Source organism: Arvicola amphibius, chromosome 9 (assembly GCF_903992535.2).
Source record: "Arvicola amphibius chromosome 9, mArvAmp1.2, whole genome shotgun sequence".
NCBI lineage: Eukaryota > Metazoa > Chordata > Mammalia > Rodentia > Cricetidae > Arvicola > Arvicola amphibius.
Genome location: NC_052055.2, coordinates 63910508 through 63977371, shown reverse-complemented (window position 1 = coordinate 63977371; position 66864 = coordinate 63910508). Strand labels below are relative to the sequence as shown.

Genomic DNA, 66864 nt, shown 5'->3' with positions numbered 1-66864 from the left:
TTATTTTTCTGTGCTTGCAGCTGCTCTGAGCACAAGAACCTCATGAGTTCCGGATGGTAGGGGTTGTGGTTTCTGGTAGGCTTGCAGCTGAAAAATCCCAAGGGCTGGGGCATGATTATTGGTCAGGGAAAGCCTTTGCCCTGGAACACAATAGAATGGGCCTTTTTGTTTCAAGAGTGAACTGTGTCTCTGTGTGTTTTAATCTCCAGTCCCTGCTTGACTCATAGAATGTCCCTATAGTGCAGGTGACAATAGATGAGTTTATTGAAGAAGGCTATGGAAGTAAGCGAAACCCAAAAAGTATGGGCTCCTCAAAGAATTTCCCACTCAACATTCTTTTATTGTTTTTTAAAACAAGTTTCTCATTATGTAGCCCTACTGATCTGGGAGTGTGGTATTAAATGGTGCATAGCCAACATAACCAGTCAATAATCATCATTCTAAATGTAATTAAGTTCTCAAATACTTCAAATATTCCTGGAGCATATGTGTGTGTGTTACATATATAAAGTTTTTGAGAGGACCTAAAATAATAAATATAAAATTAATATACAACAAAATAACTGAAGGGTTTGCGTCCTTTAAAACTTTAATAGGAAATAAATAGCTAAGGAAAAGCTAACTATAAAATGTGGCAGTCTTTAAACTCACTATAGAGATTAAGCATCTATAGTGAGTTTCTCTTTGATATAGATAAGATAATTAAGTCTGGTAGAAGTTTCCTTGGATTCTATCTAAAGGAAAGATATCCTGGATTGACTAGACCAATAAGTATGAACAGCAATAGTATTTCCAGATAGAAAGCCTAGTGAGCAAAGGTGCTAAGATGGGAACACAAGTATATATCCAGAGAAGAGTTGAGATGTATGGCAAGAACACAAAGTAATGTTTGCAGAGATGAAAGCTATAGGGATAGAATGAAAGAGCAAGAGGGTTCAAGGAGCAATTGCCACTTGCCACAGAGCCTAATGGCCTAAGTTCAATGTCCAGGACCCACACAGAAGAAGGAGAGAACCAACCCCTATAGGTTGTTCTCTAATCTCCACACACGCACCCATGGCATGCATGTTCTAACAATGCACTAATATTAATTTAAATTTTTTAAAAAGAAATAGAATGAAATGTAATTTGAAATCAGAGTTTACAAATTGGCTCCATTAACAATGAATAAAATACTGTCAAACACTGTTGAGTCAGAGTGTTCCTGGAAAACATCTAAGAAATGGGTGAGCTTACAAGGCATGCGTATATGTTAATTCCAATTCTTATGAACACCACCAAGGCCTACACACTGGAGCTAGACAAAGTTTGGTCATTGTATACATTTGAGTGATGGTTTATGAATAAAGGTTGAGAAGATGCTGCTGTTCCAAGACTGGGCAACTGTTAATAAATGGAAGAAGGTTTTAAAATTAGATTTGCTTCACACATACCATTGACATGACAAAATTGAATTGACATATCTAATTACATTTCCTGATTTTTCATGGGTTGTTCACAAGATATTAACATGACTAATATATTAGAACAAGCCCTTGGGATAAACTGTTACATATGACACATTCTGCCCTTTTAGTTAGTGTGGAGTTGATCTGAAGACTGGCTGTTCGAGAGTTCAAATCATCTCATTGCACAATATGGAATGAGCAACCACAGGATACCCTCTTGCCCAGGTCCACGTCAAGGGAACACGGGTTTTCCAGATATGACAGAGATATTGCACAAATGAACTCATAGCTTCAATGACTGAGCCTAAACACTTTTGCAACATGATCAAGCCAGCTCAAAAGTCCAGCATATGAATAGTGGACAGACCTCACAAAAGTTTCTACTCATAGCTCGGAGGAACCACTGGCAAAACTCACAGTGGCATGCGAAGTCCAGTTCTTCTGATATATCCCCCTAATAGGCTTTTCCATGTTTTCTTAGAAGATGGTTCCCATTACTCATAAACATATTGGCAGCACAAATGCGACATGAGACTGAGCAATGGATCAGTGTTTTTGTTTAAGAGTATTTGTTCTTCCCCAGGACTGGGGTTTCAGGATTCAATTCCCAGCACCTACATGTTGTGGCTCAACATTCATCTATTAACTCATGCATGAAATGAGGACATGACCAAGGTACTTTGAGGGTACTTGAAGAGGAAGTTCTTATTGTAGATATGAGGGAGAATTCAGCCAAAGACTTCTGGAAGAGTCCAGAGCCAGGAGAGAAAGTAGTAGAGTTGGCCATGAGAGTATTTTGTGTGCGTGTTGGGGGGAGGGGCAGATGAAAGAGAAGAGGAGAGAAAAGAGGAGAAAGGAACTTAGAGCAGAAGAACAAGAGAACAAAGAATGTGAAACGGCAGGGCTACATAGGAATCAGAAGCTAGGGGGAGGGAAGCAAAGGTTTCCTTAGCTAAACAGGTTTAGGGTGGTGGTGGTGGTGGTGAGAACTGAGAGGAGCCACAGATACTGACTGAGCCTGGATGCCAACCTGACACATTGGTATGCTGATAGGCACTGCAGTTATCCATTTGTTTTGAGTTTCTTTGGGACCTGCGATCCTAGCCTAGTTGATGATAAACTATAATCTCTTCTGTACCTGCTTCTCAGCTGAAATTAGGGTGTCATTGTTAGGGGCCCAGAAAAGCTGGAATGTTGAACAAAGGCCAGAAAGGGGGAGAAGCTGGGGACATCTATTTCACTAGCTGCCTAGGTTCTGTGGGACCAGCTGGGACTAGTCAAGTGAAGGTAGCTTTGGAGCAGTCTGGAAGCACTGATTCAAGCCAGGAGTTATGGATGGTTGGAAATTTGTCAGAAGCATCTAGTTTACATCAGTTTTCAGAAGTTCTGGGCCTTCTAATTCTGATTTGAAGCAATTTACAGTCTTCAGATGACTGGAAATCTGATGGGAGAGATACAGAATAGGGAGGGAAGGCAAAGTTAAGGAGCTTAGGGGAAACTCTTTATCTGGGTGTACACTTGAAATTTCTAGATCTGTGGTCCTGGTAGTTGGGATGTGGAAGTAATCCCAAGGCTAGGAGCAGAGAGAGAGTAAAGAGACCCACCCTCAGGAATAGTAGGTGGGGAAGCTTAAGCTGTTGATTGACTGGACTACCAATCTAGAGTCCATTTGACCTGTGACAGATGGATCCAAGTCGTGACTCCCTAAAGCTTACAAATTTTTTAAAGTCTACAAAAATAGATAAAATTTTAGATATACTGGCATTACCACTGTTTATAATCTGTAGTGAAATCCATATTTTAGTAAAAGCAATAAATTCACACTTTTCAGTCATAACAAAAGCTATGATTTTGAGTTAAAGGCATGCACATTATTTCTTATTTTCAAAAGATTGGATATATAGATTGGACAAAGATGTTTTCAGTACAATGAGAAGTACTTTTAAGTCTATACTTAGACAACAAGCTAAAGAAATTTTAAAAATTTGAGCTTGGAACTCTGATAATAGTAGTCAGAGTTTTATCAGTGCTAAACAAATAGCCTATCAGAACTCCACTGGTTAATGCTAAAACTCCGAACTTTTGAAATTTTAGTATAGCAATAGCAGAGAGGGAAAGAAATCTGAAACATTTAAAAGATTTTACATACTTTAAATCACTTTCTTAGACCCTCACAACTTATTTAAGTTTTAAGTTTTCACATTCACAGACCTTTGCAGCTTATACTTACATACCTTAAATTATCTTTTTTTCTTTTCTATCTTTCTTTCTTTCCTTATTTGAGATACAGTTTCTCTGTGTAGCCCTGTGTGTCCTGGAACTCACTTGGTAGACCAGGCTGTCCTGGAACTCAGAGATCGGCCTGCCTCTACCTCCTGAGTGTTGGAACTAAAGGTGTGTATCACTACCACTGGGCTATTCAACTAAGACAGTCACAACTTACATCAACTTCAGACCTTTTCTTTCCATTCAATCATTTATTATGAGACACAAGTAGATGATTATTGAAAGTAGTTATTACAAACAAAGTTCATTTAAACAAAGGAACAGTAAAAAAAAATTACATTGAGCACCTTTTGGTGTTTATCTTTCAATGTCAGCAAGGTCAGAGGGAGATGGATTAGAGCAGGATGTGTAATCCAAATGGCCTCTGTATCAATTAAAATGATAGAGACTTACCCACTACCTACATGGTTACCTTAGGCTACCAGATGGTTTCTTTGGGGGCAGAGTTTGGCTGTGTTTGGCTGTCACACAAGGTAGCATTACATCTTCAGCTACCATGCAGGACAGTATTGGCCTTCAGCTGCCAGACACAGAAGCTCTGAGAGATTTTTCTGCAGAGGAGGAACTGGGGGAAACTGACCTACTTTGCAACACAACAGCGTCCACAGCCTGGGCTGGGCCCTGGTGGTAGGCAAAACAAGGGCTAGTTCTTGCCCAGTCATCATCAGAATACCCAACTGGAGTCTGTCAGATCCAAAATAAACCCAGGACAAATAGTTAACTGAGGTGCCTATTAGCATAGCAAAGTGTATGCTAGGTTCACTTAGTTTCACTCAGCTCCTCACCCACCCCCTACCTAAACTTCTCCAACTCATTGGCTTCTCTTCCCTTTTCCCAGCTTCTGATTCCTGTATAACCCTGCCATGTCTACCATGTGTTCTTCTGGTTCTCTTTGCCCTTTCTCCTCTCTCCCACTCCCTATCCCACCATGGTCCAGTTCAGTCTGTTGGACATGTTCAGTTTACCACTTTCTCTCCTTGCTCTAGACTCTTGCAGATCCTTAATTAAGTTAACAAAGACAAAGAGGCTAGACATATATCTTCAAGTCAGTTACGATTTAAACTGAATAAAACTTAGGAATTTAAAAACCTTATTTATTAAACAGTCTTTATTCATCAAACATACCTTGTTTCTTATTTAACATTTTCTAGAAGCCTGCTTTTGAACAGTTAGCAAAAACATAAGTAGCTAAACATACATCTCTAAATCAGTTTCTGTTAACCCAAGTATACCTATATAACCTCAGGAATTTAGGGTCACACTAAAATGCATCCTAGTCCAAAATATTTTGGAGACACACTGTAGCCTCATTAGTGTAAAAATGGAGATACAATGATAAGAGGGTTCAGTAAGACAAAGAAGATTTATAATTGTTGCTTTAATTGGTTTATACAATGTGGTCTTCTTAATCAAGATGGTGGTAAAGTTTCATGACATGGACTCTTTTAACCTCTGTAAATTGGCTCCCAGCCACAAGATTCCTTCTATTCTGATGAGGGCATCAGCCAAGATGGAAGCAAGTCACACAGTTGTTAAATAATATAGTTGTTATTTAAAAACATTTCCCTAAACAAGAGTTGAATCTAAGTTTCAATTACAATAAGTAGGTCTATTTTTCTAAACAAGAATTGAATCACATACAAAGTACGCTGTAGTAATAAGTTACCTATGTATAGATTTTTAAAATATCAACCTTCTGTTACAGGTTTCAAACTAACTTTTTGTTACAGATTTTTTTTAACCATACTCAATGAACTTACAGATTCTGAAATAAAGAGTTAGATTTCTTGAGAGCAGAGAGCAAAGAAACCACAGAGATAAAAGATTTTCAAAAGTGAAAAGTAGAAAAAACTAGAGAAAAGAGACTTTTGGAAGCATAAAGCAAGAAGTTTTAGATATGAGAGATTTTGGAGTCATTTGTATAATACCAGAAGTTATTACCAAATTCAAGAATCTGGGAATCAAGGGTGCCATTTTGGCCATTATGCAAGCAGTACTCAGGCCAAACTGTTTGCAGTAACAAGTAAGGTTTTAACAACATTGCTCAGTCTGAGGGGGAAACTGAGTATGAAAGGGAAAGGACAAAGGGTTGAAAACTAAACTTCATCCAAGGGAAGGTTCCAGTCATCTCCAGGAGGGGGCTGAGAAACAGAGAACAGGGTTGCCATGGTGACAAGGATCCCCAACAGAATGAGGATTTCACTATCATATAGGCCCAGGAAGGGCTTAGAGAAGCTGCAGAACTTCTAGGAGGGACAGGGTCTCAAAGAGAAATTCCATCAGAAGGAGGATTCCAGTATTGTAGAGGACAAGAAGGGTGTAAGGAAGCTGTGGGAATTGAGATGAGAACAGGGTGACACTTAGATAGGCTCAGAAGGATGTAAGGAGATACACGAGATATGGAGGGTAACTCTGAAGTTCTGATGGGGAGGAAGGAAGGAAGGGGTCACAGGCAGGAACTTCACTCAAGAAAAGTATAGTAGAAAGAAGAGAAGCTGCTAGATTGCATCTCCTGAGTGTAGAAGGAATGGCAGGCTGTGTCCCGCCACCCAGCTAGCTTTACACCCGAAATAATTACACAGAAACTGTATTCATTTAAACACTGCCTGGCCCATTAATTTCAGCCTCTTATCGGCTAATTCTCACATCTTGCTTTAACCCATATAGAGTAATCTGTGAAGCACCATGAGGTGGTGGCTTACCGGCAAGGATCTTAACCTGCGTCCATCTCAGAGAGGAGAGCTATGGCGTCTGCCTGAGGCATCTGCCTGACTCTGCTTTCTTTCTCCCACAATTCTGTTCTGTCTACTCTGCCTACCTAATTTTCTGTCCTATTAAAGGGCCAAGGCAGTTTCTCTATTAACCAATGAAAGTAACACATAGACAGATGACCCTCCTCTATCACCGGGGTGGCAAGAAATCTCCAGGAAGGAGCTGAGAACAAAGGGAGCAGAGGGGGCTAAATGTGTGACAAGAAGCCTCAATTGGATTTGTTCCACAAGGGGCAGTGGTCCCACTGCAGGTCCCCAGAGGCCTCAGTGGGTTCTTTTGGCTGGTGGGAGATCACACGGGTGAGAGACAGACAGATACATCATGCAAAGAAAGTTGAGTATAGTTTATTTAGTGGGTTATGATGAGGAAAAGGAAGGGAGAAGGGGGAAAGGGGAAAAGGGGAAAGGTGAAAAGGGGAACAGTAGCATTTTTTAAAAATCATAAAAGTAATTACCTCTTCAGAAGAGGGATGGGAAGAGAGAGAGCAGGCTGGAAAGGAGGCAAGGGAAACAGCTTCCCTCAGCAAGGGGGGGGGGGGGTTGGAAGTGGATGGAGCTTGTCTCTTAAAGGGTCATGGTAACTAGGTGACAAGAAAGGCTAGCAAAATAATAACAACTGGGAAGAGTTGATGGAGGGTAGGTTTGTGGGGGAAGGCAAGGAGGGTGGGACAAGTGGTGGGAGGGAGAGCTGGGGTTGAAATGTAAATTGAAATTTTAAAAATACATACATATATATGTATGTGTGTATGTATGTGTGTGTGTGAATTTTAATCCAGCGCATTCCCAAGTGGACTGAGAGACATTATCAAATAAAAAATGTCCCAAAGCATAGAGCAAGGCCATCATTTTCCATATGATAGAGGCCCAGTAGGGTGAGAGGAGCTTTCTGGCACACCACTGTGTCTTTCATTGTAGTTCAACAGAGAGATAAAGCAGGAAGCTCCGGGGTGGTATTTAAGAAGTAGAGGAGAAAGATAGAGCAGTTAGGAGAACCAGCTAAAGAGGTGGACTGGGAGAGGATTTTGGGAAAAGGAAGGGCTCCAATAGAGGCAGAGGGATGTTTGGGTAGAAGCCTCACCCCAGACCCTGACATCCATATACCCAGAGTCTGGAATGTTTGGGTGTAAGTTCCATCTCAAGCCCCTGCCCCTGGAGTTGCCTCAGTTCAGACTCCACTTCCAAGGAATGCCTGGTCAAAAGGATGACCCCCCCACTGCAGAGTTGCTCAAGACCACTCCCAGTCTTTAAGGCTGCCCCCCAAGAGAAGGAACCAGGTGGGTTTCAGGTCTTCTTCCCTGGCTCCTCTGGGGGGGGGGGGGGGGGGGGGGGGGGTCCTGGAAGGCCAGCTGGGAGCCTTGGTATCCATTAAACCTGGACTTTTTCTAATTCGGTTTGATTTGGTCTGATTTGAATTAATTGCGTCAGTGGAGAGTTTTATCAGGGTACAGAAACTTTTCAAGGGATAAGTGTCTTAGTGGAGAGATGTCCAAGTGATGGGCACCCAGGAAAGTGTAGTAGGCTCCAGGGGCCAGAGAGGCTGATAAGACACCAGTCGTCGAGAAAAGAAAAAATGGCTAGAGCAGTGGGAGGGAAGAAGTAGCTGAGGAGATGGACTCTAGAATTTGGAGTCAAATATTGTGGGGTGACAGAAGCCAACAGAAACAAATGACCTTAGGAGAGCCAAATCAGAAGCTTGGTTTAGTTAGGAGATACTGAGCCGCTTGGGAGGGAGCACATATATGCCCCTCCTGGGTTTTAGTCACCAGATGAATTAAATAAGGACATAAACACCACAAGGTAAGGTTGAGAACTTTTTTATTGTGGATTAAGTGAAAACACAGTCAGAAGCATCTGGAAAAGTCCAGAGCAGGGAAAGTGATAGAACAAGGCCAGCAAACTGAAGTCAGGGCCATGGAGTGGGGGGTGTGGGCAAAGGAAACCAAAAGAGGAGACAAGAGAGGGGGGTCCATGGAGGAAGCGAGAGGGGAGGGGGCAAAATATGGTTAGAGAGGGAAGCAGTGAGCCCGAGATTTAGGGTAAGGGGGGCGGGGTAAGAAGAGCTGAGGAACCACCAGTACAGAGTCCTGGAGGCCAGTTTAGAGATGTGCTTTGGTATGCTAATTGACACCAACACATAGCCTTTTGTCCCTTTTAGTGGTGAGGAAGTGCTCCTTTGGTAAACAGGTGCCAGAATGTGGGGAGTGGAGTTTCTTTGGACCTGACAGTGTAACGATTAATGAATGTCTTAAAGAAGTGTGCTGTGGACCTTGCCATGAACATCTTTGGCTGCTGTTTCCTAGACTTAAGAACTATTTTCGTGGAGCTGGCTGCAGGATAAACTGTATCTTCATCACCAAACAGGCAGTGATCTTGGCCAAGTTACTCGCTTCCCTAATTCATTCCACAAACATGACCTGACTCCTGACTGCCCGGGGGCAGAGACACGGGTTTGCAAAGGTTGGGTGTGGTAGGATCTGATCCTAAACTGTATGTTTGTTTCAGAAAGACGGACTCCAAATTGTTTAGTTCAAAGGTAAATTCTGATAAACGCAGTTATTAGGGTTTGCCCCTTTCCTTACGAAATATTGGTAAACTTTCAATAAAGGTGAGTTATTCTACTAAAGTTTGCTGTCTAGAGGCCAGCTTTTGAGTGGAAAGGGGTCCAACACCCATTCTCGGAGGAGCCCGGGCATTTCCAGGGACACACAAGCTGCTCACCTAAACTCCTTGCTGAGCTGCTGTTAATCCACCAAGCGAGAGTAAGACCACTACCTCGACTAGACTGGAAGTGACTCCTCATAGAGAATCTCGCCACAATCAAAGTCAGGTCGCCCTACTGCCGCCTGGCCGAGACTGGAGGTGGGGAGTAGGAGCCAGCCCTGAAGAGGCCCCACGTGACTCAGGCATGGCCCACGCCCTTCAGGTTCTCGCCACGCCTCACAGCCCCCGCAGAGGGGCCCAGATAACAATGGCGCTCCTGAGGGCGGGGCCAGTAGAGGAAGGCTGAGCTGGGCTCCTGGACAGGTCGGGCCCGGACTGCGGGGCGAGGCCACGTGACGCAAGCCCCGCCCCTTCCGTCCTGCCGCTCCGACTCGGGGAGCCAAAGGACGTCTGCTCCGCTAGCGGCCTTAGAGGGCCGGACCCGCGCCTCCAGCCAACGAGCAGAGGGCGGAGGCGAGGTCGGGCTTGCGAGTCACGTGACGCAGGCCCCGCCCCTTAGGAGGCCTTCGCGGGGCCTGTGGTGAGTGGCGACAGCGGAAGTGACCACACGGCGTACTTTGCTGTGTGCGGCTACGTGGCGGAGCCGGCGGAAGTGGTTTCTTCGCTGGACCTGAGTGTTTGTGTTTTGGTTCGGGAAGAAGCTCGGCGGCGAGGGGAGGAGACGGAGGGAGGAGGAGGAAGAAGTCGTCGGAACTCGAACGCGGCGACGGCGGAGGAGGAGGACCGGCGGAGGCGGAGCGCAGAGGCGGAGACGCGGCCGTGCAGGGGCGACTCGGGGCGCCCACCCCGCGCTGGCCAGTGTGTGAAGCTGCGAGCAGGCGACGCGGCTGCAGCTGCGATCTCCGCGCCGTGCGTGGCCTCGCTGCCGGGAGCCGCGGCCCCAGGTGGAGCCGCCGTCGGGGTAGCCCGGCCTCTGCGTGGCTTCAGCTCCAGACTCATCCCGCCGGCGGCTCCGAGCCTGGGATGCGGACACCCGCCGAGGGAGAGGCGGTGGCACCCTCTTCCCAAGATGGCGCCGTCGGCCGCGGCTGTGTCCGGCCCCATCCCGGGGTCTCACTCCTGGCCGGGCCGCGGCGGGGGTGAGTGGGTGGCTTAGGAGCACGGACCCTGGGCCCGGCCGGGCTGCTGACCCCGGCACCCCGACTTGGTTCTGGGGTGCTCCAGGAATCTAGGCCTACGGCAGGTGTGGTTGGGGAGCTCCGCCTACCTCTGACTGGCTTGGTCGAGCAGTGCGAATGGTGGGATCCTCTTTTCCGTGGGAGGCGGTGAACCGAGGCCGCGGGGTTCCCTGCAAGCAGGTTAACATCCTAACACTTTCAGAAGTTTAAAGCTCTGACTGTCGCACTTGGCGTGTTTGGTTTTTTGCCTTACTGAAGTGAATTCAAAGTGCTGAATCAGTGCCTTGCAAGTAACTAACTAAACGACAAAATCCCTATGTGTACGTCTCTGGGGATATTCAGGACTGCTCAGATCATTCTTAACGTAAAATTTGAACCCGTAGGGTTGTGAGCAAAGTACGCACAACAGTACCTGGCACAATTTAAGGACTCAGTAATTTTTTAAATAGAAGAACTGCATAAAAATAATTACTATTTTTTAAGATGCATAATATGCAAGAGGTTTGTGCTGCCGGATAAGAAGTACAAGCAATAAGTACAAAGGGTTGTAAGTAGCGCTCCATGGTGGGTGTGTGTGTGTGTGTGTGTGTGTGTGTTACCAGGGGTTGAACTCAACCTGTGTATGCTCAGGAGGAGCTCCCCTGAGCTACTCCCAGCCCTTGCACTTAATTTTTAGCATTAATACCGTGGTCAATGTGTGTATGTTTATAATTTGGCTTATTTCCTGTTTGAGGTCTTTGGAAGTAAAGATTCAGTAGCTTTGAACTTTAAAAGGCGCTGAATATGGAGGCACCCATCTGTCATCCCAGCAGTCTGGAAGCTGAGGTAGGAGGATCCGGAGTTCCAGGCTATCCCTAACTTACTCCTGTGCTTGCCTAGGCTACAAGATACAAGACTGTGTCTCAAAAAAAAAAAAAAATGGGGTGGGGAGGGGAGGGAATACTTTACAAAGCAAAACTAAGTACAAATTTTTGTTCAGTTTTTCTGTGAGAATCTGATGTTGCCCTGAAAATTTGGAAGCAGCAAGAGCATTCGGAACAAGTTTTGCCCTGTATTTATTGTTTTGTAGGTAAGGAACTATTGGGAAATATTTAAGCTGAAAATGTATATGGACATGTGTTGGTGCATGACAGTCTATTGATCTACAGCTTTATCTCATCCAGAAGCTGTTTAAATTGCCAATTTCAAATACCGTGTACTTAGAAGGGACTGTATTACAGACTACATCTGTTGTCTTACTTAATTATCACAGTAACAATGCAATGGTAGAATATAATGGATATCAAGATTTGGAAAATAAAACTTTACTCTGGCAGAAATTGGCATAACCAGGTTTAAACTTCAAAATCTGGTTTTGTGGGTTAGAAGAAATGGGAGTTTTATTTATTTATTTTGAGACAAGCTCTCACTGTGTAGCTCTGGATGGCTTGAAACATGCATGTAGACCAGGCTGACCTGGAGCTCAACAGAGATTCATCCATCTTCCTCTGGACCCAGATTGATGGCATTAAAAATCTTGGACTGCCAAGTCTTTGGGGGGTGGGGTTGGAGACAAGGTTTTCCTGTGTGGCTTAACTCTTTTAGAACTTGCTCTATAGACCAGGCTAACCTCAAACTCAGAGATATGCATGCCCAGTGCTGGGATTAAAGTAGTACACCACCCCTGGCCAGCAACCTTTTCTATTTGGGGGGAGGGGAGGAGGAACAAGGCGTTGATATCTCTGATGGACATGTTTTTAATCTCAGCTTCCCAAGTGCTAGGACCACAGGCAAGCTCCATCATGCCAGGCTGGAATGGTAGTTTTGTGTTCTCTTGGTTAGAAGCAGCTTAAATGTCTTTATCTGTAAATGTGTATTTATTGGTAAAGATATGCCATTATCAAGAGTGTTCCGTGTATCGACTCAAATTTTATGGAGAGTACAAATTAATTTTTTATCTGAAGTATAAATTAAATGTAGCTGCTTTGGGGCAGAGAATTTGGCGGGGGGGAAGAAATCCTTGGTGCGTTTTGTTAATAAGCTTATAAGTCACATTTATTTAGTTTTGGATGTATATGTATGTATTCCTGTGTGAAGGTGTACATTTGTGTGGCGATGAAATGGACAATCTCAGGTCTTGGTCCTAATCTTTTAAACCGTACATGGTTCCCAGAATCCATACCCATGCTTACACTGCAAGTGCCCTTACTCAGTGATTTTTTTTCTCCCTTTTTCTGAAACAATGACTTTATGTAGCCCAGACTAGCCTCAGGAACACTTCACAGCCCCTCTTCCTCCTGGGTACTGGGATTGCAGGCTTGCCCCATCCAGGTTCCATATAGTGATTAAAAGTTTGGACTAAACTATTAAAGTTGACTTGTAAGTGAACTGAAAAGGTTGTTTTAAATATTTGCTAGTTCTACCAAGATTCAAAACAAACTGGATATCTTGGTGCAGATCTTAAGAACTTGAAGTGGGAAGATCATCCTGTGCAACTTTGTCTAAAGAGGAGGGGAGGAGACTGTCACTCAGGCTTTTTCCAAATGCAATGTTAAACAGATAATACATATATTGTTAGCCCAAAACTACCCTCCAAAATTGCTGTAAGTAAATAACTCACGCCTAATCCTACCAGATAGAGAAATCCTTATCAGCCAGGCACATAAACTTGGGAGTTAAAAATACTTGTTTGGGATTTACGATTAAGTGAACAATGTATCATTTAATGGAGTAAATTCTATGATTTGTTCTAAAAGCTTTCCATTTACTAGCATAATTTTCAAATCAATTTAATCCAAGTAGTATGACATTAGAACCTGATTTTCTTTTCTTCATTTTAAAGATTTTGTTGTTTTAGTTAATGTCTGTTGGTGTGTGCATGTGAATGCTAGTGCCCAAGAAGGGCAGAGGAGTATGTCACATCTCCGGAACTGGTATTATAGGTGGTTGTGAATCACCCTACAAGCTGAGCTCCTGTCGCCTAGAATAGCAGTGCTCAGGCTAACTGTCATCTCTCAGCCACCCAAAGCCGGATTCTTACTGACCTCTCAAATTGCTCTGTAACCTCAGTGGAGTTCCTTAACCTTTCAGTACCTGTTTCCTCATTTATAAGAGTACTTGATACGGTTGAGTGGCTGTATTAAGTATTTAAAATACTAACTGGCATAAAGTCAAGTCTTTTTATTTTTTATTTGTTTGTTTTGGACCTAGAGCCTGCTACTTGTTGGGCAAGCACCCTACCAGTCTTCAACCCCAAAGTCAAATTGTTGAAGGTTAGTTGTTTTGCTTTGCAGTCAGGTCTTATATGTTGTCTGTGGCTTTGAGCTCCCTACTTCAAGCCTTCCCAAGGTTGGAATTGACATTGCTACTACACCCCACTAAATGCTTGCTTCTTTTTTTATTAATTTGTTGTTTTTGTTGTTAACATACAAAGAGGTGGGTTACAGGTGATGTTTTTATTTGTGTCATTCTTCCCTGTCCTCTCTCATACCCTTCCTCTCTACAGATTGTCTCCCTTCTGCTTTCATGACATACAGATATATAAATTCTATTACTTTTCTTCCAAGCGTTCTCATTTCTTCAACTCCCCCAAGACAAGGTTCTCTGTGGAACAGTCCTAGCTGCCCTAGAACTTACTCTGTAGACCAGGCTGGCCTCAAACTCACTGAGATCCGCCCACCTCTGCCTTGCCTTCCCAAGCCCTGGAATTAAAGGCATGAGCCATCACTGTCCAGCTCTCTTCTTTTTCTTTAGACTTTTCACCCTTCTTTTGAAGGTTAATTTTGAGGTGATTTTAGGCTCAAATCTTACGACATTATTTCCCTTGAAAGGTGATGAAACTAAATGACACTGGCTGTCTACTTGGTCATTTCATTACTCTTATATTAAACTGGCTAAAAGTGACTAATACTGATTTACTTAGTTTTGATTTGCTTATTTGTTATTTGTGTCTCCACAGGTATTTTCTCCAGAAAGAAAACAAAATTGATACCTTGCATCCTGGAAGTTCATTTAGAAATCTGATATTAGGGACTTCTTTCAAATTTGGACATGGCTAATCGAGGAGCAACAAGACCCAATGGGCCAAATACTGGGAATAAAATATGCCAGTTCAAACTGGTGCTTCTAGGAGAGTCTGCTGTCGGCAAATCAAGCCTGGTGCTTCGCTTTGTGAAGGGCCAATTTCATGAATTTCAAGAGAGTACCATTGGGGGTGAGAGTCTTCTTTTCCTTTTAATCATTTACATTAATAAATGTTTGTTCTAAATGTGATTTTGAATAGCTAAATAGATCATGCAGAGAAGAAAAAACTTTCAGCAGAACTTGGACTTTAAAATATAATTTGGTGTTTTATTTATTTGTAAACAAGGTATTGTACCCTAAGCTCTCTGAAATTTTTATAAACTTACTCTTCTGCCTCATTATTTGGATTACAGGTGTACACTGTTTTGGCCAGCATGTTTTGGGGGGCTTAAACAATATTTAATGTGGGAAAACTTAAAACAAGCTAGATGGGGTGGTTGGCACAAGCTTGCCATTCCAGCATTCCACAACCTGAAGTGGGAGGACTGTGAGTTTCAAACCAGTGGCTGTGACATGTGAGAGCCTATCTCAAAAAAGGAAACAAAACACAAAATTGAAACACCTTGTTTATTTAAGTAGGGAACTCTTCTTTTCTTTTTTTTTTAAATATTTATTTATTATGTATACAATATTCTGCCTGTGTGTTTGCCTGTAGGCCAGAAGAGAGCACCAGACCCCATTACAGATGGTTTGTGAGCCACCATGTGGTTGCTGGGAATTGAACTCAGGACTTTTGGAAGAGCAGGCAATGCTCTTAACCTCTGAGCCATCCCTCCAGCCCCCGGAAAATCTTCTTTTCAAGACAAGGTCTTGCCCTGATTCTCATATTGCCCATGAACTCTTAGTGATCCTACTTGCTTTAGCCAATAAGTCCTGGAGTTTCAAGTCTAGTCACTGTGCCTCACCTGTTTTGTTTGTGAGATAGGGTCTCAAACCTAACAAGATTTTATTTCATAGGCTTTTTTTTTTTTTTTGAGGGGTGGACTGGAGTTGGGGGTGGCAGATAGGTTTCATGTAGCCTAGACTGGCCTAGAACTGAGCTAGGTAGTTGTGGAGGACCTTAAATGTTGGTCTATCTCCTGAATGTAGAGATTACAGGTGGGCCACTGTACCCTATGTTTGTGGTAGGGGGGGATTTTATGCGTGATAGAAAAGCATACTACCAACTAAGGTACATGTGTCTCTAAGCCTGAGTCATTTTTAACACAATGTTTTTATCTTAAATCCTTTCTCTAGCAAATACTGCTTTTGTTAGGTTAGGGAAGTCACATGTTTATTTTCCTCTTACGTGAAACAGAAATAACAGTGCCTTGCCTGAAATGAAAACAGATGTCTTAATTAATGTCTTAAGTGACAAGAGAATAAATGCTAATAAGTGCATTTAAACAAATACCAATCTAGCTTTTTTTGCTGAGTCATTTCTAGCATTGTTGATATGTTATATAATAATATTTTGGGTGATAGCTGCTTGGTAGTTGATTTAGGATATTAAAGTTTTGTTTAAGTAGGGCCTGCAGAGATGGCTAGCAGTTAGGAGTATTGGTTTCTCTTACAGAGGTAAGAACTTTAGGCCCAGACTTTCTTTACTTAGACTAGTGGTTCTCAACCTATAGGTCAAACCCCATCAGGGTCAAATGATCCTTTCAGAAGGGTCAAATATATGATAGCTTCATTGAAATTCATAATAGTAGCAAAATTACAGTTACAGAGTAGTAACAAAATAATTTTTTGGTGGGTAGGGGTCACCACAACATGAGGAACTGTATTAAAGGATCATAGCATTAGGAAGGTTAAGACCAACTGACTTAGACAATAAAGTGTCTTACTAAAATTTATAGTTGCTAGGCATGGTGGTGCATCCCTTTAATCCTAGCATGAAAAGGCAGGGGCAGGTGCAATCCCTCTGAATTGGGAGGTGAAAAGCAAGAGTATTGAAGTTCAGACTATCATCAGCTATGAGTCTGACGCTAGCCTGCTCTACATGAGATATTGTGTGAAAATACAGTAGTACCATTAACAGTGTGAGAGTGGCGTGTAGTCACACACCTTTAAATCTCAGCCACCGGAAGGCTCAGGCTAGCCACCACTGCATAGTGAGACCATCTATTCCCTCAGTGAAACACCAAAATCAAAAGTTGGGGAGAAAAGGGTTTATTTGCTTATACTTCCATATTTCATGTTCATCACTAAAGGAAATCAGGTCAGGAACTCAACTGAGACTATAGTGTGTACCAGTACCATATCCTAGTTTTGTTAAAGCTACTTTTTAAGAAAATGGTAAAAGACACCAATGTGGGAAATGGGTTATTATTTGAACAAGGGTAGGTCAGACTGGCCATGAATTTCAGGTCCTCTTGAGACCTGGACCTGATTTATTATATTGTTTTGCTTCATGAAAAAAGATGCTTTTAAAATACTTTCACTGTTTTTAGGTTTTTGGTTGTTGCTATTTGGTTTCTTGTTTGGACTTTGAGATGCTGTCTACCTGTAGCCCAGGCAGCTTTTGATTTGCAGTGATCTTCCTGTCTCAGCTCCCTGAGTGCTGAGACCATAGGCATGAGCCATCACATCTAATTTCTTGTGGTTTTTACTACAAAGATAAAGTTAGTGTATGGTGTCCATTGGTTTTAAGTGAAAGGATATTATCTTTATGAATAGTATTATTTTCTCTTAGGACATTTATATCTATGTGTTTGTAGATTGTACTAGGATGTTGGTAAAAATTTGATTTTCATTCTAGTTTGTGCACTTAGGAACTAAGGAGTTGATTTCAGTAATTGTATTATCAGTCCTCATTCTATATAATTGAAATATTATTGTTGAGTAGGATTGATTGTAATCCTTTGTCTTTTTTTTTAATATTTATTTATTATTATGTATACAATATTCTGTCTGTGTGTATGCCTGCAGGCCAGAAGAGGGCACCAGACCCCATTACAGATGGTTGTGAGCCACCATGTGGTTGCTGGGAATTGAACTCAGGACCTTTGGAAGAGCAGGCAATGCTCTTAACCTCTGAGCCATCTCTCCAGCCCTGTCCTTTGTCTTTTATAAATACGTGGGCCTTGTTTACACATTTTATAAATGACAGTATTGAATTGGATAAGGATTTCTAAAGAACACCTTTTGTTGATGTTTTATTTTGCTTACAGTACTGGAGATTGAACATAGAACCTCATGCCTTCTAGGCTGGTGCTCCACCGATGTGCTACATCTCCAGCCCCAGGTGTTTAAATTGCTTATGATGGTGCACACTTTTAATTCCAGCAGTTGGAAGCAGATGCAGGCAGATCTGAGTTTGGGACCAGATTGGTCTACATAGTGAATTCCAGGATAGCCAGGGCTACATATTAAGACCCTGTATCAAAAAAACAAAAAAAAAAAAAATGGGGCTATATTTCAATGGGAAAATGTTTGCCCAGCGTTCATAAGGTCTTAGTTTCAATACTCTCCCCCGTACCCCAAAAGATGGTCACATGCATATACACACCTAGTATGGTCAAGATTATTTAATGCAGAGAATCATTATGAATCATGAGTGTTAATTTTTTCCCTGTCTCAATTTTGTTAGGGTTAGGGTTAGGGTGGTGCTGTTAAAGTATTCAAAACTGCCTAAATTGACTAAGGAGCTCTGAGCTAGTGTACTGTCTCTGTTAGTTCATTTGACTGTTGTGTTGTATATTGGGCATAGTAGGTTGTCTGAAATTCATTACCTATCTCCAAACACTGTTCTACTTGAACTCACTTGTGATCTACCTATAATCAGAGCACTTGGGAGTTGGCAGAGAGGACAAGTTCAACACCAGCTTCAAGTATGTAGTAAATATGAGGTCATGTCTCCATAAAAAGGAAGTAATAATTCAAGAAACTTTGTGGTTGGTAATGTTTTTGAGACGAGGTCTCTTGTAGCTCAAGCTGCCTTTGAATTCACTATATAGTGATGACTGTTCCTTCTGTTTTTACCTTCCCAGTGCGAGAATTATAGGCCAGTGAGCCCGGAGTATGTGGTGTAGGGGACTTAAACATGGATGAGAATGTGATGATACAAATTACTACCACCTAAGCTACATTCTTGGCTCAGTTTGAGAAGCTTGTGCTTTTTTATTATTATTATTTTCTATGTGTCAGTGTGGGTGCTCTGTTGGAGAGGACTCTGAAGATGAGAGGACTAATTTGGGGAGTCAGCTCCTTTCTTTTGCTGTGTATTTTAGGGATGGAACTCCAGTCATCAGGCTTGTATGGCAAACACCCACAACCATTTTTGCTGGCTCAGGTTTTTGTTTTTAAGTTATCAACTAGCTTGATGTAAGCATAAAGTCGAGCTACTTAATAGCTACTCCATCAAGAAGAGATTTTGATTTTTCAAGGACAGGGTGTCTCTGTGTTACAGCTCTAACTATCCTGGAAATCACCTTGTAGACCAGGCTGGCCTTGAACTCCGGTAGAGATCTGGTAGCCTCTGCCTCCCAAACACTAGGATTAAAGATACTTGCCACCACTGCCTGGCTCAAGAAGAGATTTTTATTGGTATCACATACTGGACCTTTTCTTTTGTATTGTTAACATTAAGGATTGAGCCTAGAGCCTTACCACTAAGGAGTGACACTGAGTTACAACCCAGAAAGTGGTTTTTTTTTTTTTCCTCCTCATTTTCATTCTGAGACAGGGTCTCCTTCAGTTGTTCTGGCTGTCTTTCAACTCACTTTCTCAGAGCAGGACTTGAATTTTGAATCTTCCTCCAGAGTAACTGAGGTTTTTTTTTTTTTTTTAGATCTGGTCATATATTGGACTTTAAAGATAATCCCGGTATTTTACAAACCTCTCTCTGTGTCTCTCCCTTCTTGATATTTTTTTTCTTTCCCCTCCTTCCCTTTATTTTTTTGAGACAGTCTTGCTGTGTAATCCAGGCTGGTCTTCATAACACAGTTCTCTTGCTTCAACTCCTACTACTGAAATGACAGGGTACTGGGATGGGGGTTATGTTTGAAAAAATAAAACAACATAAAATAACAGGAATATATTTGGGGACTTTATTGCATTTGTATCTAATTTGTAAGTTTCAGAAAGATGTTACTTTACAGAAACAATTTGTTGAGACAGGGTACCCCACTCATCCCATGTGCACTCATGAGATTTAATTTAGACTACATATTTCCAGGTTTCATCAGTACATTAGCATGGTTGTATAAAAACATTAATAGTTGAGGAAAGCATGGCAGTAACTTAAATAGTTGTGTAAGGTTTTTGCGGTTGACTCAGAGTGGGTCCTTCTTTGCAACCATTGTTCTCTAAGTGTGCACATGGGTCTTTTGTTGTTTTTGTTTTGTTTTTTGCAAGAAGTTGAGACTAGAAAATCAGTACACATGACAAGCATTGTGCTGTGTAATCAAATAATTGGAAGTTACTGACTCCTCTTTTATGTATCAGTTAAAGAAAATAATGTGAAGGTATTTTCAAAAGCTTTGTCTTAGGAAAAGGAGGTAAGAAGGCTGAGTGCAGTGGCATATGCCTTTAATCCCAGCACTCTGGAGGCAGAGACAGACTCATCTCCAGGCCAGCCAAAACTGCATAATGACACCCTTTCTTAAATGGGGGTGGGGGAGTGGAGGGATTAGATAATGGAGTTAAGATTTCCAGTGGGTCTCTGCGATACCACTTATTGTTTGTCTTCCAGGGTTACTCTTTTCCTGCTCATCTCCATTTGCAATTCTTACAGCTGTACATTATTTTACAAATTATGGTTGCATATGTGGGGATTAGAGAATGAGTTGTTCTCTCCTACCACCATGTGGGTCCTTGGAATTTGTACTCAGTTGTAGCAAGCTGGCTTTTTACGTTTATTTCAGCCTAGGTTTTCCCTTAAAAGAGCTAGTTGAAGCATGAGTGTTATGAAAGTATCAGGTGGAAGGAAGATAGAGCTCAAGTTACAGTATCAGTGCCAGTCATGGTGTAAGAAAAATGTAATGTGACACTATTGCTGTTAGGCCTCCTGGCATATACAGTCTTCACTGTAAGGTCTTAACAGAAGAACTTTCCTAGTTTTCTTTATAATGGTCATATGACTGTTCCATCTTCTTTGTTAAATGGCAACATTTATGCTTTTTTTTTTTTTAATTGTACTTTCTTTACTGCCTTGCCATCTCATTTTTGTGGTTTCTTGTTTTTTCCTTAGCTACCTTTACACTCACACACACGAGCGCAAACACACACACCTTCACAGTGCTAGGGACCAAACCTAACATAGTGTTTGTAAGTTACGCAAAGCACTCTGCTACTGAGTGAGCTATGTCCCCAGCTCCAGTGTTAGTCCTGCTTTTCTGTTTGCAGTTTCAGGTTATAATCCAGTAGTAGATGTCATCTTCAAATGTTTGTAATGTGATCCTTATATATGGTTACAAAGCCCAGAAAAGCTGAGATTTAAGGGGTTCCTAACTTTTTCAAAAGTTTTCTCCCTTAGAACACTGCTAGTTTCTATGAATATCTAGACTTCATTGCTGTTAATTGGATAGATTTGGGAGGTTACTTTAATTTGTTGTTGTTTTGGACCAGAACTCAAAACATCCTCACACCCCAGCCTCCCAAGTACTGACATTTTAGGGGTGTGTGCCACCACCCACCTTCCTTATTTGTGCTTTCTTTCTTCCCTGTCTCTGCTGGGTGTAGTAGTGTAATCCTAGCATTCAAGAGCTACAAACAGGTGGATTATTGCCAAATTCAGGGCCAATCTGGTCTGTCTTGTAAGCCAGCCATAGTTAGTTACGTAGCAAAACCCTGAAAAAATCTTTTTCAAGATTTTAAAAATATGTATGATTATTTTGTTTGCTTGAATGTGTATATCCACCTGCATGCCTGGTGCCAGAGGAGAACAGAAAGAGGGCATTGGATACCCTCCAACTGCGGTTACTAGTGGTTGTAAACTGCATGTGGGTGCTGTGAACCAATATAGGTCCTCTACAGAGGCTCTTAAACAGTGAGCTAGTTCCCCAGCTCCCAACCTCTTAACTTTTTTTTTCTTTTGTTAAATTCTCAACTTGTAATAAAAGGTATGCAAGCAGGGTGGTGGTGGTGCACGCCTTTAATCCCAGTATCCGGGAGGCAGAGGCAGGTGCATCTCTGTGAGTACAGTGCTGTCCTGTTCAATAGAGTTCTAGAACTGGCTCCGTAGCTACTGAGAAACCCTGTCCTAAAAAACAAAATGAATGAATGAATGAATGCTAAAGTGTTTTATAGGCTTTTTTCCCACATGTAGGTAAACCATTTAAGCCTAACTTAAAACCGCTTAAACTTTTTCTGTGGTGTATGTTCAGGACTTAGATACTACTAACTAAGTCTTGACTTTGGTTTTGTTTTATTTTTTTACTACAAGGAAAAATTTTATTACTAGATAAACAGACCAGGAAGCAAAATATTATGAAATGTGATAATAAGCAACAGATACTTAATTAGGTGACAAGCAAGATCATTAATTCAACATTTCAAAATATCTCTACTTTATTGATACTACCCTCTCCCTTCTGGTCCACTAGGAATTAACATCAAGGTATTTAGTAGTGTTCCTCCAAAGTCTCTATATTTTTCTTTGCTTCTACTTTTTCTTGATTCTCTACTTTCCTTCCCCCTTTGCTATTTTTCTTATCTTACCCCCTTCTTTTGTTTTCTTTCTTTTTTCCCTCTCATGTAAAGAAAATTGACTGAAAATACATATGAAATCTAGATGAGTAAATTGTGACTAATTCCTGTGATTGTTGTTAGCACCTTTTTGTGGGCCCAAATGAACACATGGTGAGACATCAGTTGTCACGGGATTATGTTGTTCTTGACATATAGTGGGGGAGGAAAGGATAGAGAAAAGGGGGGATGGGTGAGGTATAAATAGTGCTACAGAAAGGAGAGTAGTCAAAACCCAAACAGGAAATGACTGTGCCTCACATGTAGCGTTTTCTGCTGCATCTCATGACTGAATTCAACACATTCCCTGAGGAAACTAGATCAAGTCACATGGTTGCTGTTGAATTTCTACTCTTAAAAGCACCAGTTTGCTTAAGGTTTGTACTTAGGACTATAAAGATGTCTGGGTGCCAGAACTATGTTGTGACATAAAGTGCAAAACCAGGCATAAAGTCAGTACCTAGTAAATACCTGTTGATAGTTGGGTGATTCATCTAATAGGAGAAATATAATTAAAGCAAAGATCCTAATTTAGAAAGAAACAACCCTAAAAGTTAAAAAACATGAAGTATATTCTTAGTACATTTTACAAAGGCAAAAGAGAGAGAGGAAAGAGACTATCTGAGCAATAGCATGAACATTTTCACCTGCGTCAGTTCATGAAGTACTATAAAACTAAAATTCCTGTTGGTGTAGTTTCTGGAGTGAGGAAAGGACCAGAGAAAGAAAACAGTTCATTTAACCTCATTAGTATCACAGCTTTAACATTAGCATATCTATGTGCTCACATACATGCAGCCTGATTGGGTTGGGTTTAGGTTTTGGAACAGGGTCATGCATAGTAGCCTAGGTTTCTGTTTCCCTCCCCAGCTCTTACTACTGGAATTAAAAATGTGTACCACTATGCCCTGTTTTGTGTTTGTTTATTTGGTTGGTTGTTTTAATGCTAAGGATGGAACCTAAGACTTGGTGCATGCTAGATAAGCACTTTAGCAACAGAGCTACATCTCTGGCCCCTAGTTAATGTCTTAACAATCTTTTCTCTTTTTCTTTTCTTTCTTTCTTTTTTTTTTTTTTTTTTTTTGGTGTTCATGGATGCTTTGCATGCATGTATGTCTTCACACCGTGCCTGTGGGGGCCATAGAAGGGTGTTAGATCTCTGGAACTTGAATTAGACATTATAAGCTGTTGCATGGCTGGGGGAGTTGAACCCCAGTCCTCTGGAAGAACCAACAGTGCCCTTAAGCAATGAGCCATCTCTCCAACCCCATTATTTCAGATTATGCATACCTTTATTCTGCTTCATTAGGATTACACACCTGGAAGTTGAAATGCTGACTTGGTTTGGTTTTGAATTTTAAAAAGAAAAGGCTCGGCAGGTGAGCAAAGTGGCATATGCCTTTAATCCCAGCACTCAGGAGGCAGAGGCAGGTGGATCTCTGTGAGTTCGAGGCCAGCTTGGTTTACGAAGCTAGTTTCAGACCAGCTAGAGCTGTTATACAGAGAAACCCTGTCTTGTGGAGTGGGGGTTGGGGAGGTAGATAAAAAAACCTACAAGGTTCACAGTGTAATCCTGGCTAACTTAGGACTTGAGGCGGTCCTCCTGCCTCTCTATTGTCGGGATGATAGATCAAGTATAAGGCACTAAATGTTAAACGCCTAAGACTGATTTTAAAACCATATCCATGCATTCGCAGGTTCCCCCATATGGTAATTTTCAAGTGATAATATGACTAGCTTGTGTCCCCTGACTAGTTGACTGCCTTAAAGAACTTTTTACATAATTTTCATTGTACCACTCAGGAGGCCATGCTAAGAAGGGAGACCCTCGTGTCTCTGCTTCTCAACTGCCAAGGTCATAAGCTTGTGGGTTCATTCCTCTCTCTTTTTTCGTCTTTGCAGTATGGAAGATTAGACCCAGGCCTCTACTGTGGAGCCACTCTTCAGTCTAGTCCATCCATCTCTCTTTCTTGAAACAGGATTCACTATGTAGCCTTGAGTGCTCTGGAGCTCACTGTGTAGCTGTGTAGACCAGAATGGTCCCAGACTCACAAAGGTCCACCTGCCTCTGCCTCCTGAATACTGGTAGTAAAGACATGTCCCACCATGGCCGGGTCATCCAGTTTTTAATAAACTCAGTTGCTTCTGTGTTTTAGTAGCTATTGTGAACAATGCTGCCTTAACATTGGTATATAGACTGGGTTTTCTGTAAGAGCCACTAGTGCTTCTAATCGCTGGATTTTCTCTTCAGTTTGAGCTTCGTGTTGTATGAGGAACGAAAGTATTTTTTGAGGTCACCAGTTGGTGACCCCAGACATCCAACTGCCATATTTTGGGACTTTTGATGTGAGAAAGGGTCTACCTGTGTAGGTGAGATTGACCTTCAACTTCAGGTCCTCTTGTCTCATTCTCCCAAGTTCTGGATTACAGGCAGGTGGCACCATGCTCAGTTTATAGGAGCTTTCTACACACTAAAATTCACTTCACATTCACCATAGGAATTTTTCTGAGTATATTCGCCTGTACATTTTTGATGTTTCAAAACTTAGGAGTCTCAGATTTTCATATAGTTAAATCCAGTAGTCTTAAGGATTTTTGTTTTGTTTTGTTTTTGTTAATTCTGATAAAAAGTAATTTTTAGTTGAATTTGATACCTACTTTGGAAGCCTGGGGATGTAGCTTAGTGGTAGAGTGGCTAACCATGAATGAAGCCAGGAATTCTATCCTGAGCATTAAAAATAACCATCTTGTGGTAGAGTAGAATCAGTTCCTGTAGTTTTTCTGTTGCTTCTGTGTTTAATTGGTGCAGTTATAGGAGAGATTAACTCTTTTTTGACATTCATTTGATGCCATCAGTTTGAATGTTTTCTTACCCCTCTCAGTGGAGTACAGTGTCTTTTTCTTATGTTTTATATTGAGTATTTCCAGACTCAGTAGTTACGGTTTCAGCCAGTGTTTAGCTCATACCTGTAATGCCTAATTTTTAGGAGCTGAGTCAAGTCTGCAATACAATAGAATTGTATTGACCCTATCTCTAAACAAAACAACTAAAACAGTAAGTCGGTAAGACAGTTGATGAGATGTAGAGCATATATGCTCTACATATGTGAATATGCCTAGCGTGTGTTCAATCTCCAGCACCAAAAGAAGGAAGTGTGAAACATATGTAGGGAACTTTGGGAGCACATAACAAGAGTTACAGAAGGAGATGTGAGCACGGTTGGCTACTAAGTGGACAGTGGTGTGTTCTTGCTGCAGTTCATGGAAGGAACCCTTTCCCATTTCAGGAAGTTTCATCTGCTTATTATTCAGTGTTCCTTTATACAACTGCTGACTCAACACCAGTCAAGAACTCCTGTATTAGTTAAGCTGTATCTCTGTGTTTAAAATATTTTTGCATAACAATTTTATTACAGAGAAAATACTAATTAATAATATTAAATTATTGTGATGTGAGCATGATTCACAGAGTCAGAATTCCTAAGAACCTTGCTATTGGGGTGATTTGCTAATTTAGTGATTATGGATAGATTAGTTGCTCTGTTTTAAGAAAGAACTCCAGTGCTTTTCATAGTTTGTCTAGATGAAAACGTTATTTGTTTTAGACTGTGGTATAATGTTGTACTGCTTCTGAAAGAAACTCTTACTGAGTTTCTTTTAATGTATTTAGTATTTTTAGTATGTACTTGGCATTTTTAACATTTTGAAGATGATTTTCTAAAGTTTTTATTTATTTATTAAAAATTTCCACATCCTCCCATTTCCCTTCCCCTCTTCCCACTTCCCCTCCCCCTCTCCAGTCCTAAGAGAAGTCAGAGAGAAGTCAGGGTGCCCTGCCCTGTGGGAAGTCCAAGCTCTCCCCCCTCCATCCAGGTCTAGGAAGGTGAGCATCCAAACAGACTAGGCTCCCAAAAAGCCAGTAGAATCGAAATCCAGTGTCATGTGCTTGATTTGTTTTTGTTTGTTTGTTTTATTTGGTTGGTTGGTTTGGGTTTTTTTGTTTGGGTGGTTTTTTTTTTTTTTTTTTTTTTTGCCTAAATATAAGTTTGTGTTGAGGGTATCAGAAACCCTGGGACTAGAGTTACAGACAGTTGTGAACTGCCATGTGGGTGTTAAGAATTGAAGCCAAGTCCTCTGGAACAGAAGCTAGTGTTTTTAACCACTGACCCATCTCTCTAACCCTTTTTGCTTTCTTTATTGTATACATGGGTATAGCAATCAGAAGGATGACTTTTTCTCCTTCCTTGAGGTTTCCAATAATGAAATTCAGATTTTTTTGTCGAACCATCTCACCTACCTAATAAATTAAGTGGTCATTTTTTATGACATAATTTGTTTGATAACTGGACTGAACTTTCATTAAGGTAAAGTAATTAACAGTTATCTTCATGGACTTAGAATTAGTTCCTAGTTACACACATTGTTTTCCCTTTTGGGAGTTTTGGGTGGGGGTATTAAACAGGGTATTTTGTAGTGTTGTAATATGCCGTTTGTTGGTTCCTGACTGCTCCGCCCCAAAATAATCACATAGAAACCATGTTATTTGCAATACTGTTTGGCCAATAGCTTAAACATATTTCTGGCTAACTCTTACATCTTAATTTAACCCATATCCATTAATCTGTGTATCATCATGAGGTCGTGGCCTACCAGCAAAGTTTCAGCATGTCTGTCTTGGGCGGAGGCTCCATGGCTTCTCTCTGACTCTGCCCTTCTTTCACCCACCATTCAGTTTAGTTTTCCCCGCCTACCTAAATTCTGCCCTATCAACAGGCCAAGTCAATTTCTTTATTCACTAATGGTAATCACAGCATATAGAGGGGACTCCCATATCACTGTAGCCCAAGCTGTCCTGAAACTCCCAGTGTAGCCCAGGCTAGCTACAAGCTTATAATAGTCCTTTTTATGAGTGCTAACATAACAAGTGCCTCTGCCTCTTAGTTCTTGGCTTTTTGAGACAAGATTTCATTCTGCATCTCAGGCAACCCTGGATCTCAATAGATAATCCAAACCTAGCCTGGACAGAGTCCTCCTGACCCAGATACTACTGATGTTGATATTACAGGCATGTGCCACCACACTAGGCTAAAATGGAATATTCCGTAGGATATTTTCTAGTACCAAAGTTAAAGAATGAGAGGAATTGCAGAAAATCAAGTTTATTTCCCACCATCTTCTCACATAGACCAGCACACACAATAAACATATGAAAATGACCTTTGGGCATCATGGCACACCTTTAATTCTGACACTCCTCTGGCAGAGGCAGACAGGTCACTAAATTTGAGGCCAGCCAGGGCTATATAGTAAGAGCTTGCGTGTGTGTGTGTGTGTGTGTGTGTGTGTGTAATGTGTGCAATGTGTGTAATTTTTTTCTTTTTGGAATTAGAGAGGATCTGGTGACCTGAGTTTAAACTCCAATTCTCACAATGGTCTTCTCAACTAAGCCATACACACAAAAAAATATAATAAATTGGTTTTTAAAAAGAACATAGGATCTCACAGAGACTAACAACATGCACAAGAACATGTTCAAGTCTGACAGAACCCCAGCAAGAAGGAAAAAGTCTCATCCCTAACTACGAAGAAGCTATTTTTCAGTTGATGATGGGGAAAGGGAAAATGAATTTCATCCAATGGGTGACACTGGGTATTAGCAGCTACATTCTAGCACATGCATCATGCCTAAGAGTAGTTGTCCAATATAAAATGGACTTCTTTTTTTTTTTATGCTTTGTGTTTTGTTTTGTCTTACTGGGTTTATTTAGATTTGATTGGATTTTCAGTTTTTTGAGTGGAGAACATGAAGTTTGGTGGTATGGAGAATGTGGAGGAAATTATTGCTACAACAAAACACCATAGCATCCTCCTTGAAAAGGAAAGATTTATTTGGCTTATGCTTCCTGATCAGAGTCCATCATTGGAGGAAGTTAGAACAGGAATTCAAGCAGGACTGGAGGCAGGAGCTGATGAGGGGAGCTGGTTATTAGCTTGCTCAGCCTGCTTTCTTTTTTTTTTTTTTTTGTTTTTTTTTTTTTTTTTTTTTTTTTTTTTTTTTTTTTTTCGAGACAGGGTTTCTCTGTAGCTTTGGAGCCTGTCCTGGAACTAGCTCTTGTAGACCAGGCTGGTCTCGAACTCACAGAGATCCGCCTGCCTCTGCCTCCCGAGTGCTGGGATTAAAGGCGTGCGCCACCACCGCCCGGCTTCAGCCTGCTTTCTTATAGAACCCAGACCATCTGTCCAGGAATGGCACCATACATATTAGACTGGACTCTCTTCCCCATTGATCACTAGTTGAGAAAATGCTTTACAGCTGCATCTCATTGAGGCATTTCCTCAACTGGGACTCCTCCAATGGCTCTAGCTTGTGTCAAGTTGACACACAAAACCAGCCTGTACACAGAAGAGTATCATACGAAAATAAAATTTTTAAAGGGGATTTTTGTTTGACAAATCAGATCTGTTCTGAAGCAATGAGTGTGTGTGTGTGTGTGTGTGTGTGTGTGTGTGTGTGTGTGTGTGTGTGTGTGTATTGGTGCCTAGATATATGTAAGGGCTTGGTTTTAGGAAACACAAGCTCTTTATATGTTTATTGTTTGTGTGTAATTCTGTACATCTGTGGGATTTTTGCGGGAGAGGGTGATTGGTTTTGTGATGCCTCATGTGGACCAGGATGGCCTTGAACTTAACTATATACCCAGTATTGACTTTGAATTTCTGGTCTTCCTGCCTTCCACCTCTTGTGGGCTACGCTTACCATCATACACCACTGTACCCAGCTTAACATGCTGCTGGGGATCTAACCTAGTTTTGTATATGCTAGGCAAGTACTCTACCTACTAAGCTACATCATCAGCACCTCCCACTTACTTTCAATCACCTCTAGATACTAATAATACCTGAAACAATGTAAATGCTATATAATGATGTGGTAAAAGTGTTGTGTCCGCATTATTTTCCCCCCAAATGTTTTCAGTCCATGTTTGGTTGAAAGCATGGATTCAGAAGACTGGATGTATTCGTTTTTTTCTCTGTTTCTTAAATTGTAAAGCTGTTTTTGTTTTGTTTTGTTTGTTTGTTGGGTATTAAACAAGTTTGGGGTAGACTAGGCAAGCTTTGCTTGCCATATAATTTTAAAATGTAAGAAAGAACAATCTGATTTCACTACTAAGGTCTTTTATGAAGAAATGTACTTATCTAGCTCTTAAGCAGGTTTACTAGGTTTACAGGGTTGGGGCTATCATGTCGCTTAGCAGAACCTGAGTTTGTTCTCTTTTGTCTCCCATAGTGTAATAAGAACGTTAATTCCTCATAGTAGTGTATATCCATTGATTACATAATAAATAGAATTTTTTAAAGTTGATAGTCTGGGATTTAGTTCTGTTGGTAGAGCTTTTGTCTAGCATGCATGAAGCCCCAAGTTCCATCCCCAGCACCAGACAAACTGCTTATGATGTGACACCAATGGAGAGGTAGAGGCAGGAAGATCAAAAGTTCAAGGTCATCCTTGACTATGAAGTAAATTCCAGGTCAACCTGGCCTTCGTGTCTTATCAAAAAGTTGAGAAAAAGGATAAACTTACTACAGACATTTTCTTTTTCAGCTGCCTTTCTAACCCAAACTGTGTGTCTTGATGACACAACAGTAAAATTTGAAATATGGGATACAGCTGGCCAAGAACGTTACCATAGCCTAGCACCAATGTACTACCGAGGAGCGCAAGCAGCCATAGTTGTGTATGATATCACAAATGAGGTGGGTATAAAATCTACCCTGAAACCAGTTTAAATAATCATTTTAGTATTCAGAATTTGGTTAAAGACTTGAAAATTCCTTTGTAGCCAGTCATAACATTTCTGCCAAAGCTTTTGTGAGTGATATATGAAGGTGTCTAATTGATACAGGAGTCCTAAGAATTTTCTTTCAAGAGAGTCATGCTAGATCAGTGCTCTCAACCTATGGGTTACAACCCCTTTATAGAAGTGATTGACCCTTTCACGGGGGTCACCTAAGACCATCCTGGATATCAGATATTGACGTTATGGTTCATAACAGCAAAATTACAGTTATGAAGTAGCAATAAAAATAATTTTATGGTTGGGGATCACCACAACATGAGGAACTTTTTTAAAGGTTCACAGCATTAGGAAGGTTGAGAACCACTGCTCTAGAATTTTTAAGCCTTGTTTCATAGAAGCTGCTTCTTAACTCTGTTTTGAGCCTGTGCCAAATAACTTTTTCTTTATTTAACCAGGAGTCCTTTGCAAGAGCAAAAAACTGGGTTAAAGAACTTCAGAGGCAAGCAAGTCCTAATATTGTGATAGCTTTGTCAGGAAACAAGGCTGACCTAGCAAATAAAAGAGCTGTTGACTTCCAGGTATGTGCAATTTTACTTTAACTTACAAGCATATTTTTTGTAAATACTTTTAAACCATGAAAATAGTTGAAAACGCAGGATTTTAAAAAAACAAATACTAATACATGGATATCACAGTTAGAGTACCAATAAGACTTTCCTCTGGTGCTCATAAATGTGTACCTGGGCTTGGGAACACTGTTCACTGTAAAATACTTTTAGAGGCCAAAAAGTTATATAAAGGTATAACCAACTGTTCTTTACCTCCTGATGTTTCTAGAAGCTTCATAGATATTTGTGAAATGTCTTGTCTTGTTGAGAACACAAAAACTAATTATGCCAATTATTAATTGTTTTGAGTAAGGGTTAAGGAGTCTTGCTTTTCTATTTAACATAAAGTTACATAATTATATTACTGGTTCACCTATGTTCATTGGATATTTCATCCAGTGCATGTTAACTGTCTATTAAATATGTTACATGATAAGCATCTGCTAAAGTTAGACACAGAGTTAGAGTCATGTGTTGGAAACCTCAATACTTAATTTTGGATATTAGTACTATCATAACATCACTGGACTGCATCATAATCACATCGGTTATTGTCTGGGGTACTCTACCCAATAGTTCCCATGTATTTTGTTTCCTCTTGAGGAGGCATAGTGAGTGAGTTTTGTTCACAGTCTTAGTGATACAAATTTTTTATGTAATCGGTCAGTGTGAATGTGTGTGTGTACTGCATTAGGAAGCTTCTTATATTCAATATCTGGCTTCCTCCATTATGGCTAATACAGATCTGACTTTAATTCTTAAAAAAAATACAAAATACATACATAAAATATTTTTCCTGATAGTGTCAGGGATATAGCTCAAATGTAGGTAGATGGGTGAGTGGGTGGGTAGCTAGATAGATAGCATTTGTCTAGCATGTGTGTGTGTGTGTGTGTGTGTGTGTGTGTGTGTGTGTGTGTGTGTGTGTGTGTGTGCCTTGGGTTCTATCCTGAGCCACTGCATAAACCAGAGATTGTAGCACATATGATAACCAGGGGAAATAGAAGCAGGAAGATAGTCTGGGCCACATGACACCCTGTCTCTTAACCAAAAAATAATTTCATAAAAGATTGGAGAAATACTACTCTGTACCTTCCATCCCTCCACTCTCATACACACCTGAGAAAGACTAATGTTGTTCAACTTTCTCCTGTACTACATATATTACTACACATACACACAGACATATGCATGCACATTTAGATAGCTATCCTTAAAAAGAAACTAAAAAATAGAAGTTCAACTGCTCTTCATTCGAGGCCCAGCAATGTGATTTAGCACATAAAGGTTCTGAGTTCTATGCCTAGAAATGCAGATTGTCCTCTGACCTCCATATGCATACTGGCACATTCATACTCCAAGCAAAGGCATACATACATGCATACACACATACATCTAAATAAATAATAGTATTGTGTTATGTATAAAAATAACAGTGTTTGAGCCAGGCATGACAGTGCATCCCTATTATCCCACCACTTGAGAGGCAGAGGTAGGAGGAGGATTACTACAATTTTGAGACCAGCTTGGTCTTCTGCATAATTACATAGCAATCGGTGCACAGTAAACCCATCTCAGAAGAGGAAAAAGAAGCAGGGAAGCCTCAAGTGTATGAGAGGCCTCATGGGCAAAGGTACTGTCAGTTAATGACATCCTGAATTTCCAGAACTGAATACTGACTGCCTGCAAGTTGTCATCTGACCTCTAGTGTGGTCTCCTTTATCTCCAAATAAATTAGTGTAAAAAAAATTTTTAAGACTTCCAGTTTGTGTATATTTAAGATAATTAATTCAGAATGTCCTCCACTACAAAACAGAGTGTATAAATGAATGATAGTCATTTAAAATCAAAACAAATTGTTCTAGATTTATAAAAACTGTTTCTATTTCTTTCTCGTATCTGTGGTCTAATATGTAGATCAGTGACAGAATTCTTTCTTCCTGACATTACAGGGATAGAGAGAAAGGAAGCTACTGTTGCATGTTAAGCAGAACACTTTGCACTTGTAGCTTCATTTAATTCTTAAGACAGCCATGTGAAGTCTGTTTTCTGCTATGCTGTCCAGACAGTTAAGCTCCCCAGCAAACATGTTAGAGAGCTTCAGTTATGTTCAAAAGTGGCCCTGTGCTCTAACAGCTCAAAGGGGCCTCAGTTGTTCCTATTCAGAAGAGCTGTGGGGACCAAAGGCAACAATATAGGTAAGTTGGAAAGTGTGACAGAAATATAGGGCAGTTTTAATTTTGAAGGGAATTGTTCATAATATACTTGGAATTTTAATGCCGTATGTCATTAAAAATTAAACATGAGGTTATTATTCTGTAGTTGTTACAGTATTAAAGACACTGGATTTCCATTTTTATTGTAAATTCTATCTTTATCTTTAAAGGGCATAATAAAAATTGCCATTGAAATTGAAGTGATGACCAAAAGTCTCATAGTCAAAAAGTTATTGTTAAAAAAAAAAAAAATACGGTGAGCTGGGTGGTGGTGGGCACTCCTTTAATCCCAACACTCGTGAGGCAGAGACAGATGGATCTCTGTGAGTTCGAGGCCAACCTGGTCTGCAAGAGCTAGTACCAGGACAGGCTCAAAGCTACAGAGAAACCCTGTCTCGAAAAAACAAACAACAACAACAAAAAATTATTGTACTTGTTGTTTCTTCCTTTGCCACAGCATATCTCTGGCTGTTAGTAATAAGTAATCAAGTAAGAGAGTCTATAAAATAAAGCAGGTACAGTATATATTCAAGGGAAAAATCTTTTTTTATGAACAGGAAGCACAGTCCTATGCAGATGACAACAGTTTATTATTCATGGAGACATCAGCAAAGACATCAATGAATGTAAATGAAATATTCATGGCAATAGGTAAGATTAATAATATTTTCAAATGATAAGCAAAATATATTGAATATTTGGTTCATGCCCTCTAAAACATTATTTTGTTTTCTTAACTGATTATACTGGTTTTTTTAGATCCTTTCCACTAAGCACTATTTTGTTAGGAATACTGTAAAGACTGGTTGGGAAGCAGGACATAGTGGCCAGCCTGGGCATAAGACCCTACCTCTTAGTATGGTCTTAATGAGATCTTAGAGTGGGGGAAGAAGAAAAGATTTGATGGATTGTCAGAATGTTGCTCCTCTCCCCTCTCCCCTTTCCAATTTTATGAATTAAACGGAGGGTTTCCAGCAATGCCTATGCCTACCACTGAGCTACATTCCCAGCCCCAGTAATATCAAATTTATATTTATTCATGAATTCAGTGAATATTGGGTTATATAATACAGATGAATTAAGAGTTGATCTCATAGATAAGAGGTAGATTTTCCAAAGGTTTCACTAAAAAGTCCGAGCAAATAAAAGTTTTTTCTGTGTACAATAATAACCTCTTATCTATAGGGATGCCTGAAACTGTGGGTAGCTTAACAAGCTTTTAATTTGGTACTTTTTCTGTCCTAAGTATATCGAGATGGAATAGCAAAAATAGTATAGAGTTCATTCTTCCCATTTTTACGAAGATTCTCTTCTGCCTGGGAAAGGGATCAGACCCCAAACTTTAAATATGGTAGGCAAGTGATATACTATTGAACTACATCTGGGTGTTGAAGATTGTTTTCCGAATTTGAGTTTTGTTGATGGCTGAGTTCGAGTTTAGTCTTGGTATCTATCTATCTAGGCTGGACTAGAATTTGTGCCTCAGACTCCTGAGTGCTGGGTTTATAGGTGTACCAACAGGCCTGGCATGGAAGTTTCCTTTTTATTTATTCTTTTTTTTAATTTATTTATTATGTATACAATGTTCTGTTTGCATGAATGCCTGTATGCCAGAAGAGGGCACCAGATCTCATAGATGGTTGTGAACCACCATGTGGTTGCTGGGAATTGAACTCAGGACCTCTGGAAGAGCAGCCAGTGCTCTTAACCTCTTGAGCCATCTCTCCAGCCCCTTTATTCTTTATTTTGATTGTTCTATTGTTGCTTTGGGATAGGATCTGAGGATGACCTTGTACTTGTACGTTTTGTTTTGTTTTTCCGAGACCGGGTTTCTCTGTAGCTTTGGAGCATGTCCTGGAACTAGCCCTTGTAGACCGTGTTGGCCTTGAACTCACAGAGATCCACCTGCCTCTGCCTCCCAAGTACTGGGATTAAAGGCATTGGGTCACCACCACCTGGCGTTGTGCTTTAAAGGTCATTCTAAGTAAAATAAGTGTTACCAGAACATGAACACTGTGATGTCAAGGCAGTCTGATAACCACGCTGACTACTAGTAGGTAGGTAGTTGGTACATAGTATTGGTGTGTTAGACAACAATGGCAGGAAGGTGGGGACAATGTAGGAGTTCAGTATGTGTCTTTTGTTTCATACACACCTGCACACAGGTGCTCTTGTTTGTGTCAGTATACATGGAAGCCAGAGGTTAGCATGAAGATGTTTTCTTGCACTAAACATTTATTTTATGTGTGTTCCACAGCACCAATGTGGAGGGCTGGACAATTTCTACTCCTTAGACCATGTAGGTTCCAGATATGGAACTGATGGCATAAAGTTTAGCAGTAAGCACCTTTACCTCTTGAATCATTGTTTTGAGTCTGAGTCTTTCGATGAACTCTGAGTCATTGAAAATCCCAAGATCATTCTTTTCCTACATGGTCCACCCCCAGTGCTGGAGTTACATGTGCTGAGGATCCAAACTCAGAACTTCATGGTTACACAAAAGCATTCATTAACTAAATCTGTTTTAGTTTTTTCAGACAGTCTCACTGTATAGCCAAGGCTAGCCTGCAACTCCAGATCTTCCTGCCTCAGTCTCTAAAGTGCTGGAATTATGGAATGGAGCCACCATCCCCACTTTACACTTGTTTAAGACTTGTAGGCTGGGGAAGTCGTTCTGTGCTATAGCACTTGTGTTGCATTCCCAAAGCTCAGTTCTATTCCCAACTTCCACAGTTTGTTTCAAATTAAACTCCCTTCTTTAAAGAAATCCCCAGTGTAAGTGGAACTTGTTCTTTCCTTGATAGTTAAGCTCTCAAATCACATAATACAGTCCAATTAACAGAAACTGTCCTTTTGCTGATTACTTCCTTCCTCCTCTTGATCTCAGTCAGATGTGAATAGAGAAAGTCCTTAGAGCAGTAGGCTACAAGGAGAAATTATGCACATTCCAAAACCCAACTCAGTATTTATTGTAATACAGTCTGCAGTGAGTGCTAGCTTATTCTGTGTTCTTAGTACTATTGTTAATCCATTTCCTGGGCATTGCTTATAAATAACATCTGACTGAACGTTCGTTTTTATTGTGCTTTATGGTACCATCTCTATAGCCAAACATAGGGTGGTTCAGTGAAAATTATTTTTACAAATGTCAGTGCTCACTGGACCTGCTTCTAGAACCTGAAATTCTGAAGACAATATTGATACAGGGAAAGTAGGAAAAAACGAAGGGTTAAAAAATGCAGGATAAGGGTGTATGGCTTGGTGGTAGCTGTTAACTTGTGTAAAGTGTACAAGCCTCAGGTTTCCTAACATAAAACAAACAGTCCAGAATTCCAGGTGGGAATTGGATATAAAGTACTATTCGTAGGAATATTGCTACTTTGTCTCAGGATTAAGCCATGGATCTAGCTGGTGAATTTTTAGTGGGGAACATACTCCACAGAACCACTATTAGTTGTATAGAAATCACAGAGCTATTTGTTGTATATATTAAGTCTCACTATTTGTAAATAAGATGGAGGTTCTCATAGCCCAAGAGGGAAAAACTTAGATGTTTGAAGGGTATGGAAGCCAGGAAGGAAGGAAGTAGATGCTGTGTGTCATATAATTCTGTTTGCTGATTAGGTTGCACAATAATGGACAAGTTTGGTTGGGTTGATGTGGTGGTTATATTGATAAAATTTGTTCATATCTTGGCTTGTTCTCAGAATTATTTGGACAACCCAGAGAATGTTATGTGAGCTTCTTTATAAACTTTATAGCTGGCCATAGTCTATTGACTGGATTCTATGTCTTGTTTGGTTTTGCTTTTCAAAATGGAGTCTTAATATGCTACTCAAGGCTAGTTTTAACCTCCTCAGCTCAACTGATTGGTCCCAATTCATTCTCCAGAATGAATTGTGAGAATTACAGTCATGTCCCCACCATGTCCACCAGATTGTATATAATAGAAATTTAATGAGCCGGGCGGTGGTGGCGCACGCCTTTAATCCCAGCACTCAGGAGGCAGAGGCAGGCGGATCTCTGAGTTCGAGGCCAGCCTGGTCTACAAGAGCTAGTTCCAGGACAGGCTCTAGAAACTACAGGGAAACCCTGTCTCGAAAAACCAAAAAAAAAAAAAAAAAATAGAAATTTAATGATTATGAAAGTCTGAATGTAGCTAAGTGGTAATGGCCTTGCCTAGTTTGACCGTGAACCAGCACAACACAAAGTATTAATAATTAAGAAAAATATGTTATTTCTAAGGAATTGATATAAAAATTGTATATAGTTCTAGTTAAATTTAAGCTTAAATGGTATGCTTACAATTGGCCTCTACATACTCCTTTGCAAACACTAAGCAATTAGACTCCTTTAGTACAGCAACCAGCGGGGTCCTTTTTGTGGGTTATTTGGTGTTTTGCTTTGCATTTTGGCATTTTAGTAGATAATAAGCATTTGAAAAGAACAAATATAAGTCAATCACTTGAAACTTTGGAGATAACCCAACTGGAAAAGTGTATTATAAATAAGAAGGTCTAAGTGATTTTAATATGAGGATTATAATTTTATTTTGGTCATTTCTTTCTTAGCTAAAAAGCTGCCAAAGAATGAACCACAGAATCTAGGCGCAAACTCGGCCAGAGGACGAGGAGTAGACCTTACTGAGCCTGCACAGCCAGCCAGAAGCCAGTGTTGTAGTAACTGAACTCCAGTGTGAACTTCCTAAATGGCAAAGCCCGTGAAGTGGGAGCATTTAGCCGGCCCAGTGTGACTTCAAAAAAAGAGACTTTTGGTAGAATCAAGTTTCTAATACTGAATTATTTTGAGTGTTTTGACTTAATTTTTAATAACATGCATGTGTTCTTCCGACTAATGTTTTGGCAGTAGAAGGGAAGGGAAATGAGAACTGTGTACAATTTGTTTCATGGGAAAGTGGATAAAGGGGAACCATTTATCTCCAGTGGGTGTGGACCCACACTTAACCCAACCAGTCTTCAAACTGGTATAATAGTCAGGTGTAAAAGATTCAGAATTACTAATGTGAGCTTTAGAAAAACATTTTTAGAAGACTAAAAACATTTATGCTTAGCAACAGAAGCCAAGCAAATGGTAATTTCTTCTATTGTCTAAAAAGTGTACATTCCACATAATAATAAAATAATCCTAAAAAAACAGTCCTACATCTCCAGAAAGAATGAATATTAGTGATATCTTACTCAGTCCTGTTATTTCTTAATATTTGATTGAAAAGAAGTCCATGTGTAACCCCATCTTGTTTTAGGATATAAAACTGATAAATGCATTTTAATGGGTAGTGGTCCCTTCATGTGAGCTCTTCAACAAAGTGGAAACAAACCAGGTGTCGGATTTTTCTTTAATCACTGTTGGCCATTACATAGAGGTCTGTCTGGAGCAGGGAGGGAGCTCTGGTTCCTTTTGGACATGATTAGTCAGTGCACTAACAATTATGTACATTCAAACTTGATTTTAAATATGATCTTCAGCTGTACTGTAAATAGAGTACTGCATTGTAGTTTCCATGTTTATTATTTTCTGTAATATTTAAGAATTGCCTAAGCATATACAAAATGTACAGTTACTAAAACAGCTAATTATTTCTTTGTCCCCCTATAAAAGGAAGGGGCTTTGCTGTTCTTTCATGGCTAGAACCATAATAAACACTGTACCTGCAATTTGTAACATAAGTATTACAATGTTCTTAGTAATAATCTTGAAACCTTGTTTCTCAAAGTCCATTTAATTTTGATCAGTATATTGCACTAATTATTTTAGGTATTTTCATTATATGAAATCTACCATGTGTCAGATGATTTAATCTAAGTGTTGATCTGCTAGCAGAACTTGTACATTTTACAGTAACTCAAAATTAGTAAGGAAAACAGTTCACCAGTGTTTAGTTTTATATTGAGGTGCTCAGGTTGGAATAAAGTGGTAAAAAACGCAACACTGAGTTTTTTTTTCTCTTTACATAAAGAAGTGAGCATAACACACATGGTATATAACTGGAAGCTTTTGTATTTTCTTCCTGTTCTTACAAATGAATCTCACAGTCATGATCTGTCCTAGAGTCTAGAGCACTGAAGTCTTGTGGTACTGTTTGCTGCTCTGGGTCTTTGGAATGTTTTATGACAGCAGCTGATACTCACTCCCATTGAGAAACATTACCATAACAGTGATGCTGTCTCTGGAACCACCTTCTAAAGCAGCACTTACAAGTTCACAGCCAATGTACTCAGCTGCACCTTCATAGAAATTCTTAGCATATAGTTCTTTATTGCTTCCCTTCTTACTGTCTATACTGGGTAAACTGTTAGTTTCTTTCTTGCTGCAAGGGTCATAACTTCTCCCTTCTGGAAAAAATGTTTCTGCATTTTTAGCCTGATGAATGCAAGCTTCAGAATGTACTGAATCAGACGACCTTTTCATTAGATTAGTAGTTGACATACCTTCTTCATATTCAGGTTTGTACTGGAACAGCACTCGGATGTTACTGTCTGATGGGGAAAGAGGCTTGTTAGATGGCCAGGATTTGTTTTTAGGACCAGAAACATATGTTTCTTTATATGCATGAAACAAGGTTATTACCAGTGCAGTGACTTCCTTCTTGTCCAGAACTTCCCAAAGCCCATTAGTGGCTACAATGAGAAACTGACATAGATCATCTAGAGGGACAGAAATTGTTCGGGGTGCTGGAATAATGAACTTCTTCAATGTGAGGTTTCCATGAAATCCAAGACCTCTGGTGGTTTTTATGTGACCTTCCAGGAGGCCATTTGAACTGATAACTGCTCCTCTCTCAAGGACTCTTCTTCTCTCTTTGGTGTTTCGTGTCGAGTGTTCTTTTGTCAGACAAAACCCTTTTCCATTTCTGCATAAGACTGCTTGCACATTACCTAAAAGGGTGGATTTTTTTAAAGAGAGTTCTAATTAATCAGTTTGTGTAAAAGTATGCTACTTACTGTTTCAATACTAAACACAAATTATGCCATGTAAATATCTTTAGAATACATAAGCTGAACACTGCACAAACATGATTTTGAACTGGGAAACCACCTAATATTTGAATATCAGTGATAACCCAGTAGCATTTAAAATAACTAAAACTACAGGTCTTGAAAACTATAAATCAAATTTTTATGAAACTATTGAAATATGATTTTTACTATTTAACACCTATGCAGCAGGTTTTTGAAATATTCAAATAAAGTGTTTTAATGACTAAGTTATGTGTATGTGTGGGTATGTGCACATGAGGAGGGCAGAGGCCAGAAGAGGGTATTGGATCCCCCAGAGCTGAAGTTATAGTTAGTTGTGAGCCACCCAATATGGATGCTGGAAACTAACTGATCTCTAATCCTCTTGGAAAACAGCAGGTGTTCTTTTTTTTTTTTTTTTTTTTTAAGATTTATTTATTATGTATACAACATTCTGCCTACATGTATGCCTGCACACCAGAAGACGGCACCAGATTTCATCATAGATGGTTGTGAGCCACCATGTGGTTGCTGGGAATTGAACTCAGGACCTCTGGAAGAGCAGCCAGTGCTCTTAACCTCTGAGCCATCTCTCCAGCCCCCAGCACCAAGTACTTTTTTTAGTTAAAAAACAAAACAACACAAAACTTTGAGGATTGGAGAAAGAACCCAGCTGTAAAGAGCACACAGTGGCAGAGGAAAACTCTAGGTCTAAGAAAATCTGATGCCCTTGGCCTCTGTACCTGTATTTGTGTGCACAGACCCACACACATACACATAAAAAAAGGAAAGCTGCCAAGCCTGATAAACATGAGTTCCATCCTAGGATCTCACGTGGTGAAAACTGGCTTCTGTGAGTTGTCCTTTGACCTCCGTACATATATAGGTGCACACAGAGACACACAAAGTTAAAGAAAAAGCTTGTAATTGGTGAAAGTTACAACCCGAATGTATTTAGGATGTGGATGATAAAATTGTTTTCTGTAATGTGTGATTAAACCATAAGTTCTATAAAAATTCCTATTAGGGAAATAGGCAACCACATTAAACCCTGCAGTTGAAAACTGATGTCTTAAAAGTGATGGCAGTATAATATGATTGTAGTTGAGATGGTGTTTACATCATATTGCTTCGTTGACTGAAAGAAGAATGAAACAAAACATAGTCCCAGCGGACTGAAAAGATAAGTCAACAATCAGCTGGCATAAAACCAGATAAATTCTCTGAAGCAGCCACAAGGGGGATCCACATTCTGAAGAGAAGAGCAAGAGTAACAGCAATGCCAGCCAGACCAAATGGAAGCAGGTTCCAGCAACAGAGAAAAACCCGCACATCTGGAATTCCACATCAAGTGAGTGTTTCTTTTGGAAATGAGAGGCAAATGATATCTTAAGAATTCATCACCAGCCTGTATGGGTGGTGAATGCAGTTTTGCTTAGTACTTAAGAGGCTGAAGCAAGTGGATGTCGGTGAGGTTTAGGCCATCCTGGGTTACATAGTGAGTTACAGGAGAGTCAGGGATATATAGTAGAGAAACTGTCTCAAAAAAAAAATTGTCACCAGGAGACAGACATCACAGAGAGCAAGGACATTTTCCAGATGAGAAACACAAGATGAACAAGTCTACAGAAAGTTAAGAACAAGAGGAGTATGAGTTCCTAAAAGATGCAACATTTTTTCTTATTGAAATATATAAAAAATAATGGACTGTTGTGGTAGTTTGAATATAATTGGCACCCATAAACTCGGGGAGTGGCATTATTAGTTGTGGCCTTATTGGAGGAAGTATCTGTGAAGGCGGCCCTGAGGTCTCTTATTGCCCAAGCCATGCCCAGTGAGACAGTCCACGTCCTATATCTTGTAAGATGTAGGACTGTTCAGCTACCTCTCCAGCACCATGTCTGCCTGCACACGGCTATGCACCCCATCATCATGATAATGGATGGAACCTCTGAACCTGTGAGCTGCCACCTCTATTTTTAATGTTTTCCTTTATAAATAGAGTTGGTGTGGTCATGGTGTCTTCACAGCAATAGAAACCCTAATCAAGACAACTTGAAAAATCTAATACTATGCAAAATATATAAGTATACATCATACAAACATCTTTTACAAACAAATATGTAATCAAAATAATGACTGAGCCATACACACCTGTAATCCCAGAACTCTGGAGTCAGAGATTCCAGGATAGCCTAAGATACCTAGAAAGAGTCAACAGAAAATGTACAGAGAGCTGGAGCAGGGGTTAAGAGTACATACTGCTTTTACAGAGGATAACAAACATGACAATGTTGAAGAAAGATGGACAAATAGAACTCAGCTATTGCTAAATGGATAGGGTCATGGCATCACCATTCTGGAAAACTGATAGTTTCACTCCCAGTATATGTATTTTTGTATTTTAATCCTGTAAGGATTTAATAAAGTAGAGAAATAGAAGATCAAGAAAAATTATTAGGTAGAATATAAATGATGAGGACAAAAACTTAGCCAGAGCTGATTATAGGCTGGCATACCAGTTTTAAGAGGCTAAGGTAGCAGGATTACAAAATCAAGACAATAGGTCAAATTCAAGACCACTCTTGAAATGTAGTGAAATCCCATGCTAAAGTGAAAACAAAGTGGGCTAGAAATGTAGCTTGGTGATAGGAGGTTTGCCCAGCATCTTAGCTAGTAGAAAGCCAGGAAAACTGAAGGAAAAATGGCTATTTTACTGTTTGACACAACATGACCACCAAGTATGAAAACAGGGTGCTTGACCAGCATGCACAAAGGTTAAAGGTTTTACTGGCAGTACCAAGAATTGTGGCATATGTCTGTAACTCAAGCTCTCACTCTCAAAAGGTGGAGAAAGGAGGATCAGAAGTTCAAGGAGATCCTCCTGGGTTACATAGTAAGTCTGAGGACAGCCTGGGATACAAGACTCCTGGCACCAAAAGTTGTCCTAACAGTTATAATGGACCAATCTGAAAATGTATGCTGAGAAAAATCAACTTTGCAGTCTCAAAAGAAGGCAGTGGGTTCCTTATGTCTGTTTTTTGGTTTGATCTAGCTATCATGGGTATTCATTCATTTTTCACATATATCAACATCTCTATTACTACCTCATTTGGAAATTTTTTAACTAAAGTATACATGTGTATATATGTGTACACTAAATTTTCATATATATGTATATGTACACAAGTAAATGTATATATACATAAATATACTAGAAAATGTGTGTGTGTGTGTTTGTGTGTGTGTATCCATCTGAAGAAGTCAGAGGACAGTTTTTAGGATTCAGTGCTGTTCTTCCAACATGGTTTCAGGGATTGAACTCAGATTGTCATCAGACTTGGCAGCAAGTACTTGACTCACCAGTCCCATTTGTCACATTGGACATGATGTGTAACATTTTCCTTCAAGGCTGAAACATTCCATCCTGCAGAAACAGCTCCTTAAGCAGAAAAGCAACAACTCAAAATAGCTTCAGGAAGTTCTTGCAACTGACCAGACTCATTAGGCCCCTCCCTCCCAGCGTAAGCTATAAAGCTGCCAAGAGTCACACTCTGACAAACCAAGCTGCAAAGATGAGACAAGTTGCAAAAAGGCGGTGAGGCCAGACCAGCTACTTAGAAGCAGAAACTAGCCTATCTGCCTGGAAAAGGTTTAGAACAGTCACTTGGAAAGGACACTCCAACCTGTTGAGCTGCCTTCAGGTTGTGCAGTGTGCTCCAAGTTCCCAGCTTTTGTGAGCTATTACCCATGTTGGTGTGGGCTTTGGTGACACAGCTGGTTGTGAATTATTTCTGCTCCTGTAAGTAACCCTTCATCCATATTCCTGTAAGTTACCTCAGTAAAACTAAACTCATTGGATCACCAAATTGGACTTTGATGGTATCAGTACTTTGGTCTATTATGGGTTCCTTATCTAGGGTGAGTAGATGTGTTGTGTCTCCTGAAGAAGAGTTTTGTGAAGAGTTTGTCACATAGTAACATCATGCCTATAAAATAGTTAAAATTATTTTTGTGCCTGAAATCTGTATTTAAACTGGGGTTTTTGTTTCTTAATTGTTAAATACAATGTCTAGATATTAATAAATCACTAAGTGACTAATTCTGGAAGCAAGAGAGGTTTTCTGTGGGCATTTACAATATTTAGGTGTCAAGGATACATACCAGCATTTGCAATGTGTAGTACCCCGGAGATGATCTGTGGTGTCTTCTGGGAATGAAAACTCTCAACGCCCTGCTGGTCTGTTTTTGTCAAGTCCTTACTAGTATATGGGTTCTTGATTGCACCCTCTATTATACAAGTGAACGCAGAGCAGCCACTCCACCGAACCCGAGAAACCTCATTCCTTCCGAGCCGTAGAAGCCTATCCATTCTCCAAAACGCCTTTGCAAAGCCTTTGTGTATTTCCTCATACTCCCGTCTATGGGTTCTGAAGGTTTTGTATGTGGAAGAGAAAGCCTCTTCTTTGGCTCTGTATTCTTCCCTGAACACAGTGTGAAAGGAATCAATCAGTTGCTGCTGCTCAGCTGTCATTTGGTAGGAAGGATCATGTTTAGACAGTTGATGGAGAAGTAAAACCTGGAACTCCTTTGATGCCAGGTCCGCTGCTGCACTGCCATGATGGCCATCGAACAAGCCAAAAAAACACACATTGGCTTTACCACCAAAATCATTCATGACTGTGAATTTACCATTCGAGTCAGCTTTCCAGGTGGAATTGCTGTTGCCACAGATGGCTACCCCTTTAATCACCAGATGGGAGATATTTGGAGAATGCATGGAAGTGTGGCCAACCTTATCACAAAGTCTGAAGTATAATGGGACTTGTTTTTTCCAAAGCAGCTCAAAGGCATAATTCATACTCTGAAGGACTTTTTCACTGAACATGAAGGATGTCAGTAGTTTAGAAATCACAAACTGTCTCTGAATACTGATCACTGAGGGCTTTGGTTTTTTCCCTCCCATCCACTGGAAACCCAGCATACTCAGAGCATTGTGATGTTTCTTATGGAGAAAAGTTCCAGCTGTGTTGATTTCTTGGTGGCAGACAGAGCAGGGGAACGTGACCACTTGACTGTAACTCAGCTGCTCCATAGACTCCTCATGGTCACTGGGGGTGCTTGATCTCTTAGGCTTTCCCTTTTTAACATGCTTTTTTTTGCTTTGTGTCAGCATCTCGTCCGAAGGAAATGTTGAAGTTTTTTTAATCCCACTCTTTTGATCTCCAAAATACTCTGGAAGAAAGGTGAAATATGTTCATGGATCAGGAACTAGAGAGGTAGCTCAGTGGTTTAGAGCACCTGTTCTTACATGGGACCCACATGAGGTCCATAACCATCACTAACTCATTCCAGATCTGATGGCCTCTTCTGACCTCTGTGGACACCACTGCATGCACATGCAGACAAACCAAAGGGTGTTCAATGAACATAGTTAAGTCTCAAGTAAAAAAGTGGGACCTTTTGGTCACTACTGGACCTAGGGCCTTGTATGTGGTGGGCAAGTGCAGTGTTTGTCTTTTTTCTTTGGTGTTTGGAGGGTTCCTCTGTGTAACTTTGGAGCCTGTCCTGGAACTCGCTTTGTAGCCCAGACTGGCTTCGAACTCAAGAGATTCACCTGCCTCTGCCTCTGCCTCTGCCTCTGCCTCCTGAGTGCTGGACCAAGGCCAACGTCCCTTTCTCTTGGAGAGGACCAATAGCGGACTTTTGACAAAATAAAAAGAGCCTTCCTTTCGTCTCCCCTCCCCCCCCCCCCCCCCGCTTTGAGTCTCCCTGACGTCACCAAACCATTCACCTTATACGTGGATGAGAATAAGAGGGTGGCAAAAGGGGTGGTCCTAACTCAGAGGCTGGGGCCCTGGAAGAAGACAGTGGCCTGTATCTCCAAAAAGATGGACAATGTGGCAACAGGATGGCCCCCTTGCCTCCGTATGGTGGCCGCAGTAGCCACCCTGGTCAATGATGCAGATAAATTGACCACTGACTATAATAACACCCCATGCCAACCTCCTGACAGATGGCTTTTGAATGCCTGAATAACCCACTACCAGTCACTATTACTCAACCCTGAACGTATCACCTTCGGGAATGCAACATCACTAAACCCAGCCACCCTACTCCCCAATTCGGAACCCACTGTTTGGGTACCTCATGACTGCCATCAGATAGTGGCTGAATACCATGGAACCAGGGGAGATATGACCGATTGCCAGCTTCCTGATGCAGATCATACCTGGTTCACAGATGGCAGCAGTTTCCTCAAAGAAGGTTAACACAAGGCGGGGACAGCCGTGGTAGATGGACAGACTATTATATGGGCACAGGCACTGCCACCAGGGACCTCTGCTCAAAAAGCAGAGCTAATAGCCCTTACCAAGGTCTTAGAACCAGCAAAAGGACAAAAAGTAAACATCTATACAGACAGCTGCTATGTGTTTGCTGTTGGGGAGGCTGACCAATCCCTTGTCTGAGGGGCGTGGCCGCTCCAGGGCAAAAAAATATCTTTAAAAGAACCGGGTTTGGGTAAGCTCCGCCCTCTTGGTTCCCTGCTCTTCGCTAGAACCTTGGCTCTGTAAGTTTGCCCCACTTCCTTCCTTTATTAAAGCTGATTATTTCGGACAAGGCTAGTTTTGATTATTTCCCATTGCCGCCCAACTGCCACGCTTCATTTGCTAGCTGGGTGGCAGGACGCAGCCCCGCCGCTCCATTCTACAGTTTGCAACAGCCCACATTCACAGGGAAATTTATAAAAGGAGGGGATTACTAACCTCAGCTGGAAAAGAGATTAAAAATAAAACTGAAATCCTGGCATTATTGAGGGCCCTTTTCTTGCCAAAGAATGTGAGCATTATTCATTGCCCAGGGCATCAAAAAGGCAATGATACCATTGCCAAGGGAAGCCGGATGGCCAATGAGACGGCTAAAAAGGCCACATTGAACTCAGAAATATTATCCCTGGCAGAGGCACCCCCCTCCACAGAAGATTGTTTCCAATATTCCACCCAGGATCTAGAGACTATCCAGAAACTTAATGTGGACTTTGATGAACAATAAAAAGCTTGGAAATACCAGGACAAAATCGTGTTACCCAAGAAAAATGCCTTTGAGCTGATCACCCAAATATATTGATGGACTCATTTAGGACACAGAAAGATTAAATCTCTAATAAAAAAGACAAATTTTTATATTCCATGCCTTAACTCCCTCATACAGCAAGCAATGTCAACGTGCTTCCCCTGTGCCAAGGTAAATGCAGGGCATCAAAATGCCCTGGAGGGCATAAGAATAAGGGGAGACCGACCTGGTACTCATTGAGAAGTAGACTTCACTGAGATAAAACCAGGAAATAAATAATCTGTAATAAATATCTTCTAGTTTTTATAGACACCTTCTCTGGTTGGACAGACGCTTTTCCCACCAAACGAGAGACGGCTCAATTGGTAAAGAAGATACTCCTAATGCCAGGTACTTGGTTCGATTCAGGAAGATGGTGGGCTTGTAATATGGGCCTGACGCCTTGTGTGGCAACTTCAGTTTTTGATAACTCCAAGGATTACTGTGTGCTCATTGAACTAGTACCTAGGGTCTTTTATCATCCCATTGACACATTTGAAGATGAATTTGACGATCACCTGAACCACTATTGATGGGAGCCTATCTCCCTGACTCTAGCAGTAATCTTAGGCCTTGGAGTTGCAGCCGGTGTCAGCACTGGTACTGCCGCTCTGGTGAAGGCTCCCCAGTATTATAATGAATTAAGGACAGCCATAAATGAAGACTTAAAAGCCCTAGAACAGGCCATCTCTAAGCTTGAAGAATCGATGACCTCATTCTCTGAGGTGGTGTTACAGAATAGGTGCGGATTAGACTTGTTTCTCCAAGAAGGAGGACTCTGTGCTGCCCTAAAAGAACAATGTTGTTTTTACGTAGATCACTCTGGAGTAATCAAGGATTCCATGGCTAAGCCCAGAAATAGGTTAGATAAACGACAGCGAAATAGAGAGGCACAGCAAGGCTGGTATGAAGGATGGTTTAATAGCTCCCCCTGTCTCACAACCCTCATCTCCACTATCACTGGTCCCTTAATCATTCTGCTACTTCTTTTAACCTTTGGACCCTGCATCTTCAACCGACTCCTGATGTTCGTGAGCAGCTTAGCGTTACTCAAGCTTTACTATTAACCCAGCAATACCAGACCCTTAGGAGAGATTCCTAAAAATTAAAAATCCCCAGATTGGGATATGACCCAATAAAAAGGGGGGGGGTGAAAGACTCTGGCTGGGCCATGTCAGCTAAACTGCCCCCCTCCTCTGGGAACCAGGAACCTGATAAGCACCCACACATGCACTAGAAGCTTTGGGTACTTTCCCCCAGAATTTTCTATCCCTTTTGTAGTTTTTCCTCAATAGACTTAGGCCCTAGAACTGGGGTAAAACAACCTGCAGATGTTTTTCCTTGTTCAACCAACCCAGTAATCACCATAGCAACCACCCATCATAGTTAGCTGACCATTGAGCTAGTCACAATAGTTGACAAATGACTTCTGCACTTCCTTTTGATTCTGCACTCACTTTTTTGTTAGTTCTGTAGTTTTTCTCTTTAAAAGAAGCCTGTAATAGTTCTTCGAGGTCCTTCACCTGCTGAGAGACCTCTAATGTCAGAATAAAAGTTCCTCTTGCTATTGCATCAACTGAGGTGTGAGTGGTCTCTTGGAGTGACTCTATCCCGGTGATTGGACTCCAGGGTCCAACACCACTTAAACTATTTCTTCAGCCCCAAAGTTTATAAGCTATTTTGAATAAAATGTATATAAAATTTTCACTTGCTTTAAAAAATAATATGCATGTAGAGCATATAGTTTTATGAGCTATGATGGCCTTTGGGGACATAATATAAAATAATAAAACTTCACCAGCAGTTACTCCCTAAGTCAGAACTTCAATTTTCCTTGTTTATGGGATAGCTTAGAATGAAAACATCAGTCATAGCTCAGTGTGGTGGTGCATGCTTATAATTCCAGCACCAGGGAAGCTAAAAACAGGAAGATTGCTGCAAGTTCAAGGCCAACCTGGGATATATAGTTTAAGGATAGCTGGGCTCCAGAATGATACCTTAGCTCAAAAAATAAAACACAGTATAGCTAATTAAGAGCACAGAGAAAGGAGGTAGGCATAGTGATAAATACCTGTCGCCCAGGGCTGGGGATGTGGAAGTAGGAGTATCTGAAGTTCATGGTTAAACTGGACTACATGAGATTCTGCCAAAACCAAGCAAGCAAGCAAGCCAGGAAGCAAGTAAGTAAGCAAGCAGGTAAAAAAGAAGGGGAGGGGGAGAAAAAAGGAGAGGAGGGCGGGAAAAGGGAGAAAAGTGATGGCAGCGGGGAGGCTATGCCAGAATCTCTTTTGGACAGGGTAAAGGAGTAGCTCATTCATAAATCTACATAGTCTAACAGGAAGGCAAAGATTCATCTTTTGCTAAGAGAGTGAAGAAAAAATACTCTAAAGAATACTGTAAGCAAGTCAAGCAGTGGTGGCGTACACCTTTGATCCCAGCATTAGGAGGATAAGGAAAGTGGGCCTCTATGAATTAAAGGCCAGCCTGGTCTACAGATTGGGTTCTAGGACACCCAGGTCTACACAGAGAAATACTGTCCCAAAACAAAAACGGAAAGAATACTGCAGACTTACATTTGCAAAAGAAATCTAACTGGAGTCAATAAATAATGGGAGAGACAATGCTCCAACTAAACATTTTTCACTGCAAAGTGGAACTTCCAGTACCAAGGATGGGTTACTTCTAATTGAGCCATTGGCCAAAGAGGCCTGAGGGAAATCTGAAAAGCACAGGTTATTGCCAAAGCTATGGGTTCTCTCTGAAAACTGATGGTAAAGCCCTATTATTGAAGACAACACGTATACCATCACTGAACGTGGTGACTACCTAGAGCCTTTACCCCTGCTGACTAGTGCTCATCATCTTAGAAGGTACTCTGCATGGTACCAAAGGATAAAGCTAAACATGTTCCACTGGTGCAATAGTGGCATAAATGTTGTGGGAGTAGCCTACCACTGCCTGAACAGATATACTGCTCACTCCCTGAGTCCTAATTAGAAACCTACAGCTGACCTGAAACTAGATAGATAATGGGCCTAGGGGAGAACCAAAAACTATTGTTCTGCTAAAAGAACATAACAATAAAATGACCCTTAATGACATTCTGCTATACCTATATGTCAGTATTTCATTTGACCACCATCAAAAAAGCTTCCTCCTGCAATAGATGGGAATTAGTACACATTCTACAAATAACCAATGTGTAGAGAGAAAGATTTTGGAACACTCAGTCCAAAATAAAACACATCCATTAAACTGCTTCCTTTGATGTTCCGGGATATATACAGAATAAGTGGAAAAACCATAGAAGTCAGAGGTAATGGATAACTCAAAGGAGTCAGTGTTATCAGACACAATAGGTCTGATAATGAGATATTTGAGGTTCAGCCCCAAATTCCTCTTCAGGGTTCAGATAGGATACGACAGGAAGTGAAATGAACTTTTTTCTTCATTTTATTTGAGGGAGAATGAATCCTCTCACTCCATGCTGTTCCAAAACAAGTCTTTATGTTCTTTTGTCTCTATTATAATTCTCCTGTCCTAATTCTAATTCCTCCTAGCTTCTCCTGTAGCCTAAAACCTCTCTTTTTACAAGAGGCTTTGAGCAACAAAGAATTTACAAAAGTTACCTCTCACTGGTCAAAAGCACATTCCTAGGGTAAGCAATAAGTAGCTGAGCCATTTACCATGGCAACACAAGATTCTAAAGTTACAGGAGTAAGACTGTAATCAGAGCTCAGTGGCACAGTGTCCGTAAGTCTTTTATCAGCTAGACTTGGCAAGCAAAGAATTGACATGCTTTTCTTAGGGTGCTTTGTGTAGCAACCTTGGTTGGACACCTGTGATTCTGACCTTGTGCATAGCTGTAAAGTTTTCAACTTATCTATTTACAAGAAGCCTTTAACTAATTTATACTTGCTCTAGGTAAAAGTGAGCTAACTGTGTGCAATCAGTCTGAACAAAAAGAACAAAGCAGGCTTTTAAATATCTACAATTCTTGTGGGACAAAAGATCTACTTATGAAGCATGTTCTAATATATTTTCTATATTTCAATATTATACAATAAATGAAAAGTCATCTTCCTGACCACCCACAGATATATGTCCTAATAAAATTGAGATGTAATCATGAGATTACATATACATATCACATGAGAGTACACACTACAACCCAGGTGGTATTGGGGAGATACCAAGCAGCTTTAGCAAATGTAAATAACAGTTTCCAGAGTTGATGGTCCAGCAGGCCTTGCCTTAGACAGAATTAACCTCCACCAGAGTCACTCTTCTGGTGGGTTGACATCTAAATACCACTTTTCATCTGCAGTAACTCTCACAGCTTCTGACAGTCTGACATACATGTTTACAGAGACCATGACAGCATGCACAGGGCCTGCACAAGTCCAAACCAGACAGGGTCCCAATGAAGGATAAGAACAGACTCCATTTTGAGAAAGAACTCCATTTTAGACAGGATCTAACTAAGGGGGTGAATGTAGCCCAGCGAAGTCATAAACATTCCCCAAGAAAATGTGCCTGCCCTGGTCAAAGTGACCCAGCAGGGTATCCAAGCAACATCTGCTTGCTTCAAACCTCCTTGTAGGTACCCGATTAACCACTGTTTTGACTATTTTGAAATTTCCCTATACCCCAACCAACAAATTCAAAAGTTGTATACTTTTACCCAATCCTAAAATGCCAAGGTTTGTGCTACCCTGCCTTGCAGTTGGTGTGTTGGATAGTTGTCCGAGTGAACTAACTTGTAATCAATAAACCCCAGTGTATTTGCATTTGATGCTGGCTCTGTAATGGTCTTTGGGGGGGCCCATGATATGGGCATAATACCAGTGTTAAGAGGGAGAAGAAGACGGAAGCCCCTATTCTGAAGATAGAAGCTATCACCAATTGACAATTGCCTGCAAAAAGAAAGTTAACTTTCTCCAAAGGGATCTCTTGCTGAATATATATATATAACATCAGGGCAAACCTCAACATACAGCAGTAGATGGCCAAGACAAAATGAACTCAAAGGTATTTCTGCAACTATTTTTTTTAACTCATATTGCTTTGTTTGGGCATTTTTGAATCTTCCTAGTCTTTTGCTATGCATTATGGTTTTTGATTTTATATTTTTATGGGGTTTGTATTGTGTGCTTCTTGAGCCTTTGATTTGTTTTTATTCTATTTTTTGTTTTGTTTTTTATAGTTTGTGGGGTTTTTGTTTGCTTTTGGAAGGGCTGTTTTCTAAAGAGAAAGATAGAAAAAGAAAGTATGGAATTGGGTGGGTAGAGGCGTGGGGAGGATATAGGAGAAGGTGAGGGAAGGGAACCATAATCAGAATATACTGTATAAAAATTATTTTCTATTAAATACTGAAAAAAGAATATTGTGGATATAATTACCTAATGATGATATTTACTATCCAACTAGGTTTTTTAATGTAAAATATTTATTATTTATCTGTATGTATATGTGTGGATGTGCGTAGAACACAGCCCAAGTGTGAAAATTAGAGTAAAATCTACAGTAATTTCTCCTTCCACTATGTAGTTGGGAAACAAATTCAGACAGACTATCAGGGTCGGTGGCAAGTGCCTTCTTAGGCCCTTTGTAGCTTAGGGATTTTGTTTGTTTTGCTTTGGTTTTTGCAATAGGATCTTATACAACACTAACTTGTCTCTAACTTGATAGGTTAGTCAGATCTGGCCTTGAATTCTGATCCTTCTGTGAATCCTTCTGCCTGGCCTTCAAGTTTTCATTTCATTTCTTTTCTTTCTCTCTGTTTGTAAATTGTCAGACTTTACCAATGGCTCATATCTATAATCCTAGAACTGAGGAGACTGAAGAAGGTGGATTATTATGATGTCTCGAGTCAGCCTGGCTAACAGAATGAGGGATACTGGAAAGATAGTTTAATGGTTACAAATGTCCAGAGTTTTTTTTCAGAGAACCTGAGTGGAAGTTCCCAACACCCATACTGGTCTACTTCTAAGAAAATTTCACATCTCTGGTCTTCATGGGTACCTGTATTTATGTGCAAATACCCACACATATACATAGTTTCAAATGTGAACTGGCCTGGGTGCTGGTGGTGCACGCCTTTAATCCAAGCACTCAGCGACTGAGTTCAAGGCTGGCCTGGTTTACAGGTGAGGTTCCAGGACATCCAGCGATACCCAAAAAACCTGTCTCAGAAAGAAACAAAAAGGTAAGAAAAGAAAGAAAGAAAAAAGAAAGAAAGAAAGAAAGAAAGAAAGAAAGAAAGAAGGATGAAGGAAGAAAAGGAAGAAAGAAAAAAATGTTGGGTGTGGCAGTGGTTGGCACATGTCTTTAACCCCAGCACTCAGGGATCACAGGCTGAGCAGATAGGGCCAGCTGATCTACCCAATGAGTGAATACAAGGTCAGCCAGGGTACCACAGTGATACCCTGCGTCAAAAAGCAAACAAACAACAAAATTAAGTTAAATAAAGGCTGGAGAGTTGACTTAGCAGTTATACTTGATATTCTTGCAGAGACCCTGGGTTCAGCTCCCAGCACCCACATGGGCTCCCAGTTCCAGGAGATCTGACACCCTCTTTCCAGCTTCAGAGGATGCCAAGCATGCACATGCCTGTCAGCAAAACAGCCATACACAATAAATTAAAAAATAGAAAATAAACTGTGTGGTGGTGTGTGCATGCCTTTAATCCCAGCACTCAGGAGGCAGAGGCAGGTGGATCTCTGTGAGTTCAAGGTCAGCCTAGTGAGCCTGAACTCACTAGCCTTGAGCTAGTTCCAGGACAGACTCCAAAATAACAGAGAAACCCTGTCTCGAACAACAACAACAACAACAAAAAAAAAAAAAAAAGAAAGGAAGGAAGGAGGGGAAGGAAGGAAAGAAAAGAAAAGTTAAAAATGGGGAGGGGGTAAAACTTGAAAAACTGTAGTTAGTGAGATGATCCAGTGATTAGGGGTACTTACCCCACAAGCCTGCTAACCTGAGATCCATTCCACAAGTGCACAGGTGGAAGCTGCCCTGTGCTCTCCACATGTGCACCAATGGTATGTATGTACACACACACACACACACACACACACACACACATCATGAGCACAAATATATACTATAATAATACATTTAAATGGATGGGCATTGTGGGATTTATCTTTAATCCCAGCACTCAGAGGCAAGGCGGGAAAATCTCTGAGTTCAAGGCTAGCCTGTTCTACATAGCAAGTTCCAGAACAGCCAGAACTACAGAGAGAGAGAGAGATCATAAGTCAAAAAAAGCAAAATGATAGTAAATAATATATTTTAATATTTTAGGGGACTAGAGAGATAGCTCTGCAGTTAAGAGGTGCTTACTGCTCTTGTAGAGAGCCTGATTTCTACTCCAGCACCCAATGTTAGGTTGGCTTGTAACTGCCTGTAACTCTCCAATTCTAGGGAAGCCTGATATGTTTCTTCTTCTGGACACCTTGGGCACCTGCATTCACACACACACACACCACACACCACTTATACAACATAATTAAAAAACAAATCTTAAAAAATTAATCAAAACATCCAGGTGGTGGTTGCTCAAGCCTTTAAATCCCAGGATTTAGGATGCAGAGGCAGGCTGATCTCTGTGAGTTCGAGGCCAACGTGGTCTACAAGAGCTAGTTCCAGGACAGGCTCCAAAGCTACAAAGAAACCTTGTCTCAAACAAACAAAGAAAAATTAATCAAAACAGATGACTCAAAGGTTAGTGCACTTACTGAGCAATCGTGAGATTGCTCACTTCAGATTCCAGCACCCACTAAACAACTGGGTGTCACATGTATACCCATAACCCCCAACTCCAAGGCCGTAAAGATAAAAAGATCACTAGGGATTGCTGGCTTACAGTCCAGACAAGAAAACCCAAAGCTCAGGGTCAGGAGTGGTGCCTGAAAAGCAAACAGGCAAGGAGTGATGGAAAAGGACATTTGATGCTCTCTTTTGACCCCATGGGGAGCATGCACATATCAATCAATCACTCTTTATTTTTCTTTTCTTTTTTTGTTTCTTTTTTTTTTTTTTTTTTTTTTGGGTTTTTCGAGACAGGGTTTCTCTGCAGCTTTTTTAGACCCTGTCCTGGAACTAGCTCTTGTAGACCAGGCTGGCCTCGAACTCACAGAGATCCGCCTGCCTCTGCCTCCCGAGTGCTGGGATTAAAGGTGTGCGCCACCACCACCGCCCGGCCTCAATCACTCTTTTTAAGAGTCAAAATAAATAAATACCTTAAAGCACTATTCAGGTTCGTTTCCATCTTTCTTTGGACATATACTTTTTTCTGTTCTTAGTTTACTCCAGGTCCTCAGAGCGTTCGTTCTTCTTCTATCTTGTGCACAGGTGGAGGAAGATGAGAACTATAAGGAGGATGGGAAGAGGAAATGAGGAGGAGTGAAGGGGAAGTGGTTATGGCAAACAGTGAAGGGGGTGGTGATGGAGGATGGTGAGGTTTCCTGATTTAATGGAGGCTTCCCTGTTAGAATGTTGACCATCTCACCTAGAATTCCAGCCACAGCAACATTTGTGATCTAGGATCTAAAACAATAGGTCACAAGAGTGTTAGCCAACTTCCCTGCGGGGTTTCTAAAGGGGGGCTCGAGCTTTAAATGCACCGTCTCACACCTATTCACGAAATAAAAGTATCAGATGGTCGGCTTTCTTATTTTTTTCTGGTTATAATTGTGGGGACTTTGAAAACAATGAGTTATGGGAGACTAGAGAAATGACTCAGGGGTTAAGAGCACTGGACCCAAGTTTGATTCCCTCTACCCAAATGGGTGGCTCCAACCCCTGTAACTCCAGTCTCAGGGGACCTGACACTCTTCTGTCCTCCTTGGGCATCACCATGCAGGCACACACAGACAAAGCACCAGACTCTGCAGAAAGAGCTTGACAGAAACAGCTTTAACGGGAAGGGGTTCATGTGGCTTACGATTCTCCAGTAGTAGATTTTCCAGTAGTGACAGGTGATAGTCTGTCACTACTGGAAAATCTAGGCAATAGGAACTTGTAGTGAGCAGAGAGCTGGCCAGTGAGATGGCTCGCTGGTCACATCACAGTCAGAAGGGAGGGCTGGCCAGTGAGATGACTCAGTGGCCAAAGGCTTTGCTAAGCCTAACAACTAAGCTGGATCTCGAAATCCACATAGTAAGAGAAAGCAAAATTCTGCTACGTTGTCCTCTGACCACAGAGAGAGAGAGAGATAGAAAGAGAGGGGGGGGGGAAGAATGGGAGAGAGATGTTTTTTAGGAGAGATTAGTGATTTATAACCTGTCCTTTCCTCTCCAACTTGCTTTTGGTCATGGAGTTTTTATCACAGCAACAGAAACCTTAATTAAAACAGATGGATTTGGGCTTGTAGACATGGCATTTTGCCTCAGTACTCTATCCTGAACTTGCTGTTCTGCCTCTGCTTCTAGGGATGACACCACCTACTCCCTACTCCTTGTCATGTGATGCCCTGAACCACCCTGTGACTCTGTCAGCAAGAATTCTGTCTCCCAAGTCATCTTCCTTGTGGTACTCCTCCCCAAAGTTTTGGGGCTGCAGGAATATACCAACATATATATACATTCCAATGAAGACCAGCCTGTAACTTCTTTCTGTGGGTTAAAAAGAAAGAAAAACAGAAGAAAGAAATCATTATGATGTTTCCAAACTGCTAATTAAGTTTCATCTTTAGGACTGAAAGATATAAGTCAAATATAGCACTTGTTAGCATATGTGGGGCTCTCGAGTTTATTCTAAGCACCACATTTTAAAGTGTAGTATATGCACCTCTAATCCTATAGCCCAGCAGAGAGGCAGGTGGAGCAAGCAGCAAGAGTTCAAACCACTAGCCTGCACAGCTACCTAGTGCCACCTCAGTGAGACCCCCTCCTCAAAAACAAATGAATAAAAAGAAGCAATATCTGTAACCCAAGCTCTTGGGAGGTGGAAGCATGAAGATATCAGGCCATCCTTGGAGAAAATAATACATTTAAATTTTAAAACAAAAAAACAAAAGGTTGGACAGAACAGTTCAGTAGTTGAGAGTATACAGTACTCTTGCAGAAGACTGGAGTTTGATTGCCAGCACCCACTTTGGGCTAGAAAATCATCTGTAATTCTAGTTTCAGGATTATGACCTCTATGTGCGTCTGCAACACATGTGCACATACACGCACATATATATAAATAACAAAATAAAAAGGTTTACTATTGAGATTTCATTCCCAATCATCCAATCAATTAGATTTTTGAGGGTTTTGTTAGTTTGTTGGTTTGGCTTGGTTTGGTTTTTGAGAACAGGGTGTTCTCTGTAGCTTGGGAGCACTGTCTTGAAACTAGCTCTTGTAGACCAGAGTGGCCTTGAACTCTCAGAGGTCTGCCTGCATTAGTTTTGAGACAATATCGTGTAATGTATCTAGCCTAGCCTTGAGTTCCATCTTGGGCCTCCCCTTGTCAGGATTGTAGGGTTATAATACTATGTCTTACTCTGTTTAAACACATTACATATAAATTTTAATGAATTTCTGTCTTTTGAAAACAACCCATTTTGGTTTGGTGGTAAAGGTCTCTGATCTAAGTTCATGGACTGTAGGTAGGAAATGTCATTGTTCCAGGCCATCTATAGCTGCATGAGACTTTGCTTCAAAAATAAATAAATGAGTTGGGGTGCTGGTGATACCCACTTTTAATCCCACCACGCAGGGGAGACAGAGGCAGGTGGTTCTCTGTCTGGTCTTAAAAGGGAGAGCCCAGGACAGCCAAGGCTACATATAGAAAAACCAACCAATCAATCAACAAATAGAGAATAAATCACTGAGGATGTGGAACATTGGCCTTGAGTTGGATTATATAATTCATATTGATATATTTTTAAAGTTTAATTTTAAAACCTTTTGAAATTAGGGTTTGCTCAGTGGTTAAGAGCACTTGCTGCTCTTTTAGAGGACCTCAGGTTCAGTTCCCAGCACCCACATAGGGCAGCTTACAAACTCCAATTCCAGAAGACCCAACATCTCTTACTTCTGCAGGCACCTGAACACAGGTACATGGACACACATATAGACATAGTTAAGAATATAAAAATAAATTTTGTTAGGACACAGAACTTCAGTGACTTAGGCTTGATCTAATCTGACAACTCTTTCCTGTAGTCCAGAAAGTCCTCTACAAACTGCCAAGAGAAGAAAGCAATCCATAGCCCTCTAGCTATGTTACCTATGCGCCACAATAATGATCAGCATGGCCAGATATTCTAAAAAGTGAAATGGTGGCACTTGTAGTTGGTGGCAACCAAAGTTGTCAAATTGTACTTAAGACCCAGACAACAAAAGAGAAACCACGCCTGGTACTAGAAACCTAGCCAGCTATCCAGGAATAGTGAGTCATGGATCTAAGAAGTGAACCTACCACTTTATTAGAGGAACATAATTCTTAACTACATTCTAAAAAATCATCCTTATAATCACAGGTAAGTATAACTTTCACCCTTCATCAAAGAAGTTTCTCTTTACATCAGATAGAGATAATTATAAAAAAAAATCACAACTGGATACAACACAGAGTTCAACCAATCTTGGGAAGGAGCCTGGCCCAGTGGTTACGTCTACAGCACAATGCCTATACTTGAGGCTCAGGAAATATCTAGGAAGAGAAGGCAAAAAAGTCTGTAAAAAGCAAAAGGCTGGATGTGGTGGCACACACATTTAATCACAGCACTTGGGAGGCAGAAGTAGACAGATTTGAATGTGAGGCCAGCCTGGTCTACAAAGAGAGTTCCAGGGACAACCAGAGCTACATAGAGAAACCCTCTCTCATAAAATCAAACAAACAAGTAGATAAACAAACAAATAAATGAAATGATTGTAATAGCAGAAGGACCGGGAAGTCTAGCATGAGACTAAGTTTCCTAGAAATGACTGTCTTAGAAATGTTCACCAGAGACAACTGCTCAAATGTGAATCCAAGACAAAGTCTTTATCAGCTGACCAGCAAACACTGGGTGTTCAGGATCACAGTGTAGCACTGAAGCTTTTCTCAGGGTGAGCTTTTAAGCACACACGTGTGTGCACACACACATACACACGTTCATTATGGGTTGACATATTTCAGTTAACAAGAACAGTTTAGTCAGAAGTGGAACTACAGAAGCAAAAAGTCAATGGTTAGTACACTTTGAGGCTTTCCCAGAACTATATAGGAATTTGATTGATTTGACCTTTTAGTTTTGGGCAGGTGGAACTGTCTATATATACTGAGTTTTACAACACTGAATGTTACTTCATGTGGGTCAGTAGTGCTAAGGTTTGGGAGCCTAATAAATTACGGGACCCTGTTACAGTAATACCTAAACAGTAACAATATCAATAAAAATGCTAGTTCAGAAGGAAGGAAATTTCACAGGCAACTATACACAGATATCCAGACAACTAATGACTCCTGAGAGAAGGGCAATTAATCTTTCCTAGGAATGACACCCTTAATTTGTTATCCAATACAAAGTGATAAGCCCTGAAATCATATACACACAAACAACAAAAATAGACCCAGCAGGTTGTATTATATATGTGTGCATCTCTCACTATATATAAAATAGTAATTTAAAAAAAGGTCAAGAATTTAAAGAGGGCATGGAAAGGTTGGAGGGAGGAAAGGGAAAAGAGACATGATGTAATTAATTATACTTTGATTTAATATATATTGAAGAAAACACCAAATAATTTTGCTTAGGGACAGATCTCATGTAGCCCTGTCTGGCCTAGAAAAAAGCAAGGTCTCATCCACCCCATATGAAAGTTATTATGTGCTTGCTGCTTTAGCTGTATCAATCCCACTGGAAGAGCATAAAGACCATTACCCGAATTCGTTTGGTCAAATTAAGCGAGCTTTATTTTCTGACAGCCAGGGCTATCTCCCTAAAGCAGAATTGAGAAACTAGCAGTGACCATACGAGACAGTTTACATAGCTCAAAACAAGTGTAAGACTAGGCAGTTTTCAAGGTTGGGGGATTTCAGAGGAATTTTGGTTACATAAGAACTTGACTTAGTACTTCAAGAGTACTTAGCAGAACTCTTGTAAGGGTGGTGGTCAGGGCACAGTTTGTGAAAATATCACATTTCAGAAAATGGGTTAAGACCTGGTCCAACCCAAGGTTTTTTTTTTTTAAAAAAAAAAAAAAAAAAAAAAAAACAGGAATGAATTTATTTTGATCTTGGAACAAGATGGCTTTTAATCTTAAGATGGAATTAGGCTGGTCGTCAGTCGGAAGCATGAACCTAGGAGAGTGGTGTCTAAAATTGAGGTGGACTAAAGTCTCAGGAGACAGCCAACTTTACTCAGAACATTAGACAATTTATTCTCTTAGTGTTAATTAAGAAAGGTCAGCTGAGTAAAGTCTCATGAGTTCAAGTCATAATGAAGATTTAATCACAAGGACAAGATGCATGTGGCAAAAATATGTTTTTCCATAGAAGCATATAAACAAATAATAATAGCCTGTTGTAAATTCACTTCTATCTACAACACCAGGGAGGGGCACAAAAGCACATTCCAAGAACAACTCCATGTTTTTAAAGAAACTGAGGTCACAGGACTCGCCTTGTTTTCTTGACATTTTCTCACAAACACTCAGAATACTCTGCACACAACCTCTATTCTTGGACCATGTTAACAACTATGTACTTCCAAGGATCACATTGCACTTCTGATTGATATACTTTCTCTTCCTGAGAGCTAAACAAGCAGCGCCATACCTTGTTTATGTGGTGCTGGTAATTAAATCCAGCATCTCTTGTGTGCTACTTGAGTGTTCTACCTGCTGAGTTAGAGCCTTAGCTGTCCCTCCCAGCTCTTTACTTTTCTTCCTCTATTATTGGAAACTGAGCATAGGGTCTTGTGTATTATAGGAAAGTGTTGTCCAGCCAAGCTATGTCTCCAGCTATCCTTTTCTGTTTGTTTTTGTTTTATTTATCTACTTCTTTATTTTGTGTACGTGAGTGTTTTGCCTGTATGATGCCAGTGCACCATGTGAATGCCTGGTGTCTTCTGAGACTGGAAGAAGGAACTGGAGTGACAGACAACTATGGGCTGCCCTATGTGTGCTCAAAACTCAATCCAGGTCCTATGCAAGAGGTGCAAGGGGTTTTAACCTTTGAGCTATTTCTCCAGCTCCCTGCTGTCTGTTTATTGGAGACAGGGACTTACAAAGACTGGGCTAGTCTCAAATACCTGATCCTTCTGCCTCTCCTTTCTGAGTGTTGGGATTAGAAGCATCTGCTACTATATCAAGCTTCTTTTGATTTTTAAAACTGCTTATTTTTATTTGTGTTGGAGACTATACACATTAAGGCATTTGTGTAGGTTGGTGGACAAGTTCCAAGAATTGATTTTCGTCTTCTACCATGTGGGTAATGGGGATTGAACTCAGTATATCAGGCTTGGTGGCTGAACTATCTTGTTGGCCTGATGAGTGTGCTCTCTTTGTTTTGGTTTATAATTATGTTTAAAATCTTTACTTAATTTGTGTATATGTCCCTTAGTTTTATTTTGAAATAAGTCTCAGTAAATTTTCTGTGTTCGCCTGGAATTCTCTCTATAGCCTAGAATGGAAGTCCCTCCTGTCTCAGTCTCCCTAGTAGCTGGTATTATAAGTCTGGGACACTAGGTACAACAATCCAGTTTCACAATGGACATACTTAGAATATGAGTAGACACTAAGAAAGAGTAATATATGATATATAAGCATATGAAAATGCTAATGGTATATACTATTGCATATATAAACATTTCAGTGAATAGCAGCACAGACTATTAGAATGGTCAGTCACCATGTTAGTGAGCATGTGGATATAACACAGTGAACAGCAGAACAGACTACGAGAGTGGTCAATCACCACGCTAGTGAGTGTGTGGAGCTCAAAGACTTGCATTCATTGCTAGTGGAAATGCAAATGGTGCTGTCTGTCACTTTCCAAGACATTTTGAGAGCTTCACTACAAAACTAAACAAACTAAACATACGATAAGTAATCACACACCTTGGTATTTATACAAATAATCTAGGAAAAGATTACACTTTCACTTGTTTATCTACTGTGTGTGCATGTGTGGAGATTAGAGAACAACTTGTGGAGCTGGCTGTCTCCACGAGGGGAACCTTTCCTGTTAGACTCATGTCTTCAGGCTTTGGTCCATGCCCCTTTCCACGCCCACTCCCAGCGACCTCTGATCATCCTGAATTCTTCCTCTTTCTGCCCTCCCCTGGCGTGTGCACACGCACTTCTCTCTCCCTTCCTTCCTTCTTTTTCTTCTTTTCCTCTCTCTCTCTTCTTCCTCCTTTTTCTCACTCTCTCTCTCTCCCTCTCTCCTTTAATAAAGCTTTATGCCTATTTTCTGTGTTTGTGCCTTTAACCCGCCGCTACCGCCCGGTTCACATGTGCCCACCCACTAATGGGAACCTTTTGGCTGCTAGGGATCTGCGAGTCGCCGCCAGCCCGTTTGCTGCGTGGCGGGGCTGGGGATCTTGCAGGGACCCACAACCCCGAACACCCGCCCTCCCGGGATGGGCCACAGCCCGCTACGGCCCGGGGATCTTGCAGGGGCCCACAATAGTCTGTGCTGGGCTGACAGCTGCGCCGCTAACATTTTTTAAGAACAAAAACGTGGTCTCCCTTTCTTCCTCTCGGGGGTTGCGTTCCCGCAGTTTTCTGGTTACCCCTCGGGGCCACCCGAGAGCGCAGATTTCCCATTAAACCTGGATATTTCTTAATTTGGCTTGTTTTGATTTGGTTTGATTGGGAATTTTGGCGTCATCAGGGAGCTCGCGTTAGGAAATATTCCTAACATTTTCCAGCCTATGTTTATTCATTAAAGTGTGTGTGTGTGTGTGTGTGTGTGTGTGTGTGTGTGTGTGTGTGTGGTGTATGCAAACAGTCTAAAAAATCTTTCTGGGTGTTCTTCCAGTAACGCATCTCCTCATAATTAATGTCTAAAATACATATACTGTGAAACCCTCATCCCTTATTCTCAAAGGAACTAAAAGGAATTTCCTAGCAGGATGTTTTAAAATCAAAAAGCCCAGACTAGCTTCATGTTCACAGACAAGATAGTGGCTCCCCTACTCGGGAAATTTCAAAGCACAAGGATGCCCAGCCTCCTGGTGGAGACTGATACAGATGTCCTGACTCAGGGACATGGTGACCTTGCTCTAAAAACAAAAAAACAAGCTGACATAACAGGATAGGAAAGAGCAAAGACCTTAAACCCCTGCCAACTCCACCCTTGGGAGGGTAACAAGTCAAACTAATGTATTCTGTATGGAGAAAGGCAAGAAACAAGAGAAAATGGGAGAGTAAGATTGGTGAGTGTAGCTGGCTACTGTGATGCTATGTGCAGTCCTAGGGCAGGGGATGTAGAGGAAGGAGGATCAGAAGCTCAAGTGGATATGTATCAAGTCAGTCTTGGAAAATATAGACCTTAAATAAATAAACAGTAAAAAAAAAATAATGATTTAAGATTGGTGAATGTGGCTGGGCATGGTGGTGCACACCGTTAATCCTGGAAGGTGGAGGAAAAGCAGGAAGACCAGAAGTCTACAATCAGTCTTTATCACATACTAAATATAAGGCCATTCTTGGTTATGTGAGACCCATCTCAAAACACACACAGACACACACACACAAACACAGAGAGAGGAGGTGGACTGATAAACATTTTGAAGCTCATATTTAAAAAAACATGAAACCTACTGTTTTTAATTATTTTAATTGAGCTCTACATTTTTCTCTGCTCCCCTTCCTGACTCTCCCTTCCCCTTCAACCCTCTTCCAAGGTCCCTATGCTCCCAATTTACTCAGGAGATCTTGTCTATTTCTATTTCCCATGAAGATTAGATCTGTGTATGTCCTCATTGTTGTCTAGGTTCTCTGGGATTGCGATTTGTGGGCTGGTTTTCCTTGCTTTATTTTTAAAAACTACCTATGAGTGAGTAAATGTGATAATTGTCTTTCTGGGTATTGATTACCTCACTCAAAATAGCTCCATCCATTTGCCTGCAAAATTTAAGATGTTGTTATTTCTTTTTCTCCATTGTGTAAATGTACCACATTTTCCTTATTCATTCTTTGGTCGAGGGACATTTAGGTTGTTTCCAGGTTCTGGCTATGACAAACAATGCTACTATGAACATAGCAGAGCACGTGTCCTTGTGGCACAATTAAGCATCCTTTGGATATATACCCAAAATTGCTATTGCTGGGTCTTGAGGAAGGTTGTTTCCTAATTTTCTGAGAAATCGCCATACTAATTTCCATAGCGTCTGTACCCATTTGCACTCCCACCAGCATAAGTTGTCATCGGTGTTTTTATCTTGGCCATTCTTATAGGTGTAAGATGGAATCTCAGAGTTTGTTTTGATTTGCATTTCTCTGATGACTAAAGATGTTGAACATTTCCTTACGTGTCCTTCAGCCATTTTAGATTCTTCTGTTGAGAGTTCTATGTTTAGATCTGTACTTCATTTTGTTCTTTTGAAGACCAATTTCTTGAGTTCTTTGTATATTTTGGAGATCAGACCTTTGTCTGATGTGGGGTTAGTGAAGATCTTTTTTTTTTTTTTTTTTTTTTTTTTGTCTTGTTGACCATGTTTGTTTGCTTTACAGAAGCTTTTCAGTTTCAGGAGGTCCCATTTATTAATTGTTTCTCTCAGTGTGCTGCTGGGGTTATACTCCTGTGCCAGTGAGATCAAGTGTACTTCCCACTTTCTCTTCTATAGAGTTCAGTGTGGCTGGCTTTAATCCATTTTGACTTGAGTTTTGTGGATGGCGATAGATATGGATCTATTTTCATTTTTCTACATGTTGATATCCAGTTATGCCAGCACCACTTGTTAAATATGCTTTCTTTTTTCCATTTGATATTTTTTGTTTCTTTATAAATTAGATTAGGTGTTCGAAGATATGTGGATTGATATCCGGGTCTTCTATTTGATTCCATTCATCATCCTGTTTGTTCTTATGCCAGTACCAGGCTGTTTTCAGTACTGTAGCTCTGTAGTAGAGTTTGAAGTCAGGGATTGTGATGCCTCCAGAAGTTTTTATTGTTCAGGATTGTTTTGGCTATCCTGGGTTTTTGCTTTTCCAAATGAAGTTGAGTAGTGTTCTTTCGAGGTCTTTGAAGAATTTTGCTGGGATTTTGATGGGCATTGCGTTGAATCTGTAGATTGCTTTTGGTAAGATTGCCATTTTACTATATTAATTCTGCCTACCCAAGAGCATGGGAGGGTCTTTCCACTTTATGGTGTCTTCTATTTCTTTCTTCAAAGATTTAAAGTTCTTGAAAGTGTTTATGAGTTGTAGAAGTTCCCTGATAGAATATTTGAGATCACTTACGTAACTATCATATCATCAGCAAACAGTGAGAGTTTGACTTCTTCCTTTCTTAAAAGATCTTAGAGCTGCCTTACATACAGCATTGGCATTCTCAAAGTCTAGCTGTTTAATTATTATTTGTCCTGCTTCTGAGTCTCCAATCAACTTATTAGATGCCTGTGTTAGTCTGGAAACAAAGTCCTGAAATAACTCATCTGGTTCCTGTCTTATACTAGATAACTCCTCGGTCTGTTCTTTTGATGATGGAAGCTTACTCCAGGCCTTCTTGGCTGCTGCATTAATTTGGACATATGCTACTATATCATATCTAACTATTGATTTGTTCCCGTATAGGGTCCCCTCGCCTTCCAGCATCTCATACGAAATTGGAATCTGCTGAGTCCTGTTTCTCTCAGCTGTGGCTTGACATTGTTCTGTAAATTGGTTTTCCACAATAAATAATCTCCTCCTGACAGGCAAGCCTTGGCTATCTGCTTTGAATCCACTGGTGGCAGACCTTCTACAGCTGTATTTTCCACCAGTGTCTGGATAAAGGATTGCCATGGTGCTGTATTGAGCGCAAGCGGTTTTTAATTCTTTGAATAACTTAAATGATATAGGAGTATGTATTCTAGGCAGATTTCCTTGCACATCTCTCTGCTCCATCACTGGGAACAATTGAAATCCTTGCATCTCCTCTGCTAGCGGCTTCTCTGATTCACTGCTATCGTTATGCCTCTGCTTCACTTTCGGTGTACTCTGAACTGTGGGTGGATCTAAACCTGCTATTACTGTTGGAAGAGTATTGCTCTACTTCTGGTCCTTTCTCTGGCATTTCTTGGGGTTCAGCGGTCAGTCCCATGTTGCAGGCACCACTATGTCGGGTTATGATGCCCCAACATAAAACTACTTTCCCTAACTGGACTAGTTCAGAGGCGCAGGAAAAAAATGAGACACAGTTCACAAAGCAATATTGGAAGGGAGTCTCAGGCTTCATTCATTCCTGAAGATCACCTGTGTTTATTATTCAAACACGTTTTATTCCCCCAGGTAAATCAAGGTGGAAACTCATTAATATTCTTGTTCTGGGGGACAGGGGAGCACCATCACACCTGCAACTCAGTCACCAGCTTGGAATCCACACCTCTCCCCAGGAGATCTACATAAAAACAAAAGAGAAGGAGCAGTACATCCTGAGGTTTTCGTTAGATAGCCACAGCTTGTCTGGCAGCTGCCTTGGAAACCAAACATGGCCAGAGAACTTGGCTGTAAATATCTTGTATGAAATATGGGCCGACATCGGACTTCTTCAATTTGCACTTTAAATGTCCCTGGAGCCACAATCAAGTTGTCAATCACCTTGTTTATTTTTGTCACCAAAGAAAGGATAGAAGCCTGCTCTGCAGAATTGGGGGCAAGGTCCTGATTCCTCTTCAGCAAGGCTTCGCTGAAGGATGCTTCACCAGGTGCAGGCTTGAAGTGAGGAAAAGCCATTTCACACAAATAGAAATCAAAAGGGATATGGGGCACAAAAGGCCTGAACCCTCCTTCAGGCCTTCCTCTGGAGCCAAAGCACCCTCCATGACCAACCACGTCCTCTGTCACTCCTCATGGCCTGCTTAATCCTGAACAATGTAGGCCACTCAACCACCCTTTCCCTGGAAGAATCAGGTCTGCCAAGTTAGCTTTTTAAAGGCAAAAACTAC

At 40.8% G+C, this 66864-nt stretch overlaps 2 protein-coding genes across 6 annotated transcripts; one reads left to right on the top strand and one right to left on the bottom strand.

Annotated features, from left to right (window-relative positions):
• Window positions 1-9812: 9812 nt before the first annotated feature.
• Rab5a (RAB5A, member RAS oncogene family) lies at window positions 9813-40081 on the top strand. 5 transcript variants are annotated; one of them, XM_038341650.2, is made up of 9 exons: window positions 9814-10110; window positions 11078-11169; window positions 11324-11413; window positions 13534-13595; window positions 14282-14536; window positions 29678-29829; window positions 30329-30451; window positions 33255-33348; window positions 37269-40081. In XM_038341650.2, the coding sequence occupies exons 5-9, from the start codon at window positions 14374-14376 to the stop codon at window positions 37382-37384; spliced, it is 648 nt and encodes a 215-aa protein (XP_038197578.1). In that variant the 5' UTR covers window positions 9814-10110; window positions 11078-11169; window positions 11324-11413; window positions 13534-13595; window positions 14282-14373; the 3' UTR covers window positions 37385-40081. The 5 variants fall into 5 exon arrangements, with proteins under 5 accessions (XP_038197581.1, XP_038197582.1, XP_038197578.1 ...); XM_038341653.2 differs by lacking the exon at window positions 13534-13595 and having other exon boundaries at window positions 9813-10110; XM_038341652.2 differs by lacking the exon at window positions 11324-11413.
• Window positions 38824-66652, bottom strand: Pp2d1 (protein phosphatase 2C like domain containing 1). The gene is given in 9 exon segments (XM_042055748.1): window positions 38824-39593; window positions 43839-44880; window positions 44882-44909; window positions 45822-46000; window positions 54135-54255; window positions 56248-56348; window positions 57768-57827; window positions 65258-65949; window positions 66349-66652. Coding segments are annotated over 9 exon segments (3297 nt in total).
• Between the last annotated feature and the right edge of the window lie 212 nt (window positions 66653-66864).

Coding starts and splice junctions, on each gene's coding strand:
- Rab5a (XM_038341654.2), top strand. CDS start 14,374: ATGGCTAATCGAGGAGCAACAAGACCCAATGGGCCAAATACTGGGAAT. Junction 30,452..33,254: donor AAAGAGCTGTTGACTTCCAG/GTATGTGCAATT, acceptor TTTTATGAACAG/GAAGCACAGTCCTATGCAGA. Junction 33,349..37,268: donor TGAAATATTCATGGCAATAG/GTAAGATTAATA, acceptor TTTCTTTCTTAG/CTAAAAAGCTGCCAAAGAAT.